A 72,089-nucleotide genomic window follows, 5' to 3' on the forward strand; every position below is an offset into this window, starting at 1 on the left:
TAACAATTGAAGTCAATACTCTCACTAAATTTCAGTGTTTCACAATTTTTCCTTGTACCACATGTTTTCTCAAATACAATACTGTTGTTGCTAATCATTTATATAAAAGGAGCCTTGGGTTAATTATTTTACAAATATAAGTATATACACCTCATTTAGTGAGTATTTGATTAGCAGATTTTCAGTTGGAAAAGAGATTGAACTAAAAGGGAAAACACAATATAGGAAGTTTTTTTTTAAAGGTGATTTTGTTACTGAACTATAGAGGATTGTTCTCCTATGCATCTCAGAGCCCAATTAAATGCCAACAGGAGTTTGCAGCAAAGAAAATAAAGGTTTATTTAAGGAACCAGTGCCAAACTCAGGGTCACAGGTGAGATTTGCTCCAAGACCTGGCTCCCTGGTGGCTTCTAGGGTTGGGCTATACAGAGGACTAAGGGAGTTAGGGTTGTGGTTAGGGTTGTAATCTCTACTGATTGGTTGGCGCTGGGGACGGGGGTGGTTGATCATTGCATCTGGTCCTGATGTCAGCCTTGGTGGTGTTCTGTCTGGTTTTGTAAAGATGTGTGGGCAGTGGGGTCACTTCTCTCTAGTTTGACTGAAACTCTGTCTCTGTGGTCAGTAGACCCGAACCCCATTGTCCTGAGGGCTTAATGATTAAGGGAGAGGACCAAGAAAAGGAGGGAGGAAAGTGATTCATGGTGCTGGGTGAGGCCAGTTTGAATCAAACGGAAAGAAAAGAGAAAAGGTCATATTAAAGGAATGAAGTTTCTATGCAGTTACAATTTCAGCTTCTGTTCAAATCATTAAATATTTCATAAGGACCTACCATGTGATTCAAAGAGGAATAATAATGATAACCTGTCTTTATTGGACACCTACAATATTCCACCACCCACTGTATTGGGTTTGACCCCATGTTTGAATGGAACCCCGTTTCTGATAGTATATTTCTAGAAGTCTGGATAATTTATTCTGAAAAATAGCCATATGTGGGATTCCATAATTCATATAGAATTCATGTAAGTTCCCTTTACTAGTGTAAATGAAAGATACATTTTCATATCCCTTCAGGCACCATCTAGTCACTTTTTTCAAACTCCTTTGGGTAACTGATTTAAAAAAATACAAACAAAACATACATATCTAAGAGCAAACAAGTAATTTTCCTGGAGTAGGACATTCCGTTCCCATATTTCCACTTAAAACCTTTTCATCATTATAAAGAAGCTCAAATCCTCATATCTCAAAACTTTTATTTAGAACCCAATCTTCTCTTTGTTTTTGTATAACAAAAAGGTCCATTGATGTATTTTTAAAAAACAAAAAACTCTTTGTTCTCAAAGGGTAATTCACACTTCTAAAGTTAGAAAGCTCCTAGCAGCTTTTTCTCTAACTCAAGTCATCAAGATTAAATAATAATAATAATAATAATAATAATATATAAGAAATGTGCTTCAGTGTAAGCCATATTATGACTGAATATTATGACTGAACTGTGTCATTTTAAGTATGTGTTGGGCTTTCACCCCTGAGCTACGTTGTGACTTAAAATTTTTCTGTTTTTTCATGGTTTTTCTGTCACCTCTTACTGCAAGCTATTTCTTCTCAGTGCTTTTGGTGGACTTGCCTCTAAGGCCCTTTTTCTTTTGTTGGGAGATAGACAACACCATGGTCCAAGCCCATGCATTTCCTCAGAGAACCTCTTACTCAGCATTCACAAACATGTCCTTTTTGAGACTTGTTTTTGGTTTTTAATTACAGGTGACCTGCGATATTATCTTAGTTTCAGCTGTACAGCATAGTGATTAGACATTTTCATGTAGCTCAGGAAGTGATCACCCTGGTAAGTCTACCCATCTGACACTGTACATAGGTATGACAACTTTATTGACTATTATCCTATGCTGGGCTTTATGTCCCTGTGACTGTTTTTATAACTGCCAATTTGTACATTTTCACCCCTTCCCCTTTCTCACCCATCTCCCTAATCTTCTTCCATCTGGCAACCATCTAAATGCCAATGGGCATGTCCTATGCTCGATTCTAACACACTTGACACTCCCTTCTTACAGATGGCAAGGTTGAGAAGTTCAGATAGAGGCAGTGGCCAAATCATTCTCTTTGTAGGTGAACTTAGCATGTGTGTGTGGTCTGTAAGCATACATATCTTAACACATATAGCAGGATTGGCAAACATTTTCTATAAAGGGACACATAGCAACTGTTTTAGGCTTTGCAGGTCATAGAGTCTCTCACATTCTGAGACAGCTACTCAACTTGTAGTCATTGTAGCACAAAAGCAGCCACAGACTGTACATAAATGAGTGGATTGAGCTGGGGTCTAATAAAAGTTTATTTACTAAAACATGTAGAAGCCCCAGAAGCTATGGTTTGCTGATCCCAGAATATTGTATAGTCTGGATAAGAGATCAGAATACCAGGGGCTCCCAGCTCTGAGCAGCTTACTCCCCTCATCTTTCACTTGAAAGAATAGTTTTATAAGCTCTAAAGTGCTATGCACACAGAGAACAGACTGATGGTTGACAGAGGGGATGGGGGATTAGGGACTGAGTGAAAAAGGTGGAGGGATTAAGAAGCACAAATTGGTAGTTACAAAAACACACACATAGGGAATATAGTCAATAATGTTGTAATAACTATATGTGGTGGGTGGCATGTGGGTACTGGAAATATGGGGAGCGTACTTTGTAAAGTATATGATTATCTAACCACTATGCTGTACATCTGAAACTAATCTAATAAAAGAGTAATATGCAAATTGACCATCACTCCAACACACAAGATGGCTGCCCCCATGTAGTCAAAGATGGCTGCCCCCATGTGGATACAAGATGGCCACCACAAGATGGCCATCAGGGGAGGGCAGTTGGGAGGGACCAGGCAAGCAGGGGAGGGAAGTTGGGGGTGATCAGGCCTTCAGGGGTGAGCACTTAGGGGCAAACAGGCTGGCAGGGGAGCAGTTAGGCATTAATCACGCTGGCAGGGGAGTGGTTAGGGGGTGATCAGGCTGGCAGGCAGAAGCAGTTAGGGGCAATCAGGAAGGCAGGCAGGTGAGCAGTTGGAAGCCAGCATTCCTATATTGTGAGAGGGATGTCTGACTGCATGTTTAAAACAGGCAGTTAGACATCCTTCGAGGGGTCCCAGATTGGAGAGGGTGCAGGCTGGGCTGAGGGACCACCCCCCCGCCCCGTGCATGAATTTCATGCACCGGGCCTCTAGTGCAAAATAATATTGAATATAAACTGTTTTTGAAAATTAAAATTTTAAAACGTACTATGTAAACATCCAAAATGGTATTCATTTTATCTATCATTTATTTAACAAATGCATGTCCAGTGAGCAATGTGTGTTAAGAACTGTCCTAAAACAACAAAGTGATAATAAATAAGGATGAGTCGCATCAACATTGGGAAGGGTACCAATATTGGACTGTTGGGCAATTGTCAAGTTGGGGTCATAGGGTTAGATGACAGCCCGGTAGGTGGAGGTGGGGTTTTCCCCTGAAAGGAATTCATGTTCACACGGTCACTCATTTTGGGAAGTGGTAAATTCTGGGCAGGAAATGAGTTGGCACTTTGGGTTGGGGGTGGTCACGCTTCTTTCTCTCTCAGGCCACGGAGAATTGGACCAGGATTTTAAGTCACGGAAAGGCCTCGGTCATTCTGGTTGTGGGGACTGAGAGGCTTCCTGGCTATGTGGAGTTTGGCCTAGAGTGATTAGGACCATTAAGTTGTGATTTTCCACTAAGTTGTGACAGTGACCAAGAGGGGAAGCAGCCAGCATTTCTGGAGTGGCCAGCATGAAGGCTCAGGGGTGTAGAGTTGTGGCCTCGGGTAGCAGTGTTCCTTCCAGAGTCCAAAAGAGTTGTGAATGATGGTGGACCATGCCCAAATCATTTGGAAGCAAGAATCACTTTATGTTTTAGACGGTGGTGGTGAAGTGTACTATTTGTAAACATCGTTCTTACCATGAAGTGCACACTCTAGCAAGGGAGATAAACACATAACCATACAATCCTAGTGCAGGGTGATGAGTGTTTAGAGGTGAGGACATCAGGCCTGGGTTGGATGCCTAACTTAGCCTGGCAATGGTTCTTGAAAAACAATAAAATCTCTGAGTTGAGATTTTATGAATGAGGTCAGTTAACCAAGCTTAGACGGGAGGGCAAGGTCCTTGTAGACAAAGAAAACAGCCATGTGCGAAGTCAGGTGGCTTCACAGCAGAGCAGTGCAGGGTCCTTAGGGAGGTGGCTGTGGAGTCAGACTTCAAGCATTTATATCCTGGCTCCAAGCTGCTTAAAGTTGGACATGTGTATGCATCTCTTAAGATAAGGCTGTGTTTCTTCATCTGTAACATGGGAATGGCAATCTTTCTCATAAGGGGCTGTGAGAACAGAGCACTATTTGAAGGCTTTATTATGATGCCTAAAACCGGCAAGCAAGCATTCAGTAAATGTTAGCAGTTACATAGACTTATATAAAGCTATTTAAATAAACACACCATGGTTGATGGAGGAACATGTGAAGGTCAGGTGCAATGGAGGGCTGTCTGAGTGTATGCATGTCGCTCTGACAGAAGGAATTCAGCCTCCTTATGCATTTTCTCACACTGTCCTCATCTCAATGTGTCAATCCCATGACAGGTTGTGGCCTTTCTTCCTTTGACTCCTCCTGCGCCTGATGCTGAGTGCATCAGGCCAGCTGTTAAAATGAAACTCCTCGTGAGAGCGGAAGGCAAGTCAGAGGTCACAACAGTTGTGTCATCTGTACCGCCAGCACAGGGAGTGAAATTATGACATTCCTCAACTAGTTTTCACTCGGAGTCTTCTGGTGAGGGAGGTACAGGGGACTTCAGTCCAGCATGTTCTTAACTAGTTGTGCTGATATCCTTACTTGTCTTGCTGTGAGTGAAATCTACAGATTTCCTGAGAGTTGACTTAGTGCCGGACATTGATCTGAGTGCTGGGGTTCAGATTCTCCCCTCCTAGGTGCTCCACTCTAAGTGGAAAAAAAGACACGAAAACACCAAGGAGACAATGAAGGGACCCCATCTCTCAATATCAATTGGCTTAACCAGGCCAGTTTTCCCAAAAGTATGAAAGCATCCCCTAGGCGTTGGCCTCGTGTACACCTTTGTTGGTCCAGTGGCTGTTTTTCCCGGATGCAGGTGGGAGTCGGATTCAGTGAATTTGAGGAAGCTTAATTCCTCTCAAACCTGCACCTTCCCCCAGAGCTAGACTCCTCTGAGGATACTGAGTATCATAAAACACGACACACATGCTCACTTTTCGAGCTTATTGAGTGTTTGTTTTCCCCACAGCTTTGGGATGGATTATGCTTCTCATTTTGCAGCTGTGGAAGTGTAAGTTTAGAGGATGTTTGTGGCTCAGCAAGATCCCAATGTGAGCAATTGCCTGAGCTAGGATTCAAACTCAAGTTTCCAGACAGTCTTCCCATCTGCCGCCCCCAGACTTGTCTCCTCTCTTTCCTTGGCCATAGGGAAAGTACATAGCCCACTCCTGACTGTAACCCAAGCTTTCAACATATTGGCCAGAACCTTGTTCCAGAACTTGCCTAAGACTCCAGAGGGAGAGAACTGGACCAAGAGCATATTACAAATGAATACCGTCATGGTGACTTGAGGATGCTCTCGGGGGTGTCTGGACTCTTACCTTTACATGAGCAGCAGAAGAGGAGGGGGAACCCATCTCCAAAGTCAGCTTGGGAAGCATAATGGATTCAGGGAAAGTCATTGAAACCGGCGTTCCTAAAAACCCATGGTGTAAGGAATTATCCAGAGGGCTGAGGAAACAGAATCAAGGTTGCGCTTTCACAGGATGTATGTGTCTGAGAGTCTCTTGCAGATCTTATGAAATAGAAGTTCTGTTTAATAGGTCTGGGTGGGGGTGAGATTCTGGGCTACTGGTCCAGGACACAATTTGGACAGCAAGGATTTAAACCACTGACTCTCAAACGTAGCCTAAAGTCTGAGAGTAAACCTGATGCCTGGCTTTTAACCCCAGAGATTCTAACTTAATTGGCCTGAGATAAAATTCGATTTTAACTCTCTATGGTGAGTATTCCCACCTACAAAATGAATAGAATGGCATCTAGCTAACTCATAGTGGTAGGAATGTAGATGAGTTATATGGAAGCTATACTGCACCTGGCTCATGAGAGGTTCAGTAAACTAAACAAACGTTTGTCTTTTTTCTTCCATATTCTCAGGTGGCAGCAGTGGGCTTTGTCTCCTGAAAATGCCCCCTTTCTTTAATCGGCATTCTTACTCTCCTGAGTGCTAAACAGCCTTTGAAGGAAAAAGACAGCTTTCCATTCACATTTCCATATTGTTGTAAAGAGTTTTTATTCCTTTTTCGGGGGTGGGGTGGCTTATTTGCTATTTTCCCCTAGAATGAAGCCCCTGTTGAAAGATATTTTCTTTGATTATTCACTTACAAAATAGTCACTGAGCGGCGATCTGTTTTGCCCCAGGAGCTTGCTGGGCTATGAGGACTCTGTGCTGAATAAGATAGGGTTCCTGCCTTTGAGGAGTTTGGGTGTTGGAGAGATACTACAGCAAGAACCAGGGCTGAACAGCCCCGTTACGCACCTAAGGATGGAACACGTATGGATGAAGACAGAAACGAATTTGGAAAGGCCAGAAGAGTCAGGAAGACCTCTCTGAGATCAGAGCAATGATCGGAGTTTACCAGGCCAAAAAGGAAAACAAGTACAAAGAATATCTGCCAACATCTGGTGGCAACACTGAGAACAAAGGCTTGAGGAATTTGGAGAAGTTCCATGTGATCTGAGCATAGAGCACCAGGAAGTGAGAGGGAGCATGAAGCTAGAGAGAAAGGCAGGGTCTAGATGGAGAGGGAGCTGGCTTAGAGACCTTAGATTTCAGGAAGGCTGCATTTGTAGTGATCAGAGCAAGGAATGTTGGAAGGTGGATGTTCTCACACCAGGACTTGAATCTCAGCTCTGCCACCCACTGATTGTGTGATGTTGGCCATGCTACTCAGTGTCTCTGAGTGTTAATGTCATTGCTGAGGAGGGATAATAATGACTACCTCATTGTGGGCTGTTTTGAGAATTAAATGAGTGAAAATTAAATTTAATTTAATTAAAATTACATGAAAAGCTGGGCAAACGATTATTACTGTCAAGGCCAAGGACAACTGTTATTGCTGTTAGGAGCTGGGAATTGTGAGGAAAAAGACAAGAGGCAAACATGTGAGTTAGGAGGTAATGAGAGTAAATGCAAGTGAGATGATTGTGGCTGGGACTAGACAATTGGGTGAATTGGACAGATGCGAATTGGATGGGAAATCGGAAAGAAGGATCCTGTGAAATTCATTTTGAGTGACTTTGAGATTGAGAATGCAGGGATGGTAAAAAGTTCGGGGTGTTGTGAGGTCAATGTTGTACATGCTGAGATTGTAACTATCAGGTACCCATTGTGGAGTATAGGAAGTTTAGCAGGAAGGCACTTATCATAGGGTATTACAAGGCTTACAGAATTGTCAGGAGGGTTGAGGAAGCAGAGTCCAGCTTGAGCTTGCAGGAGCAACCTCTACCCCCTGTCCTAGAAACTGCGCTGCTGGGGTAGCTGCTATCTCATCAATAATCTTGCAACCAGGAAACTGCCCCCTCAGGAGCCACCACACTGCTGTTTCGAACAGGAAACCATGACAATCAGGAAGCTGCTACTGCTGCCAGTTCTAGAACCACTGGGAATCTGCAACAGACCCCGTCAGCAGAATGGACGCTCCTCTCCCTCCACCCAGACGCGCCCCACCTGCTAAGCCAGTATCTGAACGCGGGGACCTCTGCAAAAGCAGCTGCGGAGAAGCCAAGTGCCTCCAGAGCTGGGCTTGCGGTGGAAGGGACAAGCATAGCACAATCGGGTCCACCGCAGACGAAGCTATTCTAGAGCAGTGGTTTCCAACCTTTAGGACCACCGCTGTTCTGCAGCCCACGCTGCAAGAGAATAAGGAGAGTATATCTTTAGTTTTCCAACTTCTGGAGCAGAGAAGGTCACACTAGAACAGTGTTTTGTAAATTGTGAGTTGTGACTCACGAAAGCATCGTCAGATCAATTCAGAGGGTCACAAGACTCTTTTTCTTAGTCACGAGTAGTAAAAGCAACTATTAATGTAATGAAACTTCTGTCTGAGGTGTGTGTGTGTGTGTGTGTGTGTACACACGTGTACACACACATCCCTATTTTCAAAGTAGAACATTCTTCCCTTTGGATCATGATAAAAAACCAAACCCTCAAAAGTCACTGCACTGGACGCTGAATGCCAGTCTTTCATTGCAGGGTCTTAGAACTAATGGGCAGACCCCAGAGTCTACTGAATATGTAGGGTGGGTTTTAAGAGAAAGTCAAAGCTGGGTATCTAGATTATATCGTCACTGGCAAGAAGTGGCATTTGAAGCCCTGGGAGTTAAGTGGCCCAGGGAGATGGTGTGGAGTGTCAAGGGAAGGAGGTCTGGAACAGACCCCAGGGAGCACAGGTATTTCATCTCGGGGCAGGAATTTTCTCCTGGGGTGTGCTGGTCCTGCTTGCACTCTGGCAGTTTTCACATGCTCTCCAGAAAGAGCTGGATCCAGGGAAGCCCCAGAGCGCAGGAAAGGTGTGTTCCAAACACACGTGAACTAGGGCTGATTTGGCAGCTGCCTGGCAGAGCCATGGCACACACCACACTGGATCATAAACCGGCACTGGCATGGGACCAGGCACCACACTGGCACCATGACATGTGTGGGATGAATGCGCAGAGCAGAGATGTTCTCAGGAAAGGTGGAAAGAGTTCCTCAGATTCCAACGTTCAGGAGCTGGGACCCAGAGGGGGCGAATCTCACCAGCCAAGGTTGACTCAGCAGCTCTGGGCTACTGTAGCAGCCTCCTTGTCTGTGGTTCCAGGTTTCCTGCTTTCACTTACCCACAGTCAACCGTGGTCTGAAATATTAAATGGGAAGTTCCAGAAATGAGCAATTCATAAGTGTTAAATAGCGGGCTGTTCTGAGGAGTATGATGAAATCTCATACTGTCCAGCTCCATCCCACCCGGGACATGACTCATCCCTTTGTCCACTGCAGCCACACTCTACACACTCCCTTCCTGTTAGTCACTCGGGTAGCTGTCTTGGTTATCAGATCGACTGTTGCAGTATACAGTGCTTGTGCTCAACTCTCCCTTATTTCACTTCACTTCACAGTGGCCCCTAAGCACAAGAACAGTGAGGCTGGCAATTAAGATATTCCAAAGAGAAGCCAGAAAGGGCTGTGGTTTTTTTTTTTTGTTGTTGTTGTTTTATTTGTGTTTTTTTTTTTTTTTAGAAAAAAACCCAGAAAAGTTAATATGCATATGAAAACCCCCCCACATAGTACATATAGAGTTTGGTACGCCATGGTTTCAGGCATTTACTGGGGGTCTTGGAACATATTTCTTGTGGATAAAGGAGGAACTGCTGTATTTATAATTTTTAAAGAGTATTTTGTTGCATAGAAAACTGGCAATAAGGAGTGGGAGATGTTTGGGAAGGTGGACTTTATTGCAGCTAACTCAGGAGATAAACTGAGTGTGCATCCATAGAAAAATGGGCAAACTGTGTATAGTTAAACAAGGAAATACCAGTAGATGGCAGTTAAATGAATGAGCTTGATCTACATGTATCAGTCTACATGAATCTCAAAAACCTAAGGTTATGTGAAAAAACTCAAGCACAAAATGTTATATAAAGTATGATATTGTTTATTGAAATGTTAAAATCCACACAAAATTCTCTTATATAGTTTAATGGGAGAACAAGTATAAATTTATGTAAGCGGAGGAGACACACACAAACTTCCAGGCAAGGGCTGTTCTCTGGGGAGAGTGTAGGGACATGGATGGAGGATTGAGATTTTAGCTCTATATGGATTATTTTCTTTTTAAACAGAAGCAGAGACATATAGCAAAATATTAATAGTTATTAAATTAGCTGACGAGGCATGGGAGAAATATTATTTTCTGTTCTTTTTATAATTAAAAAATAATTACAAATGAATATACAATTTGTAATGCCCAGAGCAAGAATTAGGCTTCTTCTTCTGACCTCTGATTAAGCAGATGATCTTTAAAACAATTATTAGGGAAAAGTACACACACATACTACATGTATATATAATACACACAAATGTATAATGCACACATGTGCACACATGTACATGCATGTATGTACACACATGTGTGTACATATATATGCATATACACATATGTATAACTTCAAATTTAAACAAACTTTTTATTGGAAAAATACTGGCTTACATATTTCTTCACTTTCTGAGAAAACTTTTATCTATATCATGGGACTCGAACCTTTTTCTGGATTTGGCCACATATTGAATCTAGAGACCATCTGTGTCTCACATTAGAATGATCATCCAGCAGTGACTGGAGTGGCAGAGGCAGAACAGGGGCAGCCCTGGACACTGGCTGCTCCAATGCAGGGCTCCAAAGCTGTGACCTGAGGACTTACAGAAAGGCTGCCCAGCTGGGTGTGGTTCAGTGGTTGAGCATCAACCCAGGAAGCAGGGTCACCGGTTCAATTCCCAGTCAGGGCATATGCCCCGGTTGTGGCTCCATCCCCAGTAGGGGGCAAGTATGCAGCCAATCAATGATTCTCTCTCATCATTGATTTTTTTTTCTCTCTCTCTCCCGCTCCCTTCCTCTCTGAAATCAATATATATATATATATATATATATATATATTTTTTTTTTTTTTAAAAGAAAGGCTGTGGAAGGGGACCAATAAAGCCCAATGGGAAATAGTGGAGACAGGAGGCTGGACTCCAATCCTGGCTCTGCTACTGATCATGTGTAAGGATTTGGCAAGCTCTTGCCTTTCACTGGGCTTCCTTTCAAACATTGGCTCTGCTGATCTCTCAGGATCTTTCCAGAGATGACACAAATGACTACTGTATCTTCTTGACTGAAGTCTCTGGCCTTATGTCAGAATAATCAATGGTATAAATTTTCCCAAGGGCAGCAATACAGTTAGTCTTCATTGACTTGTTACTTTTTCATCAACTCATCCTCTACAAGTTTTACAAGTATTGTGTGTGTGTGTGTGTGTGTGTGTGTGTGTGTGTGTGTGTGTGTATTGGGGAGTGGAGGAAAGAGCAGTTGAGTTTTTACCAAAGAGACATAATGTTTCAGGTAGCCTGAATTCCCAGTTACAAAAATCATTTATTTTATTTGCATACATTGTGTCATTTGCTCATAATATTACGAGGGGCTAGTTAACCCTCAGAGAGTAACAGAATTTAGGTTTGAACTTCTTAGGTTGTCCACCCCCTACATATCAGGTGAATTACTAAAGATTATTCTTTTATTGTTTTGTCTTGCTACAAGATTCCTTTTAAGCTGTGTTCCCTGTGTCTTCAGCTGTTGGCTCTCAGAGTATTGCTTGATAGAGACTGAAATTGGGAATCATTCACAATGTCCAAGTCAGGCACCTCTGCTCAGAGGATGGTTGGTGAAAAGTGCAAATGGAATCTTTCTCGAGTTGGAATATGAAACAGTAAAAAATTTGCTTAGTTGACACATGCTTAGGTTGCAGATACCTTTCCAGGAATGCATGAATGACTTGGTTTAAAGCAAGATTCATTTGTCTTACAGAGTTAGGGTAGAACTCAAATGCCAAGAGGCCTCCTTATTCTCTACTTTTGGGCCCTCAAATCCTGTCTGTGTTTGTTATCACATGCCTCTTGTCTTGCTGAGTGCAACACCTCTTTCAATGCACCCTGCTCCCCAAGAATCTACTCACAGAAGCGTTGAAGAGAAATGTAGACTTTTACTGAGTATTTCACTGACCTAGGAGGAGTCAACAGAGCATGCTGTTCAGCAAAGGACTTAAAATTTCCCTTTAGTCATTCTGTTCTCCCAAGGACTTCTCATCCATACCACCCCTGCTGATTTTTTCCCTTCTTTTAGATCTTTTCTAATCTTTGACAAACTTTCCTGAATTTCAACGCCTTTCTTTTCTCTCTTCCTTCTTGAGAAAATGCAAATTTTGTTTCATTATTTTGTATAGCAGTTAAGGGCCCCTTTTCTTTCTGAGGAATAACCTCAGTGGCTTACACTTTAAGTTCAATGGTACTTTCAAATAATAAGATGCTGCTTCAGAGATGATGGACAGTTGTAAGGGTTGATGGAGCTAGAGAATCTCCTGGTTATCCAAATCAGGAGACAAGGTTGCCATTGTGCAGAGAAGTCCTTTTCGCCATTTCCAAGGTTGTCATTGTCTATCAACAACTTTGTGGGGCTTTAAAAGCTCACACAGAAATGTTTTTCTGAGAGGTGTTTGAAGCAGGGAGCAGGATGAGCTCATGTGGAAGATGGCAGCAGCTATGCCCTAGCCAAATGATTGCATCTCCTGACCATTGCACGCTGATTTCAGAGTGTGCTGAAGGCATAGCACTTTCCTGACAGGAAACAAAAACTGTCTGTTGTTGAGATCTTGTCCATCTTAACTGGAATGGAGTCAAGCCTGGTCAGATGGTTTCCCAAATATCCACAAGGCCTCTTTGGTTCTGGGTGGTCAGTTTGGCAGTCCTTTCTTTTATGCATTTTAAGTCCTACAGTTCACACCATTTGGCAGGTGCCCTGAACCTTGTCTCCAAATTCTGACTCTGCTGAGGTGGCATGCAGCCAGATGCTGCCAGTACCATTGGTTTCACACTGGTGGGGGGCCTTCCCTTTGGTTGGGGGCTTCCAGAACGCTGTCTGAAATCTTAGTTCCCAGGTCTGTGATGAGAGAGGCTGGTCTTCTGAGATGGAGGACTTTGGAGAGATTCAAATCCAGCCCCTTCATTTTTCAGACATGGATCCTGAGTTCCAAGGAGGGGAAAGGAATAGGTCCAGGCCATACAGTGAGTTAGTGGTTGGGGCATACATCCATCCCTTCCAATTCCCTTTGGGGACTCTGCCCACCACACGACATTGCTTCTCTGCCTTCTCTCTGAAAGACACGTCACTCAAAACTCTCTTTTTATCCCTGGAGCTGTATCTTCCCAAGAGACAGAAGGAGATGCATACTATGTAATAACCTTTGTGGTTTCAGTCTTGGTCTAGTTTCGTTTTTGCCCCAAGTGTTGGATGGATGAGGTGCTATGTGGTAGAGGCCAGGAGAAAGGGTTCAGTCTGAACTACTGTATAAGAAGATGGACAGTACATTCTCAAGAGGAAAGGTATTTGTATCCACATACTGGAACTTATCCACCTTGACCGAGATGGTGGTATTGACCTGGAGGTGCTCCAGCAGGAACTGAGAGAGGTTCTGGTATATGTTTTTGGTTTGCACTCCAGACTCGCACACTGTCACCAAAGTCTGCCTTTTGACATCTTGGTTGATGAGAAGTTCCAATTTTAGGTCGACAGAATGTTCCGGGCATTCCACCAGAAACTGCAGTTGGCAAATAATGAAGTACCAACCTGGGAACTGGATCACCAGGTTCCCATCCTGATATCTGAGTCCATGGACAATGCCATCTTGGTTCCAGGACAACTTGGATTTGTTTATGTGCTTTGACACTGGAAAGAGAAGGAAAAACAAAATCAGAATTATTGGGCAGAATGCAGGTGCAGACGGGAAAATTTGAAGCCTTTATTCAAAGTTCCCCCTTTAAGACTCCTGTCTTCTATAATATTATCTGCTGTCCCAACCATCCAGAATATCTTCTGTGTTACTCTTTCTAGGTGCTGCTTAATATTCAAGGCACAGCTACAAAACTTCCCTCTTCCCTTTTCCCAATGCCAAAGCTAAGGGTCTGAACACACGTGGTGTTGGGCCTCTACCTCATACAGAATTATTTTCCACTTATTACATTATTCTGTTATTATAATTATTATCTTTGCCTTTTCAGACTATAAGCTCCTGGGCTATATTCCCCACAAGTTCTGGACTATCATGCTCATTTTTAAAAATATATATTTTTATTGATTTCAGAGAGGAAGGAAGAGGGAGAGGGAGTTAGAAACATCAATGATGAGAGAGAATCATTGATTGGCTGCCCCTACTGTGGACCAAGTCCGCAACCTAGGCATGCACCCTTGACCGGAATCCAAATCTGGAGCCTTCAGTCTGCAGGCTGATGCTCTATCCACTGAGCCAAACCAGCCAGGGCTCATGTTCATTTTTTCAATCAATAAATGATTAATCAATGCGGGACTACTGTTTGGGAGGCATTGCAGAAAATATCAGAAATAGGACATTTATTTGTGTTCATTTAGTAACCAATTTAGGCATCAAGATGGCCAGGATAATCTTAGTCTATTTGCTTCCACATTAAGATGCATCCTTTAGCCATTCATTGTCTAAATTTTTTAATGTTTTCCTCTCTTTGAAAGGGCAGCCAAACATGACTGTGTAGACCCTTTACATTTAGACACTTTAAGGGGCTCTTCCCAGCTGGGGCTTGTAGAAAAGCAGAGCATTAGCAGATCCTCTAAGCCAACATGTTCATGTCAGAAGCCAAGGCTTTCTGAGCCCTAACAAGTGAACATCAGCCCTGATCGGTCAGGGTGCCTTTCAGAGCTGGGAAGCTGGTGTGTTCGTTTTAATTGCCTCTATGACTTCTTCCCTTTAAACCTCATTGCAATTCAATTGAAAAGTGCAAACTAATTTAACTGCAAAATTGAATTTCTAAAATGAGCAGAAGGGCTATTCAGAGAATCCTGGATATCTTTTCCAGATCTCATTTTTCCTGGTGTAAGTAGCTCTCATTATTTCATTTAGAAGGGGCCTCACCTTGCTGCAATATGCAAATAGGCCCCGTGCTGACATGTTCATTAAGCTGTCAATTTGGGGACAGGGCAGTTTTGTGGTCCCCTTGGGAATAATTGATAGAGGCAGAGCTTAAGAGCCTGATTCCCTTGTATGAGGAAAAGCACTGTGCACGTGGCCTGCAACTTGTAGGTGGCGGAATAGAGAGGTGGTGGAGTTGGAGCCCAGATGCCTTCAGGGGCATGTAGGCAACAGGAAGGAGAGAATGGGGCTGAGGAAGGAGGAGCCTTGTAGTTGTAGAGTAACTCTCTTCTCTTTCCCCATAAGGAATTTTAATTCAAATGATTATAAAAAAGGTTATAGGCTAAGCAGAATACATCTGCAGGTCACATTCGGCCTTGGGCCTCTACTTGTGACCTCTGGCTTAGACGTTTCAGGAAGGCCACAGGCAGTGGCCCTTGGGTGGTTGGGGTCCCAGGGTTTGGTTACTGACCTTGGAGGTAGGCCCATGACTTCTTGAAAGGAGCCCTTTGCAGGATACATAAGATGTCCTCTGAGCAATTTCCTAAAAATGAGAGTACACGTGAACTGTCTTTCTCTGCTCTGGGAACTGGAGACACCAGACCATTTTTTTGTGATCCTTTGATGGAGACAGTTACCATTCTGTTTTCATTTGGGGTAAAGGAAATCTGTGTATTTCTCATTTTGCCATCAGGTACCTTAGATTTTAAAAAGTTGATTGCTTCCCCTTGGGCTTTTACAAAAGACCTTGGAAGTTGGGGAACGAAAACATATATGACCTGGGTTCCTATGTGTACCAGGTGCCATTCCTGTCTGATTACCTATCTCACCTCACTTCATCTTTGGGGCAACTCCATGAGAGAGGTATTAAGTCCCTTTGACAGAGCGAAAAAGCCTGGGGACCAGACAGATTAAGTACCTTGTCCCAGGTCACTCAGCCAGCGGAGGCAGTCAGGACAATATATGGATGGAAATTGTTGCTGTCCTTCCTGTAAGAGGGCACCAAACACTGGACGCGGTACCTGTACATATTTCAGCTCATGTAATTCTCAGAATAACTCTGCAAGGTTAATCCTGACGCCTAGACGTGGTCAGTGGTACAAGGTCAAGCAGGTTGGCGGAAATGCTGAGATTCACCTCCAAGTCTGCATGGTTCTAGAAGCTAGGCTTCCTCCTTGAGGCTGTTTTGCTAGACAGTGGGAATAAACACATCCTTATGCTCAATTTTAAGAGGATATAGGATCAAAGAGTTCTAAGCAGGGAGCCTGCTATCATAAGCTCCCTTGGTGGAAAAAGACAATGTTTATATCATTATGATATTTAAGATATAAAAATATTTTAAATATATACATTGGTGATGGTGGCTTAGCTTCTTATTATAGTAACTCTTTTGTATGCAGAGGACCAAGTTACACATTTCCTGCAGTCCCTCATGAATTCAACTTACTCTGGACAAATTCCCTTTCGTTTTTGGGCCTTGGTTTCCCCGGCTGTAAAACTGGTAGATCTATAACCAGACATTGACAGCTTTTGGATGATGTCATCACAAATGACTACTCATTCCATCCATCAGACACCAGGCAGCCAAGAGCCAATTCAATTGAAGCCACCTCAGCCATGAATTTGCTTACTGGTCTCTGAACAGTACTCAGGCTCACAGTCTTCCTCCCTCACAGGCCCGAGCAAAATCTCTCCTGGTTCTTCACAGCACTGGACCTGGAAAGGTTGAACATTAAGTGGAGAGTTCCCTCTGCTGTCTGAACAGGTTTGCTGCTAGAGGCCCCTTCAGCAGAAGCAGAGGGTGGGTTCATCCTTGTCTGTCCTCAACCTTTAAAAAGGCTCTGCAGGATCAGGGCCACGCTCCTCCACATGGCATCCATGCTCCCTGGGTTCTCATCCCTCATCTTCTGTCCTAATTAATAATAATAGTAGCAATAGTAGTGCTAGTAATGATAATAATAGCTCATATTTCTCTGACCCTTCCCTCTGCCTATCTTCCTCCATTGAACTGTAAAGAGACTACTGTTCATCCATTCCCCACTGCTCAGCCCAGAAGATGTTCCACAAATGTTTGTTGAATTGAATCATCCAGTTCTTCCTTCCCTCTGTGAAAGTTAGCTAAGTGCTCAAGGCTTGAGCAAGGTAAATGGAATGCTTGGCTTGCTTTTCCCTTCTGGGTTAAGATAACACGCGGGCTCATTCTCCCATTGGTCCTGCAGGTTTGGTTAGATTACATGAGAGGATAAACTCGTGCCCTGGACTGAGGCCATCATATCCCAGTGAGGACAGACTCTGCTCATAGGCCAGAGGCCCCCCACAGCACACCACCTCAGGTGAGCTTCTGTAGGCAGATGACTGCAGAAGTACAAGCCTGGGCTTGCCTCTCACACATGCAACTGCTTTTGTTCTTTCCCCTTTGCTCTTTGCATGTTTGCTGGGTTGACCTCAGTTGTAATTCTGAGAAACCCAAGGATGGAAAAACACACATCTTATTTTGAAACATTTACATTTCCTGAAGTCAAATGGCATGGTGTATTTTAATTGTTCTTAAAGAACCTTTTAGATGGTTTCAAGTGAAAGGAAAAACATGGGCAGCCCCCCATGACAGGGCTAAGGAAAAGGGGCTGGGACCCAGTATGCTGGAGGGGTTGCACATGGAATGAATGGGTGGCTGAACCTGGAGAGGAGCCCAGAGGTGCCTTTGCCACCTGACGAGGAGGCTGTCATCAGGAAGACGGCGCAGCCTGCTCTGTGGGGCCCACACGCTGAGGCTCCAAGTGCACATTTAAGGAGATGACACACTCAGCTAATGGCCAACGCTGCTCTTATCCCCATTTCTCAGGCGAGGCAGTGAGAAGACCTCAACTGAGGACACACAAACCACATTGGAAGTTACAGTACTGGCACCTCAAATATTTGACCAGTTGGTGCCATTCAAAGAGGCATTGGGTGGCTTTACAGGGTCATGGGGCTCTTACCAAGAGCTGGGTGAACTTTATATGTGGCTCTTGTCTCCTCATCACCCTTGGGCACCATGATCTGACTTTTTTTGGTTATGAAGACAGGAAGGAGTGACTTGTGAATAGCTAGTGTTACATACAGTTGGAATCCTGTCATGTCCCTGGAATCTGGAATGCTGGGAGCATAGGGAGCAGCACACTCCCTGTTTCATTCATTTCCCAGATGAATGTCATGTCTGGGGGTGGGCATTAGTTTGAAGAGCTAAAGGCTTACATGGGGAAAATGAGAACCTTCTGTAAGTCATGGTTGAGTTGGGGGCCTGGGAGTTTCCCCTCTCTGGGCTCTCGTGTCCCTAGCTAGATGAAGAGCAGTGTGGATTTGATGATCTAGAAAGGCCCTTCTGGCCTGTTCTAGTAGGCTGTGTAGACTCGCTGTACACTGCCAGGCCTGTTACAGGGGGGAAAGTTAGTCCCAGCATCTGCCTTTGTGGGTGTGTTGCTTTATCCCAACTAGGAGACTGTCTTTACATATTCAGTTTTCCAGACACCTGCCGTGGTAGAACAGAACATTTTAGCTCTGGGATAATCAAGGTTATAAAGAGTCTGGTTCCTTAGGATTTTCATGGTTCATAGAAATGGAAGTTCCTGAGAAGTCACCTGGTCCAGGCATAGTAGCTACATAATATATGTGCTCATCAATGTTATCCTCACAGCATACTTGTCCTAGGTCACCCCGTGAGTTAGTGATGGGGCAGGACCAAAGTCCAGGGCTCCTTACTCCTTCTGCGGGGCATTCCATCCTTCAGACAACTCAGGTGCTCTGAATTCTCCTGAGGACCAAGGCCTTCTGATGGGAAAGAGTTGTAAGCTGTTTTCCCAAGCTTTGGACTCCTCTGGAAGGATCATGAAACTTTCTTAGGCTTTTTTTTTTTTTGAAAGCCCGAAGAGAAATATGTGGCAATGAAACCCTCCTAGCCAGTTGCACAGAAGAGAGATGTTGCTTAAGGTAGTTGAAAGGATCATGTTCTAGACATCAGAATAGTGATAATCTGAAGACTGGACCCCACCTTGAGATCTTATAAGGTTAGGCCTGAAAGGGCCATTAGATGCCAAGGTAACCATGATTCTAGTCCTATAAGTGGGGAGACTGAACCCAAAACGGCTGAAAGTGTGGCCAAGATCCCGCAGTAGGTCAGGAACAGAGCTGGGCTCAGAACACTTCTAGTCTAAGGCTCTGTTCCTATTGTTCGGTCTTCCCATGGAGCACAGAAGTGGGTTTGCAGCCACCATAAACTCTGGATGGAAAACAGGACAACTGGAGGTGCTAAGAAAACAAATCTCTGGGCTCCCTCTTGTGGGAGAATACCAGAAGGTGACTCCGGGCCCATGTGCCGAACCCTGACAAGTCATCTGTCAGGGACAGTCAGGCTAACAGTAAGATGCAACAATGCCCAGGGTGGCAAAACAAGCCACACTAACCACTGCAGCCGGATGGTATGTGGTCTGCGTGCCAGGCACCGTCCAGGTTATCGGGATGAGACAGACACAGTGCATCTCAGAACAAGCAACCTGGGTTCTGGTCAAGGCTTTTAGCTTCAGACCTGTCACTTCCTCTAACTGACCCTCAGTTTCTGCATCTATAACAGTGGGGATAACAGTCAACCCAAATGAACAGATGTAGTGATGATGCAACAAGATCATGGATGTCCAGTGGCCAATGCAGAATGTGACATAGAGGAGACAGCCAGCAAGTAGTAGTCCCTTCCTCCCAGACTCCTTTTTTCCTAACAATACCACTTAGAGCGATCTGGCTGATGAAATGCTCATTAAAACACAGCTCATGGCATTACCTGATGGGTCAGAGTTTCTCAATTACGTATATAAGTGTTTGAGGCCATCTGACACTTCCGGAAAAGTGTGCAGAGTCCTCCTTTCATCTGTTGAAAATATTTAATCCTCCCAGGAAGGAGAGCAGTTATTCTGATGCCTCTGCATCTGCCTTGTCCTGGCTTCTTCTTCCATCCGCCTGGGAGCATAGCCAGGAGAGTCCCAACAGTGACATCTAGGGGACAGTCTCTCCAGTATCGGTAGGAGTTGGAATCCAAGTTCATCCTCAGCTGGCTTTAACTTAACCGCTTTCTTGATGCCACCAGGCCCACTAGTGATGGAGAAACTCCCTGATAGGTGACCTTGGATTTACAAACATCAGTTTTGGGGACTACCCACGCTGGCATGCTCAGTGTTAAACACATAAAAAGTGATCAGTAGTAAAAACTGAGATCAAGGTGCCACTCAGTTGAATTCCTTGAAGGTTCCTTAGGATGTGGGGGTTTTCAATCCTGACCTGTTGCAGTATGTAAGATAAACCTATCTGACCCTATGGGTATTTTCTTGAAATTTGCTTCTACTAAATGCAGGTTGAATGGATATCATTGGGGGCATTTCAGAAGCACCTTTAAAGTCTATAAGCTAAAAGGCAAATCTGGAGTCTGCGGTGCCATTGGCTAACCTTTTAAATACCGTTTTGAAAATACTTCCTAGCGTATTCTAGATGCAGAAATGTGACAGCACACTTAGAATGTTAGGCTTGGGATCAGACTGGCTCGGGTTCAAATTCTCCCTCTGCCACTTACTAGTCACTCAGCCTGTGAATTTTCCTACAAGTGAGGACAATCATAAACTCCCTTGAAGGGTTGCTGGGAGGATTGAATGAGATAATGCATAACAAGGAGCCTCTATCCATCACCCAAAGTATATTCAATAACAGTTGGCTCCCATCCTGTGGTTCGGGGCTTGCACTGCTGGGCTTTGTAGAAATATAAGCCAACACATGTGATGTCCGGATGTCTAGGCTGGAATTAAGTGTTGAAGCAAGTTTGAGGGATAGGCCTGTTTCCCCTCTCTCTTCCCTCTGTCCCTCCTCCCTTCCCCACCTCTATTTCTTTCCTTTTTCCTTAAAATAGTTAAAAGATGAGGATTTCCTCTGTATTTAGAGACTTATGATTTGTATGTGCTAAATTCAAGTATAATTTTTAATATTTCTCAGGGATCAGAATATTTCTCCCTTCTTTCCCTCTTCTTTCCTCCTATCTTCCTCCCCTCCTTCTCCTCCCCATCCCTCCCCTCCTAGTACCCCTTCTCTCCTCTTGAGGGCAAGGGGTGGGATTAGGTATAGATCCCCTTAGCACTCTAGATGGCCTCTCTAGCACCCTATCCCACTTTATTCTGACTGGCCCATTTTCTGTTTTCTTTCTTGTGGAGAGATTCCTGATTCCTGTTAGCTCTGCCTTAAGAACAAGACAGCAAGTGTAAGAGAGGGTTTGCAGTGAGTGTGTATAAGTAAAAAGAGAAGCAAATAGCTCTCCGAGGCCTGTGACTGTCTGAAAAGAAATTTCCCCCTAAGCAGAAGTGCCCCCTCTTACTATTAAAAAAGAAAAAAAAAAGCGACAGCATCTGGTGGGTTGGGCTATCTAGATCCACCTCAGTCCAGCCAGTAGAATTGAGGTCTCTGCTTGCTAGTTGCAGTCTTTCTAGGAAAGGGGGCTGCTGCTCCTCCACCTGCCTCTTCTCCTGCAGCGCAGGGTCCTGATGGGGCTGTGACCATGTGGATCGCAGTCATGTGACATCAGGGATAGCTGGGGATCGGTGAGGAGCCAGCCTGAGTGCTTTAGCTTCATTGCCTTTCAGTGGGCAGCTTTATTGTTTCTTTGGGCATGGGTTCACTAGGTGCAATTAGAGAGCCAACCTTACTTGATCGCTCTGATGCTTACATTTTCTGTTTAGCATGGGGACAAGTTGGTCTGCCAAGCCACGCAAAATTTACAAATCAGAACAGTCAAATGGCCAACAAATCTTAAGATATTTGCTTGATTCCTGGAAGTTATGCTCCAAGATATTTGCTTGATTTCTGGAAGTTATGCTCCAAGCAAAATATCAAAAGTGATGGGGGCCAGCCAGATGGGTCAGGCCATCTGGCTGGCCCCCATCACTTTTGATATTTTAGAAAGCAGGAAATTCCAGTTCCTGCAAGAGAAAGTGAGTTGCTTCAAGTCCCAGGACTGGACTGTAGGTACGTATTCCAAAGTAATGGAGAGCATGATTCATCAGCAAGAAAATAGACAGCCGCTGGAGCAGGGGCTGAGAGTTGAGGAGGAGTCGGGAAGTCCAGCCCCAGAGAACTGAGCGGAGGAGGGCCCTGGAAGGAAGTAGCCGCGTGTTACTAAGTGTCTGGTGGTACAGCCCTGGTTAAGCAAAAGGGCTCCAAGGCAGGCCAGCCTGGATTTTGAGGTCTTGTTGCCCTCCTTGTTAACTGTGCAATCTTAGGCGAGTCAGTAAACCTCTCGGTGCACCAGTTTCCATGCCTACACATAGAGATAATATTTATCCCTGGGGCTTGTGAGGAGTGCATGAGTGAATCACAAAGCCCTCAGCCCAGTGCTTGGCACATCGATGGTAATTATTTTTACTCTGCCGGATCATCATTCATATGAAGTGAGGGGATAAAAGAAAACTGATTTAAAACTTGTCTACAGAATTTCTCAAGTGCCGGGAAGCACTGTCATTCAGTTGCTGAGATGTTGGGAAGGCCTGGGAGTGAGACCAAGGGGACAAAAATTTTTCTACAAATAAAGTCAGTGGAATTGGAATTTCTGCAGAGTTTGAGGGGAAGCCGTGTGTATTGTGTGAGGGGTGGACATGGGAGGAGGAGGACATAGAAACAGGTGGGAAGGAGAGGGGGTCAGTGTGCATGGTGGAGGGCTGAACCTGAGAGGAACGCAGTCCCTGCAGAAATGCTCCCTGGATGGGGCCACAGAGGCCTCCCGGGACAGGGGCACAGTACGCCATGTGCATGGTCCTCTGCCTGGAATGCACCACCCGCCAGCTTCCCTCTGCACCCCAAAGCCTGCTGTAAACGTGGCTATACACAAAGGCAGGGCGCTGTGCGAACTCGGGAAAGAAGGCAGAGGTGTCTGCAGTCTGTGGTTTGGACATATAACATGAGCACACGCAAGGTTCAGAATGTGGTGGAAACAGAAGATTGGAACAAGAGGTGAGGAGAAGCAGCACAAGCCTCGCCCTCCCGGCAGCCCGCCTCGGTTCCTCGCCATATATGGGCTGGAGTGAAGCCATTTTATTGGTGATGAAAGAATAGAGTGGACCATGGGACCAAAGGACACAGGCTCAGCCAGGTGGCAGAGAGGGTTGTATGTGCTGTCCCATGTCATCCTCTCGGTGGCTCTGTGCGAGATTTATTAACTCCGTTTTCTAGATGAGAGGAGGAGGGTGTGGTGGAAGGTTCTCCCCAGGCTCTTGCTGGCCCACAGTCCCGGCTGAACCCCAGAGCAGTCTCCTGAGTCCTAGGCACAATGGAGCGAGTGTGAGGTGGATGCAGGTGACCAGTGTCCTGGCCAGGAATAGGAGGCTTTTGTCTTGGGACTGAGCACTCCTTTCCCTACACAAAGGGCTTGGTTTTCCGTGGTTTCCCTGCAGCTGGTTGTCAGGCTGTGCTGTTACTTAGTGCTCAGGCACGGCCCTGTTTCCCAGGCTCTGGGCTGCTGCCCATTTCCTGCTGATGGGGGACAGTTTCCATCAGCTGGTGGCACAGGCTCCCTGGAAAGCGTCTGGCTTCTGCCCTGGTCCACTCCAGTGACAAACCACATGCTGCCTCTGGAGCACCCTCCCAGGAGTTTCTGGGAGCTGGTTCCGCTCTGCCTGGAATATCTTGCAATGGCTTTTCAAAGGGGACAATGTGCTGCTTGTGCCTGTGTAAGGCGGGCTTGCTGGGGGCAGGAGCCCTGGCTGCAGATTGCCTCAAGGGCTTAGTTAGACTTTTTCTTATATATTTACATATTAAACAACAGAATTATCATAAAGTGTCAAAGCTGGAAGGACTTTCCAGTTCATTGAGTACATTCAGTTACAGAAGAGACGGGGGAGGGAGAAAGACATGCCCAGAGAAACAGCTGGTGGAGTGAAGGTCGGTTCTGGAGACCAGGTCTTCCTCCCCGGGACTATGCTTTCTGTCTCGCCTTCCCAGGAGTCTGCCCAGTGAAGGGAAGAGTAGGCTTGCATTAAAAGCAGGAGGAAGCTAGGGACCAGACACAGTGGGTGATGGGCGCTTATGGCTGAAGCATGTCATGCAGGGAAATGGAGAGGAACCTTGGGGGTCTGGTCTCTTGGACGACCGGCAGCTCCTTGGACGACCTTAGACAAGTCGCCTTGATTGCATGGGCCTCAGCTCCTCACCTGCAAAATGGGATCATTAAATCCCCATGTTGCTCACTCCCGGGAGGGAGGTAAGATCTACCCAAGGGAGGTACTGGAAGGCCCTTTCCAAAAGTTCCATAGCCCTAGTGGGGATTTTTATTAGCATTTTTATGCTAATGTTGCAGAAACATTAAATTGTAAACTGAGGCTGGTTGTGGATTAGTTTCTCTTCTGATAATTCACAGTGATGGCCAAGAGTAGAGACAAATGCAGTAGTTAGTGATTTCAATGATAGGAAGTGTGGAGGGGTGGGGTGGAGAAGAAGGTCTGTTTTCCCAAGTCCTCAACTGCATTATGCATTTTGGCTGCTACCAGTTATTTAATGCCATGCCAAGCAATTTATGAATGAGGTCTGATTGGATTCTTGAATACCTTCATAAGGTAGTATTATTATTCCCATTTCAAAGATAAGGAACTGAGGCTCCTAGGTGGAATGTAGAGCTAAGACTCACTTGCCCAACTCCAGATTTCAGGCCCTTAACACAACACTGCTTTGTGTTCCCGTCCATGTCTATGCAACAGCCTATGCCAGAGGTAGAATTTCCATCAGTGGGAGAGGTGAGGGGTGGTGGGAGACTTGTGGGGATGAGCTTCATCACAGCGTGCTCTGGTGAATCAATTTGCAGCAGCTCCACCCTAAGCAGCCCCACCTCCCCTCTATCCTCTTTTCTATTGGGCGCTGCCATGATGTCTCTGGCTGTTGATCAACTCTGATGTCATGTTGATGATTCACTACACATTTACTCCTAACCCCAAGGTCTTACCTCCTTTAAGGGGGAATTTTCCTGGGGGAGTTGGAATGGAGTCCTAGAAGAAGAGAAAGAAAGGAAAAAAAAAAAAAAACGGTGTGAGGAAGATATTCAGTTGAAACAACTCACCTTTTTATTTTCCGTTTTGGTTGTCCTCAAAGTACTGTGCAATTTAGAATTCACCTTCCATCTGACTCTTAAATTTTAAAAGATAAATTCACTGACTTAGTTATAATGAACTTGCTCATGCATTTACTTGACAACATGCCTATCAAAAAAGCAATTCAGTTACTATCCACATTTCACAGGAAAGGAACCAGAGTTGAGAGAGAGAAAATGAAGTTTATGGCAGCTCAGGGACCAGCATCTGCAACTCGACCCCCAGTCTAGTGCTTTTTTTGTCACCTCCACATGTGTTATTTTTCCCCCCTTCGGTAAACATAAGAACAATCAAATATAAATACATGTGGGTTTTTTCCATTTTTGTTTCATCAAACAGTGAAAATAGGTTGTAATTATACCTGGGAAGGTACATTTATATCCCTCCTGTGGTTGGGAATTCTGAATTAATTGAATGTTTATGTGCCAAACATCATGAGGATAATGAAATAATTAAATTGACCTGTCCTCTGGATTTATTACCAGCTTAAAATTGGATAGATTATCCAAATATTTATAAACATATAGCATAAATAAATGCAGATATCTTATATTTTTATATATTCACTGTATATTTCATATTCTTTATATATAATACACATGAATATATACATCAATATTGACACAGATAAATAAGAGTTTGATAGAAAGATTGTCTTCTGGAGGGGCCTCCTGGACTGGGGGTTTACAGGGGATGAAAAGGAGGTCTTGTTGAGGTGCACTGAGCAAGTAGGCAATAGAGCAGATGGGCACAGTTCTTCACCCCAATTAACTATACAGAGACTAACTTCCTCACACCTAGTCTCCCTCCCACTTCTTCCCACCTTGGCCATGGAGACATCTGTCAGATGTCCTGCCAAGAAGAAATGAGATGTCTTACTCATCTTTTGACGTGTGCAGGTTGGGAATCTCCTATGGTTCATTGGATTGCAATATTAATAAAGACCTAGAGACATTAATACATAGATGAAAACACCTTCCCAATCTATCAGAGCAAGAAGTTAGCAGTTGCCCAAATCTTCTTTTCTTAGTGTTTAGTACAAACACCTAGGACCATCTGGAGTTCCCTTTTTATTCTATCACTAGAGGCCCAGTGCACGAAATTCGTGCACTCAAGGGGGAGGTCCCTCAGCCAGGCCTGTGCTCTCTCGCAGTCTGGGACCCTCGGGGGATGTCCGCCTGTAGACTTAAGGTCTTCTAAGCTGGCAGGCGGACATCCCTCTTGCAGTTCTGAACCCCTTGCTCCTTACTGCCCGCCTGCTCACTGCTCCTTACTGCTCCGCTTGTTGCTCCTTAGCACTGCTGCGGAGGCAGGAGAAGCTCCTGCCACTACCACTGTGCTCACCAGCTGTGAGCCCGGCTTCTGGCTTAGCGGTGCTCCCCTGTGGGAGTGCACTCACCACCAGGGAGCAGCTCCTGCATTAAGCGTCTGTCCTCTGGTGATCAGTGTGTGTCTTAGCGACTGGTCATAGCGACTGGTTTTTCTGCCGTTTGGTCAATTTGCATATTAGGCTTTTATTATATAGGATTTCCCCAGGTGCTCTGTCTTTTGCCTTCCTGGTAAATGGATCTCTTCTCCAGCCCAAGTGGGTTGTAATGAGTTTAGAAGTCTCCTGAAGGCAAAGCCCTAGCATAGCACCAATCTGGAGAAGGTGGAAGTCAGTCTAAACTTTTGGGCTTCAGCTTTTCATGGGAAAGAAAGTGAACTGGACTTGGAAGGTTCTTCCCTGTTTGCTCTAATAGTCTATGATTTTATTGTTTTAGTTGAAAGTTCTTAACTTAAATAACAATGCTGTTCATTGTGGTCTCTCAGTTATGCTTGCAGTTCATAGGAAACCCTGACATCACAAAATTCCCCCCTGTGTTGCCTCTGTGAGACAATAAACAGCATTTCAAAATTTAATCAGCACCTCATTTACTGTCGAGCATGACCATTGATTAGTGTGATGTTCAAATGTACAAAGAAAATCATCTATGTTTGGGTGTGTTACTTAGATCATTGACATGGTTGGCTGGCAAGGAAAGTATGCAGGTACCATGAGAGAATGCCACAGCAGGAAAAAAAGAAAAGAAAAGTGGGCCATGGGCAGGTGGAAACTACCAGAGAATCATACATTCAGCACATACTGAATGAGCACCTGGTGTAGGCCAGGCACCAAGCTAGTGTTGGAAAACATCCTGTGGATTTTATGGCTTAGCTATTAAAGCAGTTATTTAAAATACACAAATAAATATATAATAAGAATTTTGCAGCAAGAGCTAAAAAGGAAAAGAGTCTATTTCAAGATTGTATAGTAGTCCCCTCTTATCGAAGGGGATACACCCTAAGACCCTCCATGGATGCCTGAAACAATGGAAAATACTGACATCTGTAGATACTGTGGTTTTTCTATATATACATAGCTTTTTCTTAAATGATATCCAAATCGCCTGCATCACTGCTGATGGCTTTGGAGCCATTGTGAAGTAAATGAGGGTGGTGTGAGCACAAACACCGCAATATGATAGGGCAACAGTGGGCCTGACCACCCAGATGGCTACGCAATGACTAGCGGGTGGGGAGTACACTCAACATTGGGATGCTGGACAATGGGATGATTCATATCCTCTGGACTGGACAGGGGGGTGGAGTGGGACTTGTTGAGATTTTTATCGCGCTGCTCAGAAGTGTTTATTTCTGGAATTTTCCATTTAATATTTTCAGATCAAAGTTGACCACGGACGACTGAAACCACAGTTAAGGGTGGGGTGGGGAGGGGACTGCTGTACCTCCCAGGCATTTGCTAAAATGCAAATTCTGACTTGACAGGTTTGGGCAGAGCCTGGGAGTCCATTTCCGACAAGCTCCCAAGTGATGCTGATGCTGCTGGCCCACAGAACACACTTTGGATAGTAAGGTTGTAAAAGGCAATATCTGGGAGGAGAACTTCATTTATAGGAGGTTAGAGGAGGCCTCTGTCTGTCACCTGAGGGCTTTCTGGTTTCCTAACATCAGACAGAAGAGGTCAGAAACAAAGCTTCTTTGTACAAGAAATAGTCCTGTGGCTTAAACCTTGGATGCCCAGGACGTCCAAGACAGGAGTGTGGCTATTCCTGTTTTGAAGAGCTCTTCAGACAAAGTCTTCTACTTCTCCTGGTTGCCCGTGGTAGGAAAGATCAGAGAATCAGAGCCAGAGGGGAGCCTAGACGTCTTTCAGTCCATCAAGCTATTTTTACAGAAGAAGAAACTGAGAGACTCTTGAGTCAGTTAGTGGCAGATCTGAACCAAAGTTCTCTGGTGCTCTTTCCACTTTCCCAGGAGTAGTGGCTATCCTCAGAAGCCAACGATAGGAAAGCTCATTCTACCCTCCTCTCTCTTCCCATTTGGAGATAGAAAAGCAAGGTACAAAGGGATGATGGCTTTTAAAATTTGCTGAGGACTGTATGTGCCTTGGGTACTACGCTGAAGGCTGTCCATCAGTTTCTCTTTGGCAGGTGCCTCTCAGTCCTAGAATTCTCTCCCATCTCTTGCCTGGTGATCCGGATCCTGGCTGGGGAAATGTGAACCATCTTGCTCAGTGATTTGACTTTGAGGGGAAAAGTACATAGGCTAGACACAGGTACAAGCCAATGGACCCTCTCAGGATGTCATTCTCAGCTTCACTGAGTAGCTCAGGAAACTTCATCTCCATGGTTACCAACCAGCTATACTTCCTTCAGTGTACCTCTTTTGGCTTAGACTCTGAGTATCTGATGGGTGTCTCCAACATTTCTGTGCATGGTGGGAGGAACTGTCACATTTAACCTGCTCATCCAGGTGAAATGACCCAATCCCTATCATCTTCCCTACCGAGGACTCTGTGTCCTCACTTCCTTTAATCACTGTGATTACAGGGCTAATTATCCTTCCCTCCACTGGGTTGTTGCAGGAATGATAAAATGTTATATATAAAGTGTTTGCGAATGCTTGAAAATGGTATCTATTTTGGCTACTCTCTTGATCCTAGAGATGTGCTTAATTTGCTTCAATACCTTGAAAGGCCGTTTCCTTTCACAGAGCAATGCTGTGCAGGGATAATCAGCTCCCAAATTTGCTTTTGACAGAAGATGCTTTCTCTGATTGAAAATGGCCAAAGGGGATTCCACATCCCCTTCTTTGCTGGCCTCATGCTGCCTTGTAAGGTGGGCCACAGAGATCTTTGCCAGAAATGCCTCTTATTTTCAAGTTAACATGACTAAGCACTTAATCCTCTGTGGTTAAATGCTTTATTTTATTTGGCTTTTACTCCAAGAGTTAATGACTAACCAATAATTAGAGAAGTGACTTAATGATTACAGAAGACCCCACAGATAGTAAATAGTGGGGAAAGGATTCAAACTCAGGTGTGTTGACTTGGATGGCATATCACAGTGCCTTTCTAGGGTAGGGCAGGATTAAGCTGAGGCAAAAAATTCTCCTGGGACTTTATGAGAAAGTGGATGGAGGTCATAGAAAATCCCCAGGAGAAAGAAGATTTTTATTAGCAGTCTTTGTCTTGATATAGTTAGTTAAAGTGGGAATTGAAATAGAGTGGCTCCAAGTAATGATTCTCCCAGTGAGGATCTTGTTCAAATGCTGGTTCTGGTTCAGTAGATCTGAGATGGGTCCTTAGGCTTTGCATTCCTAATGGGCTTCCAGTGATGCCAGTCTGCTGAGCCATGGACCATGCTTTGAGGAAGAAGGGCTTAAAGCCATCACTCAACAGGCAATTAGGACAACTGAGATCTTCCTTTTCCAAGGAATTGGGAATGGCTATAGGAGGCTGAGTGTGTGTTTAGGAAAACTTCTTCCTAGACTGCTGATAGGGATGGAATCCTATCCTCTCCCCTTCCTCCATCAATGCTTCTTGCCACCTAGGTCTACTTCCTGCTGCTCTCCTGTGCAGCCTGACTGACCACAGTTCTGGCTCTCCATTACTCTCCTCACACCTGGGCTTGCCTTCCTCTGGAATGCACCTCTGCTCACTCTTTCCCTCACCTGGAATGCCCTGTCCCAACTCCACCTGCCTCATCCTTCCAATGGAGACCTCTTCTCCATTGGAGAATGCTGGCTAATAAATGTGGAAGTACTAGAACTAGGCAATCATTAATCTTCTACCCTCAAGAGCATTACCCCATAGATTACTCATTAGTAAGAAAGAAAAGAAGTGTTTTACAAAAGAGATAGGCAGTGGTGACCAACTTAATCAAGTGACTAACCATCATTGCCATTCATGGGACAACCTGACATATGTCTCTAGCTGTGCTACAACTAAGAAGTATATAAAACAGTACCTGTGCACTATAACTGCCAAAAATGATTCCTTTCATATAATGACAAGTAAACACTATAAGACAAATCCAAAAGGTGAGTTATTCTACAACGAAACTAGCTTGGACCCTTCGAAAAAGTCAGTGTCATGGAAACAAAGAACAAAGGGCAGAGAAGATGGTTGGATCATTACTTCTCGGGGTTGAATGTGAATAGATCCCTGGGGACCTTGTTAAAACGGAAGTTTTCAATCCAGTAGGTTGAGAATGGGGCCTGGGATTTTGCATCCTATCTAATAAAAGAGTAATATGCAAATTGACCATCACTCCAACACACAAGATGGCTGCCCCTATGTGGTCAAAGATCCTGCGCCCATGTGGACACAAGATGGCCGCCGCAAGATGGCCAGCAGGGGAGGGCAGTTGGGAGGGACCAGGCCTGCAAGGGAGGGCAGTTGTGGGCAATCAGGTCAGCAGGGGAGGGCAGTTGGGAGGCACCAGGCCTGCAAGGGAGGGCAGCTAGGGGTGGTCAAGCCTGCAGGGGAGGGCAGTTAGGGGTGACCAGGCCAGCAGAGGAGGGAAGTTGGGGGCGACTGGGCCTGCAGGAAAGGGCAGCTGTGGGGGGGGACCCAGGCCTACAGGAGAGAGCAGGTGTGGGGGCGGGGACAGGCCTGCAGGCTAGGGCAGTTAGGGGCAAACAGGCTGGCAGGGGAGCAGTTAGGCATCAATCAGGCTGGCAGGGGAGTGGTTAGGGGTGATCAGGCTGGCAGGCAGAAGTGGTTAGGGGCAATCAGGAAGGCAGGCAGGTGAGCAGTTGGGAGCCAGCAGTCCTGGATTGTGAGAGGGATGTCCGACTGCCCGTTTAGGCCCGATCCTACCAGGATTGGGCTTGAAGTTATTTTAGTGTTGATTTACGAATCACTCTTCGTGAAATGAGCTGGATCCTCATATGTGCTCTCCTTTTAAATCTCCTTTTCCAAGAAGCCTTTCTAGCTCCGTGGCCGCAGCCATTTCTAAGAAGCCTCCTGCTCGCTCCGTGGCCGCAGCCATTTTTGTTGGGATTTATTTATCTTCTATAATTCCTACCGGGATCGGGCCTAAACGGGCAGTCGGACATCCCTCGAGGAGTCCCAGATTGGAGAGGGTGCAGGCTGGGCTGAGGGACATCCCCCTCCCATGCACGAATTTCGTGCACCGGGCCTCTAGTTTCTAATAAGCTTTGAGGACCACCCTTGAAATAGCAACATTTTAGATTAACAGGCATAACCAAATACAATGTGCATCCTGAGACTGGATTCTGGATCTCCAAACCAAACAGGGCACAGTGCCTGTAGAAGATGTCTTTGGACAAGTGGGGAATTGAAGTGTGGACTGCATATCATTATTAAATGATATTACCGAATTAACATTAACTCTCTTGGCTATGAGAATGTCTTTGCAGTAAGTAGGAGATGGGCTGAAATCCATGTAGGTGAAAGGTCACACTGTCTGCAACTTCGTATATAGGTTATATGAGTATTTACCATTCTAGTTTACTGAAGGTTAAACATTTTCAAAATAAAACTCTGGGCATAAGACATGATCCTTTTAACCTTGAAAGGAGGCTCAGCTTACATTCCAACTATTCTGTAAACCCCTCCCTCACTGCAAAGATGTTCCTAAGCAGAAACTGTCTTCCTCTCCTGTGGTCTATGGCATTCTGTGCCATTCTGCCCCAAACTAGAGAATTCCCAGAAAACAGAAGTCCTGCCCTATTCAGTCGGTCCTCCCATCACGGCCCATTGGATCAAGCATAGGGCTTGACCCTGAGATTGTCAGAAGATTTTTTTTGATTGATAAATTGAATGCATTGAAGAGAGTAACTTGGGTAGAGGGAAGCATCACAGGGCATTTCAAAACACCTCTTTATTTTATTGGAACTTAAAAGTAAACTAGAAAAACCAGACCACCACCCCACTCACTACCCTTAAACAGGCACTGCTCCACTCTTGGTAAGGCCACACTGTTTTAAAAAGGAATTTTCTTTGCTTATAAAGAGAAAGGAGGCAACTTCTTTCTACAAAGGGCCTCCTTTCAAACCTAGTGATTCTGAGCCTCTTGCTTTGCACTAATCTTGTTGAATGTAAATGGATTTCTCAAGGGGCTGGATTAGCCCAGTCTCGGGTTTGCAACAGAGATGGTCCTTTCTAGAGTCAACCTGGCATGCAGCCTACCTCCTTCTCTAACTAACCCTTTGTCTCTGGAGGAGACGAGAGAAATTGTATTGTTTTGCTTTGCTGTGTAAACTGTGTGGAATTTCATCCTGACATACCTATGTGTACTATGTTGTGCTCACTCAATAATAAATTACTTTTCTTTCTTTATATCTTGAGGTGAAGAGATGTCTCTTTGTTGGTAGTACTTTTACTTCCTCAAGAGTATTCTGGTACAATCTCTTTGGAAGCTGATTGGCAGTATTTACTGAAGTGAAAAATACACATTCTATTCCTACCACTAGGAATTTATTCCATAGATATACTTGTAGACATGCACAGCGAACACAATTCTAGGCACAGATAAATTATGATGCAGTCATTCAATAGGATACTATTGTACGACTGCCTCATACAATAGGTGGGTTTCCATGTATTGGCATGGATGAATCTCCAAGATATACTGTCAGTCAATAAAATAAGATGGAAAATTATGAGTTTACTATAATTATATGTGTGTACTATGTATTTGTAGATACATAGATTTTGGGAAGGACAAGGAAGTATCTGTTAATGGTGGTTATCTCAGGAAAGGGGGATTGGTGGTTGGGTGGGCAGGGTGTAAGAGACTGTTACTTTTTTTTCCTTTTTCCTTGTTTCCTCTTTATTTCTCTTAAATAATTTAAATATAATATTTTATAATAAAAATACTGGTTTAAATGTAAATAAAACAAAGTACAACCACACAGACACAGAGGCATTACTAGACTACTGTTTCATAAGCAACATGAAAGCAGGACTTCTGTTGGCTTTTTCAAGGCTATATATATCCCCATTGCTCAGAACAGTGTCCTGCACACAGTAGATGCTCAATAAACATTTGTGATTGAAACCCAAGTGACTTCTTTGTCTCACCCAAGGAGTTTGACCTTGGAGTTATTTGATCTTCAGGACAAACCTCAAGGCAATCTTTGTTGATTTTCCTACATGCCTTACATCTTCTCTTCTCCGTCCCTTTGCTCATGTTGTTCTGTTGACCAGGAGGGCCCTTCCCTTTGATCCCCCTTCCTCACCTGCTTGAAGTTATACACATTTCTCAAGCCAACCCAAATCTTCAATCTCCAGTGGAGTTTTTGTTAGACTTTCCTGTTCTGTCTCCTTAACTTGGGATCTTATGGTAGCCCTAGGTGGCTCCTTTCCATCACTTAAAATAGATTATGACTTATTTTAACTTTGTCTCTACATGTGCCTTTTTATCTACAACTGTGACTTCTTATGCCAGTAAAACCTTTCTCATGGTTCTCTACCCCTGCCCCCATCTATCCTCACAGACTGCTATGTGGCCATGAACCCATTTCATTTTTAATAATTGGGATGTGAGTTTAAATTCCTTGGGTATCTCCCACTGATTTTCTTAAAAGCAGAAGTCCTGTTAGAGTCTCTTTATTTGTCTAAGTTACACCTACCTAAAGTCCGCCTGCATTCTCTCTTCCTGAGAAAGCCTTCCCTGAATGCTTGAGCTCATGGAGATAACCCTTCTCATCTCTTAAAACAGTTAATATCTAAACAATTTAGTAGAAACAATATGTGTAAAACACTTAATACTTAGCACTGTTTTTAAGTGAGTAACTGATACTTCTCAGGCTAAGAAATCACAGCATACCAAACCACACAGTCAGATTGTGAAATGAATCTTTTCACATCCAAACATGAGGGCTAAGTCAAAAGAAATGGATGCACAAGACAATAAAGATCCCCAGAGAAGACTGAGAACAAAGTTTCTTAGTGCTTCTATTGCTGTCTGTATTGGAAAAGGGAATGTTTTCTCATTAAGCAATCAAGTAGCTGACTCTATCACTTTCTCAAGATGACTTAGCTCATGCTCTGTCCCCTTTCTGTTCCTCATTTTCCATGTTTACAAAAATGAAGCAGAAAGATGCATGCCAGTTCCTTTATGAAAAGAATCAATTAAACTAAAAGTGGGATTTGAATAAGAGCCATTCTGGAGTTCTCTAGCTTTATATGTCACCATCACCACTCCACCTCAATCATACCCCCCCCCCCCCGCCCCTCTCAGAAGTTCTAGATGCAACCTTTAACTAAATACCTTAAAGGCCACTCCAATTTCTTTTCTTTGGCCATTGCTATAAAATGATACACCTCTGGTTTACATCAAATTAGAATTACAGAAAAATTATAGAGCCTCTACCAAAAAAAGAGTGCCCTAGAATATTTTCAGAGTATTATTTTTAGTAGATATAGATAAGGCCATTAAATGACGAGTTTCATAAACTCTACCAACGAAATCAAACAGAGCAATTCTGTTTCCTTTCACTTTTATGGAGATGTGAGACTCAAAGTGTCATTTAAATTTCAAAGCTCAAGGACACTTGTGAAAAGATACCAAAGCCTTTTAAAGCCCGATTCTTTTTAGTAATCCACGAGTTATAGAGCCTTCAGCCTAAGGGAGTGGCAGGGAAACCAGGGCACATTCTGCAGGGCTGTAATGTCACGCAAGTGGGAACTATGAAGGAACAAACAGAAACGTTCTCACTCTGGCAGGGTGGGGAGAGGGTGCAGTTCTTAAGCTATCACAATTAACAAAACCTTTACTTAAGAATTCATCAACAACAGGTACTTCCAGACACTGCTCTTTATAACACCTACTGGTGGATTTTCTGTAAACACCAATTTCTTAAAATATGAGAGAGCTTCCTCCTTCATCACTTCTGTTTTTGCACCAAAGTTCACTTTTACTTCAAACAAAGTGGGTCTCCTGAGAGGTGTGACCTCTACCGAGCGCACCCATAATGGCTTGTAGCTCCAGCATTCTGAGCAGTCTCAGAGGGAACAGGTGTTAAAAACATTTCTATGATCTGCCTCTGGGCTCTTGTTTCTTGTGACACCCTCAGCTCTTCAAAGCACTGACTTGCGAGGGAGCTTTCAACTTGTCTTGGGGGTTTTAATGCTGAAATGCTCAAAGCTCTAAGCGGCCCTGGTCTTCCCTTTTGCCCCCTTCCCTTTCAGACCTTGGCCTCGGATACTTTGCTTCTTGTTTTTTTGTTTGTTTGTTTTGTTTTGTTTTTAAAAAAGCCCTTGGCAATGGATGAGGCCACAGGAATCTCGGGAATATTTGATCTGAGAATATAGAAACTGGGAATCTGGTCTGAAGACTCTGAAAACGTGAGAAGAAGTTGTACAAATAATGTTACCCGGTTTTCTTATTGCTTCCTTCCTTGCTCAGAGTCCTTGACTCTGTTTGATTTAAACCTTCATTTATCAGAGCTAAGAGCTCTCCTCCCTCTTTTGGCTCAGGGAGTCTGGAAAGTTTTGAGATGATAGCTCAGCAAACCTTTCTTTCCAAAAGCCAAAGTATTTTAGAGATTTAAGTTCCCATTTCTCTACTCCCTTTCTCTATATGATGTGTACTTTTAATTTTTAAACCTCCCCGCTAATTTATTAGCTGATTCCCAAGACTCTCTCTGGGGAAAACTGAACGTAAATCAGAAAGGAAAAGCGAGGAGGAGAAGTCCACTTACCGACTTCTGAACCACCAGCACCATGACGGTCGCCACAGCAAAGACGAGACACACAGCCAGCGTGGCCGTGGTGAAGCAGAAGTAACTGCGGCTCGTGGTCCCCCAGTGGCTGGTGATGGAGCCTGTCGGCTCGTGCATGGCTGTGTCTTGAGAAGGGGCCACTCGGTGGAGTGCTCGCTGCAGCCCGGGGCCCATTCTTATATAGTCTTCCCCGCATCACACCTTATCGCTCCTCATCTGCTTCGGTTCTGGGCCCATCTGGGTTCCAAGAAGGATTCTCCCCTGAATCCTGGATCATGTGACTTGGAAAAAAACCTTCACCGGCTGCCTTGCAAAGAAACTCTTCTCCGGGGGCGTGAGGCACAAGGCAGCAGCACGGGTGGGGGAGAGGCTCATTTTTCATGGCCAGGGATTAAGTTGAGCACAGAGACACTGCAGCGACTCAGGAGGTGGCTGATGTCAGAGGGCGAGTAGGAAAATGACGGTTTCCCTATTCTGGTGTGTGTGTGTGTGTGTGTGTGTGTGTGTGTGTGTGTGTGTACAGAGTCACTTCTGTTTCATTTAGACTCAGCCGCAAAGTGCCTTCCTGCTTGAGAAGCTGCACACTCTCTTCAGGGAGGCCTGCGGGTCAGAAGACCTGTCAGAAATGCCTCTCTGGGGATTTGAGGGGGGGGGGGTGGCTGGATTCCTTGGGTTCAGCTGGACAATATCCCTCCTGCTGAAAACTGGAGATGCTACTGGATATAGATGTCCATTGATGTAGAGATTGATGCAAAGAAAGACAAACTTGTGGCAGTATGAAATGTGGGGCAGGTGCAAAGGGACTGTGAATAGGAAATCTGAAAACACTGATCTTTGGAATAAAAATTTCTGCTGAGTGTATTGGGATCTGTTGAAGTTGCAGACAAACTTGGGCTTGTCATAAAACTCACAAAGAGGGGAAGGGATGGGCTGTGAGGGAGGGGGTGGGGAAGTGGTCTTGTGCTGAATGTGGGTGTGTGTGTGCCCGTGCTGCATGCGAGTGTGGTGCATGCTGTGTGCATTGTGATGTGTGGTGCATGCTGTGTGCATATGTATGTGTTGTGTACTGTGTGTGGTGTGTGTGTATGTGACTATTATACTTGAACTTCTGTTGTCTCAGGCACAGTGCTAGGAGCTTTATGCCTGGCCTCACTCCACCCTCACCTCCACAGTCTGAGGCAGGTGATATTTCTTTTTTCCAGAGGGGAAAATTGAGAGAGAGAATGAAAACTGTTTCAAGCAAAGTTGCTAATGTTGATCAATGAGCTAAGGGGTGCATAGCCATACCTGGCTAGCCCCCAAGCCCATGCTAAACCATTCAACCATCTCTGCACTTGAAGCTGGAAGCCTGAGGTTGGGTCTCAGCCTTGCCCATTGCTGGCCTTGGGTCCTTGTACTCCCTTTGACAGCCACTGTGAAGATGAAATGGGATGGTGGTGTAATAGCACTTTGTGAGTGGGAATAGACTTGGCCGTGGTGTTGGACCATTCCGGTTAAGCATCTGAAGTGGTCCCCTGGGCCCGGTCTGGAATTTAGATGGGTTCAATGAATAGATTCTCTGGGGGACAGAGCTGCTTACTAATGCTCCCCATGTCAAAACACCATTGAAAATGTGAGCCACTGCTGAGCCCGTGCCTCTGGAAACAGCTCTGAAAACTTCCCCTGGAAGCACCCAGTTCTTTGCAGCACCCTCCCCTTTCTGCTCCCTGTTTGGCTGCAGTGTATCTCCGAGCACCAGCAGAAACCCCAGATCCACCCAAGGAAATGTGGCCCGAGCCAAGCTTGGATTATTACCACTGCAGTCTCTGTGGGGATCCCAGGCTGCTGAGCATCACCCAGTTAGACAGACTAGGAACTGGCCTGGATGTTCCTTCCCAGTGAATCTATCAGAGCATAGATTCTGGATATGGAAGAGCTGTTAAGAAGTAACTTACTTTTTTTTGGCTGAATAGAATAGTAGGCTGTGTACCTATTTTATACTCAAGGAAGCTGAAGCCTCCCGATCCCAAGTTGGAATTTTATCCGCCCCCCTATTTTATTGAGAAGAAATTGACATACATCACTGTATACATTTAAGGTGTATAGCACGATTTTTTTAAAGCGGTGAAATGATTCCCACAATAGGCTCAGCTGACATCTGAGCTTGGTTTAGGAAGAAGTCGGCACACACACTCATTTGGTCTAGTAACTGGGGTGGGAATGAAGCAAGCTAGTGCTGTTGTCCTTTTTGCGTGTGTACCTGGCCGATGTGGGGAGAAGGCTGTGTCCTGTGATGGGCATGGGCAGTGAGTGGGTAGTGGGGGCTCAGTCATCTGCCCAGAGCTGCTGAGAAAAGCTGCACCCTTGGCCTCTCTCTTTAGTCTCTTTGATGAAAGTGGAAAACTTCTGATTGTTAAATGGCAGCTGTGGGTGTTGAAAATAAAAAAGCTTTGCTTGAAGTGCAGGTCTTCCTGAAGGCCCGCGATGGCTGAGAAGGGCAGTGGAAAAAAATGTTTGTCTTACAGTCACCTGTTTTGCATACAGTACAATGTCCTGGGAGGGAAGGCTGACAAGGGGGAAAATCAAGCTTTGTGTTTACGCAGAACCTTCTGCGCAGTTGAGATTTCCAGGTCAGTTTGCTTCTCTGGCAGCTGCTGGGCCTGATTTCACTTCTCTCCCTGGGCACTCCTCCACTCACAGACTTCAGCGGTTTCCTGACCACTGCTCCCGTGCTTGTTAAACTTCTCTCTGTGCCAAGCTGTTCCAGAAGCTAGCCCGGCCACATCCATGTGCGAACTGGCTGCTTTCTTTTTTCTGTTCGGCCACCCAACACGCCAATGGGAAGAGTCTTTGCAAACTGTCTTGTTGCGTGATTCTCAAATCCTTCCTGGAGGTGAAAGTGCGGGGAGTGAAACTGTAGGAAAGCAGGGGTTCTCTGGAGAGGTGGATGGGACACGGGGAAGGGCTGAGCCCAGCTGCTCATTTTACCTGCTAATGGCCTGGGGTCTGGCCAAGATGGAACAGCATTTGAAAACTTGTGATTTAGCTCAAAACACTCATTGCTCAAATTGGAAAACTGAGACAAATAAGTGGAAATGACTTGTGCGAGTTCACATGGGGAGGGTAGAGATAAGCTTAGAAGTCCCTGTGCTCATTCTCATCTCTCCTCTGCTAATGTTGCAGGAGCACCAGGTTTCTCCCCAAGTTCTTCCTACCCTTTCCCTGCATCAGGTCCTTCCCGTCCCTCCAGGCCCTGCCAGCCTGCCTCCCCTCCTCCAGGAAGGCCTGTCCAGATCTCTCAAGTCCACCAACATCCTCTCTCCAGAACCCTGTCTCCGTGCCATCTAACATTGCATCTAATAATCTACTATTTTGCTTGTGTGAACACGTGAATTTTGCCTTCCCCATAAGATTGAGATTCCTGGGGGCAGCCTGCACTTTCCCAGTCTTCTTCTGATTCCTTGTATCCCACCCTGCATGACTTGGTGCTGTGCCTAGGTATGAGTTAATGCTGTGTTGACTTTGTGTTTATGGAAAGAGAAAGTTCTGCAAGGTTGGCTTATGCAAATGAATTGCGTGATGGAATATTTGCTTCTTTTTAGCTGTCCCCCCATTTCCCTGTTCTTCTCTAGATGACTCACCTGGTCCCTCAAGAGTGACCACCAGCCTCTTTTTAGCCTATAATTAGTGGTGAGATGAGGCTGCAGCTTCTGAGACTCAGTGGACAAAAAGAACTAATTGCTTATCCCTTCAAGAAGGAGCCCCATTTTCAAAAAGAGGAATGAGCTCCAGAACACCCCCCACCACCACCACCACCACTACTAGTGCTTCCCCATAGAAGGGACTGTGAGAGCTCTAGCATGTAGACCAGTGGTTCCCAAAGTGTGGTCCCTGGACCAGCAGTAGTAGAACTTGGGGGCACTGAAAATTCTTAGGCTCCACCCAAGAATCAAAACTCAGGCTGGGGTCCAGCAATTTGTATTTTAACAAGCACCCCAGGGAGTTTTGATTCCTAAAACTGTTCAGAAATCACTAGTTTAAGGAAATGACCAGTCTATTCTAGGGTGAACTTCCAAGGGATTATCTGGTCCAGACTGTGGCCTTTGGGTAGGTGAATGCCTACACCAGTCGTATAGATGAGAAAACTGATGCATAGAGAGGTTGTTGTCTAGGGTCATGCATCTGGGGAATGTTGACATGAAGACTCATTTTTCTGTCCCTTGATTGAACCTTCTTTCCAACCTCAAATATGGCTGTAAAAATACTGTTGCTTATGCAGATGGAGATATATTTGTACTATGCACTGAAAGTTCTCTTATGGTGATCATTGTCTGTGGTAGAAAGACATATCTAAAACTATTGGTATATGTGAGAGAAGGACAAACTTCCCCAGGGTATTTTCAAGCAATAAAATATGCAATGACACTGATTACTGAGGAGGGAAGGTCCTGTCCCAGGAGCTGAGAGCCCTCTGGTTCGCTGGGGTTACCTTGAGTAGATTGGCATTGGAATTGGCCAGAGTGATACTCACTGAGAAGAAGCAGTAAGGACAGACAGACACAGTGGGAGAAGGTTTAGAGCAGGTCACAAAACAGGTCACTGGCCAGATCCAGCCTGGCACTCTTTTATAAATAAAAATGTGTGGTAATGCAGTCTTGTCCCTTCACTTACTCATCATCTATGGCTGAGTTTGCACTACAACAGCAGTTCTGAGTAGCTGCAACAGAGCCCTCATGGCCCACAAGGTCTAAAGTATTACTAGTTAGCACTCTACAGAAAAAGTTTGCTGACCCCTGGTTTAGGGTATTAAACTCAAGGCAGGATAACAAAGAAGGGATTTGGAGAATAGAAGAGAAATGTGTTTCCTGAGTCCTCTACAAAACCTTTACTTACATTTCCATTGCTAGCTCATGCCTCCCTGGGAGAAGATTCGTTTTTGGGATTCACCAGTTGTAGAGGAGTCAGTTGTCCTGATTGGTACATGACAAAAATAGAGGACACAGGGGTTGAGGGAGAGGTGTGGAAGAAGCCATCTGGAAAATAGACAATATATATTTTCAGTATTGGACATATGTGTGTGTTTATAAATAATACGTAATACACATATACATATAAATGAATATATGCATATATGTACATGAATTATATAATATATATACACATACACACACACTTATATATGTTATTTCTGCCGACTCAAAAAATGTTTACATAAATACACAAATTTATGAGAACTGAAGCCGTAAGACAAGACAAAGGTAGGAGCCAGGATATAAAGGTAGAGAGAAAGTGGAGAGAGTGAATGGATTAAGAAACCCGGCTGATGACGGTCTCAGCAGCTGAGCACAACATGTATACCTCTGAGCTTCCTGGTAACCAAGGCAAAGAAGAAAACACATTGGGTTGCATAACTCTCTTTGATCGTAAGAAGCAGATGAGTTCAAAAGGAGAAATGGACCCTTTGCTTGCTGTATAGGTGCTTTGAAATATACCTCTTCTGAAATGGCAGATGATTGTAATCGATGAATTTCAAGCATGTCCCTGAAATGACTTGGGATAAGAGCTAACCTTAAGGATTGGAAATACTGAAGTATGTCCAAAGAAATGTAGTTTTATAATTTTCAATGACCCGGAACTAATGATAAGCAAATACTAGGGAAGTGGGAGATTCAAGAACTAAAATAGACAATCACTTCCCTGACTTCTCTGGGCTTCCAGTAGAATTAAAGAACTAGAAAATTCATAAATTAGATGTTCTTGAAGAACTCCACTGTCTTTCAAAGAAGGGAAATGAGTCTTTACTTTCTGCAAAGCTACGGTGAGGTCCTTTTCTATCAGTAAAAATATAAGTAAGGGGGGAGACAGGGTGATGTGTTTTATGCTACAATGTCCATCGGGCATTTGAGAGCTTATTGTGCACTGGACACTGTCAGTATAACAATGGATGTAACAGATATCATTCCTGCCTTTGCAAAGCTTATAATTGAGTGAGATGGGCAATTAAATAGGTAATTATATCATGATTGATATCAGTAACAGAATTCAGGGCATCATATGTGCACAGTGGGAAAACTCAAGCTGACCTGTCATTCTCAAGGTGAACTCTTCTTGGACCTCTACACCAGGTTAATGAGTAAAAATCCCCCTGGACACCACTAGGTACTTTCACTTCTTTCCTCTTCCAGTTTAAAAGCTTCCAGGACCTCCCCTTTCCTGTGGAACCCCGTCACGTTTCCTTGCGAGTCCTCCCTGGTTTTCTCCTAAGCTTCTTTTTCAGCCTCTCATTCCTCTCAACACCCCCCTCCACTCCAGGCACGCTGTTTATTTGGGTGCGCTTCCCTGCGAATCCCCTCACTGACTCTGTTTTGTTTTGTGCAGACAGCACCCTCACCACATCAAATGCCCTTCCTTACAGCTCTTGCTCTGATAAATCAACACTTTTTTTTAAAGTTGCTGTTCAAATATTGTCTCTTCTCTGAGCTTCCACTCCGAATGTTCAGTAAGAAATGTGTCCTTTTTTTCTCTGTAGGGTTCCATAGCATACTTCTATCTTCAGTCAATCATGATGAGAGTAATAATAATTATTTTATGATCACAACTGTCACCTACATTTAGTGAGCTCATATTGTGTGCCGCCCACATTAGGTTCATATTTACACTTTTTACAATTATCCCATGAGTGCTATGATTCCCATTTGGCAGGTAAGGAAACTGAGGCTTGGAGTTGCCAAATAGCTTTTCTGAGGTCTTACTATTATGCACTGATGGAGCCTGGCTGCAGAGCAAGTTGCTGCAATCACTATGCAACTATATCACCTGCATTCTAGGTGGCTACCTGGGGCCCTGTCTCTCCAGCTACACTGCAGGCACCTTGAGCACACAGCGTGCCCCTTGAGTAAATGGCTAGCAGGTATCTACACCCAGCAGGCTCCCAATAAAGGATTAAACTGTACATCTACATAATAAAACTAATGAAATACAAATATTGGGGGAAACACAATTTGTTTAAATACTTAAAAAAATTATTTTTCATAAATATGGTCTAAACATGAGCCTGTCCCAGAAAAGAGATCCCAGGCCTGATCCTCTCCCCAACCCCCTTTCCTCTGGCTGCCTTCCAACCTCCAAATTCCCTTCTCTCCCTACTCCAGTCCTTGCCTCTAAGTATATTAGCACATATGTCTTGAAGTAGAAGCAGACAGTAACTGTGGCCCATAGATGACTAAGGCAATTGGTGTCTTCTTAGAATGGTGCCTGAAATATAATTGATGAGCAAAGAATTAGATGAGCAAATATTATATGAGAGAGAGAGAGAGAGAATGTCAAATGGCTCATTTCTCTGGTTATGTTAGATTTATTGACTGTACTGAGAGAAGATGTTGACACAAAAAGATGTCCTAAAATGTTGTTTACTGATTTTAGCAAAACCAGGAAGTGGCCTTTTCTTTTCTCTTTAAAGTGGGCTAACTCCGCCCCCCCCCCCCCCCCCCCAATTTCTGTGAAATTTGAAGTTCTGTGGGTCTTGGTTTTGTAGTAAAACTTGATTTATCCCTTGAATAAAGGATTTCAAGTTGAATAGGTGCTTTTGCTGTGCAGTACCACACATTTTCAGTTGTGAAGGGACAAGTAGAGGAGGAAATATGTGAACAACAAGAATGCACCCCTTCATTTTGCGTGGTTGTTATTTTTTACTGGGAAGGAGAATTAAAAAGTCCCAACCTAACTCTGCTTTCTTAGCATCAAACTTTCAGCTGTGCAAAGAAAGGGGAGATTAGCAGACCGAAAGTGCCTAAATGTGAGCACCTGTCTGCAGAGGGGATAATCGAGGGGGAAATACAGAAAGTGCTAAGAAATGAAAAAAAAAGTGTAGTATAGCATCTCTCTGGGAAATTTTTCCTCAGTGAAGCTACAGTAGTCTCTCCCCACCCCCTTATTCACAGGGATACGTTCCATGATCCCTAGCGGATGCCTGAAACTGGATAGTACCAGACCCTACAAATTCTGTTTTTCCCCCGACACATTAATATCTACCATAAAGTTTATCAGTTAGGCACAGTAAGAGATGAACAACCATAACTAATAATAAAAGAGAACAATTATAATAATATACTGTAATAAAAGTTCTGCAAATGTGGTCCTCTCTCAAAATATCAAGTGTACTGTACTCACTCTTCTTGTGATGATGTGAGGTAATACAGTGCCCATGTGACGAGGTGAGGTGAGATGAATGATGTAGGTATTGTGACGTAGCACTAGGCTACTACTGCCTTCTGACCATAATCCGATCAGGAGGAGGATCATCTGCTCTGGGTGAGCCTTGGATTATCAAGCCATGACGATGTCCATGGCTGGATGTCAGGAACAGATGATGTCCATGGTTGGGGAAATGTGATTTAATTTTTGAACCACATTTGATCACAGGGAATTGAAAGTGTGGAGAGCAAAATTTTGGCTCAGGGGAAACTGTTGTATAGAAGGGAATGGATGTTTGGAGAAGTGTTCAGAGGAGTGACCTGGAGACACAGACCTGATTTCACAGTCTCTCCCCTTCCTTCTACTCAGAATGGACATTTACTGAGCACTTACAGTAAGAGAGGTATTTCTAACCTTTGGGAGGGGGTCGACGTAGTTAATTACCCTATGTCTCAGTTGCTTTTAGTGGTAATATGACAAGATTGTTTTCACTTCTAGCATGGTTAAAAGATTGATGTTGTGTTTAAAACACCTTATCTCTTGATACATAGTGGCTACTTGTTTTACATGTGTTGCAAGTACTTGGGTCTTTTGTTGACTTGAAGTGTTAGATACTAATCTAGCTAACTAAACCATTGGGTACATATCTAGGCAATGAAATTCCCCCATCAATACTGGTCATATCACCAAAATGTCCATTCCTCTTTTTCTTTCTCCCTTTAAAGCTCTTTTCCCTCTTATTTGTCCTGTTCCCTTCTTGGTCCTTCTATTCCCTCCTGCTCACTCACCTGCAATTTTACTAAGTATACGTCTCTTAATTTTTTACATATTTTTACTAAGTATACGTCTCAAATTTTTACATATTTTTACTAAGTATACGTCTCTTAATTTTGTTACATATTTTTGTCCCAAATTGTTTATAATGACATATATTGCTTTTAATAAAGAAATACTAGAAATGACCCATAATCTTTACCACAACTAATATCTTGTGATTACAGTAGAATGAATATATATATTATGCTTTTATTTTCTTTTAAAAATATATGTAGTTTCCTACAGGCTATGGGAAAATCTATTACTCCTTTGTCTGAAAACCTTGTACTACCTTTCACTACCTCTTTCCAGGGAATGTGGAATGTATAAGAAATAAAATTCAATTTCTCCCTCCGAAACCAGCCCATGGAGTGGTTGACCCAGCCCTGTGTGTTCTTTTCTTCTTGCTGTGAATGTGGCTCTCTGGGGTAGTCCCTCTGTCTTTCACGTCAGAAAATGTTAACGGAACTGACAAAGAGCTGGCCAGGCTGAAAACCCTTTATGGGAACTGAGAGAGAATGAGGTCTGGCAGAGCTTTGGAGACGATTCCCCTGTCCTTCAAGGACGAACCCAGGCCCTGCTTGGCAAGGTGCTCCTGGCGGTGCGCTCCTCCTGAGAAGTCCTGGCTTTGGTTTCCTGGTGGATGCCCCTGGGAGGATCCAGGCTGGACTTCCTGGGTCAGGGGAACCCCAGCTTCAAGGCCACATGGCTTTGCCTTTCTTCCCTCTTTCTCTTCCTTTGATGTAATGGAGCTTCATAAGCATTTTGGGGGAGAAGAAATAAAGCCTAGCAGTCAATGCATTTAAAACACTGTGGAAGTTGTTGGCCTGCTGCATGGGATTCAGGGCTAATTGATTAATTGTAGTTATAATATCATGAATCAGTCCTCTGGAGAGCATTGGTAATGATGTGATTAAAGAAGTACAAGTAAAAGCTAGGAATAACAAGAAACAATACTCATGAATGTGGATCCGTCTTGGGAATGAGTACGATCATCCTAAGAGTAGCAGCAATGGGCTAGTGTCCACTGCTCTGCCCACACTATATGACTACCAGTCCTGGTCCTGGGTTCATCTATAACCACTGCCTCAGAAACTTTCATTATGCATTGTAGTTGCCTGGGGAACTTGCTAAAATGTTGATTCTAATTCAGTACGTCTGGGATGGGGCTGACCACATTTCTAGCAAGTTCCATTAATGCGGTCCCTCCAAAGGCCATACTTTGAATAGCAAGGATGGATAATCAAGCCGACATGACCGCCGTGGGCCACTTCACCTAGAAGAATGACAGAGGAAGCACTGCAGGCCAAGAGGGCAGCATCAGGTGTGTCTCTTCAGCGAGGGTCTTCATGGCAGTCCAAGGGCTATTGTCTTCCCCTGAGAAACACAGGTGTTGACTTTGCAATGAGACTCCACTCTTGTATATAGGGTCCACTCTTGTTTAAAAGCCTTAAGCTCCATTGGAACCAATACCTGTTTCACAGCTTCCAGGTCTCACCCTGGGAGAAGCCTAAATCTATGCCTTTCAACCAGGTTTTCATAGTTCATTCCAAGTCTGCTCAGTCTAGAGGCAGTTTATCAATCAGAGGTCATTTTCCCATGAGCAGTGTTAAATGTGGACCAATAGTTGTTTTCCCATAGAGAAGGTGAAGGCATGTTGTTAAACTTTTACTCATACTCAGCAATTTGATTTTCAGTTCTGAGTACACAAGATCGCCATGGATGATTAGTCCTTGATTCTGTCCCATATCTACCAGGAAACTGGGCTCAGTACTTCATATCCTTCTCTCCCACACATATCATCATGCAGGGTATTAGGGTTACAACATACACATTTTGGAAGGGTGCAAACATGTGGTCCATAACACAGACCTTCTTCTGCCTATACTCAGGGTACTATATGATTAGAAATATGGATACTTGGGTTCTGGCCCCACTTGTGACTCTGGGAACTGGAGTGTGGTAGTCATGGGACTTCTTGATGCATTAGCTTCCTAAAATATCTACCTTCAGAGCTCTTGACATAGTGAGCATGAAGGACAGTTATGGAAAGTGGTGGTGATTATTGTGCCATAGCCAGAGGGGGAGAGGTTGTATGCTCATCTTCTCGTTTGCATGTATTTTGAACACTAAGTGTGAAACATTTCCCCAGAAACTGGAGATACAATGGTGACCAATAACACACTTGCTAGCTGCACAAATCGTCTCATAATCTATATTACTTTTATGATGATTTGAATCACACGTAATTTTGGATTATAATTAGTGCCATGAAGGAAAGGCACTCCATTACATGAATGCCCCCATTCTGATTTGGGGGACATCAAATCTTCCTGGAGCAAGTTCTATAGGATAGGAGGTCTGATGGGTAATTTGGAAGTAAAGTAGCCATTAATGATGGTGATGACAGCACTTACTGAGGTCTCACTGTGTGCCAGGTGCTCTTTCATGCACCTTCCCTGTACTATTCCAGTTATCTTTCTATCTCCATTATTCCTCACAGTAACTCTGTGGTCTAGGTATTAATATTATCCCATATTTATACAACTAGTTGGGAGAAAAGGGGATGAATATCAGTAATATGGTCCTGATATTCATGACCACTGCTATGGGCAGAGCAGTGGACACTAGCCCATCGAGAACATGGCACTCGATGCATTTGAAGAACTAAGAGAATGATGAAATATTTGATATGATTTTTTGTAGTAATGCTAAGGAAAAAGACTTCCCCTTCCCATCCGAGTGTGAATGTGTTGAGGGACTCAGAGTTGCATATGTAGAATTTTGTGGTTGGTTGTTAAATTTAGCTGTCTATAAAACACACAGGCTTAGGACCTTCTGGAGAATTCGATTGAAAAGCTTTGTGTCTGGATTCTTCATTATGTTACCACAAGAGCTCAGAGAAATCGAATCTTTTGGAAGATGCATAAAATCTCAAGACCAGGAGGAGGGAATTGGGGATTTGCTAGCGCTTTCCTTCTTTTGAAGCTGGAAGTTGAGTTTGGGAGCTTCCAAGGTCGGTGGAGAGCAGAGTTCAAGGGGAATACTTCCACTCGACCTTATGTAAATCTGCATTGTGGACTGGGAAAGATAACAATTCTGTACAGCACAGTGATAGCTTCTCTAGTCTGGCTCACAGTGTTTTCATAGCAAGTAACAGGAAGGACTTCTTCCCTTCTCTTCTTTGAAAATGATCAGCTCTTTTTGAAGTTAGAGTGTGATTTTCTATATTAGGCAGCATTTTGTTTTCATTGAACTGACTTTGATGTGAAATGTCCTGGCATTCCTTAATTCTGTAGAGGGGGTTTCTCCCTTTGAAACTGAGATATGTATGTGTACAATTATACACGTGGCTGTGTCTCTGACTGATGCCTGTGTTCTCCCATTCGTTAGCAGGATTTCTTCAGCACCTCCTATATTCTAGATTCTGGGAATGCTGTAGTGAGCCAGCACATCAAGCCAGGCTCATGTCTTCATGGCCATGGGGTTTACCGTCTGAAGGTGCTTATAGACATTCAGAAAAAAAAAAGGGGGGGGGGACAGAAGTGAAATTTTGATTGAATAATTAGATGAAAAAGCATGGGTTGCTATGAGGCAGAAGAACAGGGAGGTTTTCTTGAGAATGGGTGATGAGCTGGGTAGCTGCTGACCACCCCATCAACCTTCTTCCCACCTCCACACTTTCCAGGAGGCTGGCCTGCACAGACTGCCTTAAAGAACCCCTCTGCTCCCAACTGGGAATAGGTCAATGATTGGGGCAGTGAGAGAATGAGGCTGGGGTATTTACTTCCCTAGTCCTTTCTCTACTAGGCTTCCCGTCTTAACTGACCTTCTACTGAAGGCCGCCAGTACTTTAAGGTAGCCTCCTTCTTACACCTACTCTCTCCAGGTTCTTGTACACATTCCTTCCCCTCCTGCTTCAGGCCTGAGCGAGGTAATGTCTGCTTGCTGTTGCTAGCCCTGTGGCACTGCATTTATGATTTCTTTGTTTTTTGTTTTTTTGTTAATCCTCACCCGAGGATATTTTGCCACTGATTTTTAGGGAGAGTGGAAGAGATAGGGAAAGACAGAGAGAAGCATCGATGTGAAAGAGACACATCAACTGGTTGCCTCTTGCACGTGCCCCGATCAGGGCCTGGGCCAGGGAGGAGCTTGCAACCAAGGTACGTGCCCTTGACTGGAATTGAACCCAGAACCCTTTGGTCCACAGGCTGACGCTCTATCCACTGAACCAAACCAGCTAGGGCTCATGATTTCTTGTTGGTGTTTCTAAACTCTGTCCATACCTTCATCCATAGACCTTTTTTAACGTTTACCCCACTTGGTATATGCTACCTGTTTCCTGCCAGGGCCCTTACTGATATATATCCAAGAGGGTATTGTTTTGAGGATGTGGCTTTTAAGGTGAAACCTTAAATGTCAGAAATTGTGGACCAGGAAATTAATGGGAGGAAGTGGGTTTCAGAAAGAGAAGAGTATGTGTGAAGGCCCCAAGGCCAGAAAGAATTCTATATGCTCAAAGGTCATATAGAGGAGAGGCATATATGTAGGACAAAGGAGAGATGGTGCCAGATGACACTGGAGAAGTGAAGTGGATTTAGAAAGTTTGGGTTTAATCTGAATGGAATGGAAGCTATTGAAAGAGCTTAGATAGGAGAGTGTCATGATCAAATTTGATTGATTGATTTATTTGCTTGTTATTAACTGACACTTCCTGTATGCCCAGACCTGAACAGAGTATGGGGGAGAGGGAGGCATATAAGGCATGCCCTTTTATCAAGTAGCCTACTGGAAGAGTTAGGATATGAGTATAGAGAATGCTAATACAAGACATGATATATGGTAAGTAGTATGAGAGGGAGTACGGACTACAGATTATTTTCAGTAAAGATGAATAGGGAAGACTTCCTGGAGGTGGTAGCATTTGAGGGGGCTTTAAAGGATAGATTGATTGATCTTTGATAGAAAGGCAGTCCAGGGGAAGAGAACTGTCTTAGGCAGTGCTGTTCAAAGTAGCTGGTCTGAGTACCAATGAGAAAAGAAACTTGTGTCTGAATGTAAGTGCATTGTTTTCTTCATCAAGAGAGTCTTTCAATGGGCCATTTGACATTTGAAGGAAGGAGGGGAACACACACACACACACACACACACACACACACAGAGAGAGAGAGAGAGAGAGAGAGAGAGAGAAAAGTTTGGTAGAGTGGGATGCAGCCAGATCACAGAAGGATGCAAATAGCTGGGTAAGGAGTTGGGATTTTAGGCTGTGGGCAGTGGTGGGACATGGAACATTTTTTAGAAGAATGGTAAGTTTAGAGGTGTATTTAGAAATATAATCTATCAAGATAGGGCTGGATCCAAGTGGGAAATTTTGAGGCAGTGATCAGAAATCACTGTGGAAGCCATTGTGGCCACTCTGTTCTCTTTCTTGTGGTTCCATTAATTTAACAGGAGCTGTTTTATCTTTGAAATAATGGCTGTGGTCTAAAATGTGCTGTTATTTACCTGCTCCCTTTCCATGCTAGTTTTTGATATGGAACAAAGCCACGGGTCCTCAAAAAATGAAAAGAGTGAACTGTAGCCTGCTAATTCTTAGCTTGTTGATTTAGGCGGGAGAGTGTGTAACGATCAATTTTGTAACCTATGTGAACTTGGGAAAGTTTCCGAAATTTTTTGGGGGGAGGGAGGCTGAGGCTATACATATCTATTCTTAATGGGTATAAACTTGGGTAAATTATAGATTATTAGTGGAGTGGACCCACCACTTTTAGAGTAATGTCAAAGAATTGTACAGAGAAATTTGGTGAATTATCAGCATAGTGTTTATTTGTAGGAAAAAAAAGAGATCAATCATTTTAATTAAGAAAAGTCCCAAATAGGATTTATAGATGAGAAAGGGGAGTGGAGGAGGGAAACAAAACTCAAACAGGTTCAGGCAGTCTAGGAAGAGCGGGTCTCCTGGGCATGTTTTCTGGGTACCCTGATTAGCTGGCATCAAGCTACCAGTTCTGTGTGGACAGCATCCTTGAGGAGACTGGCCAGGGGTATCGAAGAAACCCCTTTCATCTATGGAGTCTCTGGAAAGCCAGAGAGGTTAGCTATGGAACATACATGGCAGACTGGGTGTGGAGGGGTTCGGGGTTCAGAGTGCTTTTGGGCAGAAGGAACAGCAGCCAAGAAAGCCCTGGGGCTGGAGGAGCCCGGCACAATCCAGGACCTGAAAGATCAAAATGCCTGAGAACCACAGATTCCATTAGTGTTTAGGACATATTATTAACGCAGTGCTGCCTTGTCCCAGTGCAATAAAAATAATTTGTAATTATTCTTTAGTAATTTTTATCAGAAAAGGCCAGCAGCAGTAATACATAGACTGCCTGCTGTTTGAAAGGAAGCAAGAGTTAATATGCAGAGACATAAGTGCTATTTCACAAAAATAATTACATCTGGGTGTTACTTTAATCCAAGAGCATGCACTGTAAAATGAAACACATACTTTTAGATATGAATTGCTATTTCTCTAAAAGAGGAAAAATCCTCTGTTAATAGAGGGGAAAAGAGGAAATTCACAATCTCAGGCTCCCATTCACAGGTGTGTATAGATTTTTTGTCTGAAGAGTCTTAAAAGGAGGACCTCACAAACCAAGGGTGATGCAGTCTGCATTGTGACCCTGATCCTGCCGTCATCTTGCTCTCTGAAGTTGGGAAAATCTCTCCCTGGGGTCCATTCCTCCTGGAGATAGGGAGAGGGCATTTATTGGGTCCTCCCTTGAAAGATCCAAGTCTGGCCTGGCTGATGTGTCTCAGTGGCTAAAAACTGACCTATGCACCAGGAGGTCAAGGTTCCATTTCTGGTCAGGGCACATGCCTGGGTTGCAGGATAGATCCCCTGTAGGGAGCAAGCAAGAGGCAGCCAATCAGTGATTCTCTCTCATCATTGATGTTTCTTGCTCTCCCTTCCTCTCTGAAATCAATAAAAATATATGCTTAAAGAAAGAAAGAACAATAATAATAAAAGATACAAGTCTGTTTTAAGACATCTGGAACAGAATGATGAGAGAATGAAGAACAGGGCACTTAGAAACTCAGACAAGTGATGGAGAAGATCAAGACTTTGGATTTGGTTAAGGAGAGGCGAGAAGAGATTGGAGGGAATCCTGCATCCAAAATTCCAGGGTGTGGGGCTAAGGAGATAGCGTAGTCAGGGTTGGAGCCAGGGTTTACTTGAGAAAGGCAGGTTCCTTTTTCCCCCCAATTACAGTTGACATTCACTATTATATTTAGGCATACAGCATAGTAGTTAGATATTTATATAACTTAAGGAGTGATTCCCTGGATAAGTCTAGTACCCTCTTGACACCATACACAGTTATCTTCCTAATAAAAGAGTAACATGCTAATTGACCGTATATTTGTGATGCCCACCAGCCAATCAGGAGTGACTATGCAAATTAACCCAACAAAGATGGCGGGTTAATTTGCATACATGGGCACCAAGTGGCAGGGGGCGGGGCAGGACGCTTGCGTCATCACCATGGTGACGATGCAGGCGTTCCGCAACACCCCGGCTGCTCTGGGCCTCTGTGCAGCGTGGGAAGGCAGAAAGGCGGCTCCGGGCTGGAGCAGAAAGATGGTGCCAGCAGCCAGGGGAAGGAAGGCCCATTCTTGCACAAATCTTTGTGCATCAGGCCTCTAGTTACAACATAATAAGGCAGTCACCTTTAAAGCCGGCAAGGACATTGGGAGGTCCCCTTGCTGTTTAGAGATGAGTTTGACACGCATCTTGAAGGAGACAGATACAGTCTGGCTCAACTCTCTAACTGTATAATACCTTTTTTGGTAGATTGTGGATTTCAATGTTTTTATGCAAAAATCACGAAAGGAAGAAAGGTGCTCCAAATGTTGGTCACAATCTTATGACACATTCATGTCATTCTGTTGGTATCATCAGCCAGTGTTCAGCAATGTCTTTGGGATGCTTCAAGATGACATATGGTCTCTTTCTTGCTGTCTTGGCTAGTTTGGTCCTGAACTTCTATATCCACACTTTCTCATTCAGCCAATCCCATCCAATTCAAGTCCTTCAAAGTCATCATGCTTTATCTCACCCCTGGGCCTCTACACAGGCTAGTCCTGTCTGGGAGGTTCCTTCCTCCAAACTGGATGGCCGGCTTTCAGGTTATCAGTTCAAATGCCGTCTCCATAGAACCCACTTCTCTGGGGATGATGTGAATTTATAGTCTATCCACCTCCACTATTCTTTTTCATGGTGTCTTGTTTTGGGGCTTCATCACACCTACTGACTTTTGTAGGTTTCGAGATGGTGTATTTTTGAAAATTAATTGCCACTTTATCAAACATTATGTATACACATCCTATATAATAAAAGGGTAATATGCAAATTGACCCCAACGGCTGAACAACTGGTCGCTATGATGCGCACTGACCAACAGGGGGCAGGCGCTCAACGCAGGAACTGCCCCCTGGTGGTCAGTATGCTCCCACAGGGGGAGCTCTGCTCAGTCACAAGCCCGGCTGGCGGCTGCAAGCGCAGCACCGGTGGTGGGAGCCTCTCCCGCCTCCTTGGCAGTCAGACATCCCCTGAGGGCTCCTGGGCTGCCAGAGAGATGTCTGCCTGCCAGCTTAGGTCCAATCCCCTGGGGAGCAGGCCTAAGCCAGCAGGTGGACATCCCCTGAGGGGTACCGGACTACGAGAGGGTGCAGGCCAGGCTGAGGGACCCCCCTGAGTACACGAATTTTCGAGCACTATGCCTCTAATATATTTTTAAAAAAGCATTGTAAGGTTTATAATGAAAAGAGTGCCTTGTGTACTAATCCCTACCTCACTTGGTCCTGCTCACCAGACAAGTCACTTTTTTATCTCTTTTAATTTTTTCTTATGGCACATGCCTCTATATTTCTAGCAAATATGCTTATATTGTTATTGTTAACATAAAAAACATTGAAACCTGTAAAGAATTTTTGTGAGTTTATTTGAGCCAAACTGTCAACATATGCCGAGAAGCAGAACTTCAAGGAATTGAGATAATGCTCCGGAGAATGGCAGGTTACATCTGTATTTATACATTGCAATCAAAGGAAAGGACATAGGTGGGTTACATGAAATCCATTGGTGATAGATTAGAGAGGCGGGAGAAAGCAAAGCGTGGGTGGGGTGGGGGAACCCCTAGGATTGGATAAAAAGTAAAATGATGGACACATACTTAGGTGGGTACAGGAACAATGAACATGATAATGAGGGAATTTGTGGTATCTGTCCTGGTGCCCAGCACATTTGGTTGTGCCCCAGGGGGTCCAAAAAAAGGGAAGTTACAAGTTACCCAGACACGTCAAGGGTATGTTATCATAGATGCAGAAAGACAGATAGGCTCAGTTAAGGTAAAGGTTGACCTTGTCAGTGAAGATACTGGCCTAGGACGTAACTGCACACCGTAACTGCTTTTAGTTAAAGTTTAATTTCAGACCATCATCCTTTAGGTCTCTTGAGTTTGCAAGACTGCCATGCAGGCCTCCCTTGAGCTTGTCAGGTTAGCATGTGGACCCTTTCGTCCACATTATCTATTGATTTATCATCATCAGGTTTCCACTGACTTTCTGCTATAGTAGATTAAAATTTAGAGCTTTTATACATCTCATTTCTCTTCTCCTCTTCTCTTAATATTTATATCATACTTTTGGGGTAAATTGGAATCAGTGTTTCTATTTTTATGATCATGCAAATATTCTTCACTGCAGAGTCCAAATAGTGTCTTAAGATCATTTCTTTTCTGATACACCTTGTATTTCCTGAGTTAACAATTGCCTCTTTATCCCCAGTTGGTTATTTTCCCCATTTATTATGTTTTTTTGCCCATTCTATCAGATCAGTAATTTTTTTTTCCTTTTTAAATCAGGGGTTGTCAAACTGTGGGAAAAAAATAACATAGTAAAAATCTGACACTTCTCAGTCTAGACAGTCTCTGTCACAACTGCTTAGCTATTATAGAGGGAACACAGTCGAGGGCAATGTGTAACTGAGCTGCAGACAGTATGTAAATGAATGTGGCTGTTTCAATAAAACTTTATTTGCAAAACTAAGTAGCAGGTAGGATTGGAACATAGGCTGGAGTTTGCCAACCCCTCTTCTAAATGACAACATATATCAGATATTAATTTGTGTCATTTTTTTTTTTCTTGCAGCCCTTGCCTTAACCCCGCCCCCTCCCCTGCTGTCTATACTGCCTGCCCTGCCTGCATCCTGGAATTTCCCCACCCTGCTTTCCTATTTTTGACCCCTTGTTTCTTGGATCTCTGCATCTTCCTCTTTCTTTGCTTAGCTGGAGGACATTCTCAAGTTACTTCCTGAAAAAGAGGGTGTGTATGGAGGTGAACTTTCTGAATCTTCCTTTGTCTGAAAATGTCTCTGTTTTCCTTATTTTTGTTGATAAAGTAGCTATGTAACGAGTTTTATATCCAAGCTTTCCTTAGAAGTTTGAAGGCCTTCTCCAATATTTTCCAACTTCTAGCATGCCCAGTAGAAGTCCGATTGCAATCTGACCCCATTGGTTTGTATATGATCTTTTTCTCTTCCCCTACCCCATTTAAGAGCTTTTAGGATCATCTGAAATGCCATGGGGATGTGTCTCAGCATGATCCTTTTTAGCCCATGCTCTGTGCCTGATGTACGTGAGTCTGGGACTTCTTTAACAATTTCTCCAGACCAGCTCTCCTGTCTTTTGCTTGTAAAGTGGCTGTCAGGCTCCTTGGGGCCAAAGGGGGCATCTAAGGGTTTAACTCTTCCTGTGTACAGATGCGCAGCCTCCCGCCCTGCCCCTTGCTTCTGCGGAACTGCAGGTGTCCCCGCCTCACCATGCAGGTGTTCTGCAGGGTGTGTGATTATGTTCAGCATTCGCCTCCCACACACTTAAAGTTGACGTTTTCTCCACTCTGCTAAGTTGACCATTGCTCATCTATCTATACCCCGTCTACCAAAATTTGATTATGTCATTTGTTGCCCACTATACCTTAGACATTTCTTTGGTCATTTCACGGGGAAAAGGAGACAATATAAATGCTGTGCTCAGCTTGCCTTGTTTCCCCAGGAGTTCACAATTTGCATTATATATGCACTTACTTGTCTATAAAGCCTGCCTGCTCCACCTTGGAGAGGCTGTGTCTGTTTATTCACCTACTGGATCCCTAAGGCCTGGCTCAAGTGGGCCTTCTACAAATGTTTAGTGAATGGGATGAGTTGTGTCGAGTGGAATGGCTTAACTGGAGCAGAGGCCTCAGTGGGGAGCGAAGGGAGATGATGCTGGGAGAAGCTGAGCCCAGGTTATGAAGAGCCTTGAGCACCGGGCCAAGGAGCTGGAAGGCTGTGGAGGGTTTTCTGTGATGCTGGAAGGTGGTGGGTGAAGAGTATTTTTCTGGCTGTGATATAAAGGCTAGTTTGAAAGGAGTACACATGTAGGGGAATAAAATGTCATGAACTAACAGGAACCCGTGAGAAAGGAGCTGGACTGCAGAGAGCTGTGGAGGAAGAATCATAGCGTTTATGTTCTGATTCAGGAATTCAGTATGGGGAGTTAAAAGTGAACCTCAGCCCAGCTGGCGTGGCTCAGTGGTTGAGCATCAATCTATGAACAAGGAGGTCACGGTTCCATTCCCGGTCAGGGCACCTACCTGAGTTGTGAGCTCATTCCCTGGTAGGGGTGTGCAGGAGGCAGTCAATCAATGATCCTCTCTCGTCGTTGATGTGTCTATCTCTCTTTCCCTTCCTCTCTGAAATCAATAAAAATATATTTTAAAAAATGAATATTAATAACTGGTGGTTCCATTAGCAGAAAGAAAGGACCATAAAAAGGATTTGTGGGGGGAAGGAGAAGAGTAGATAATCATTTTTGTTTGTTGTATTTGAGGCAATAAAGGAGCATCCAAGTGGAAAGATGTAGCAGGCAGCTGAGTATACTAGAGGTAAGGAATGAAAACATAGGTTAGGAAGTTATTCCCCTAGAGCAGTCAAAAGAGAGAATGACACGAAGAAAGATTCTTATTGCATAAGTCACATAGATGACAATAGACCACCCCAGGATTGGAAGTCAGATCTCTCTAAATCTATTCTCAGGTTCCACCACAACAGTGGACTCACTCTCAGACTCCCTCCAGATGCAGCCCAGGAGAGCAGAGGTGTAGGACTGGCCTTAGGAAAGCTCCCATTTAGTGGGATGGGGACTTAAGAATGAAGGCAAGCAGTGCAGTAGGAAGCTGATGAGGTCTGAGAGAAGGATGCTGACGTCACAAGACTTGCAGAAGTCTGGACAGGTGGCAGGACCTGGAAACCTGGGTAGGCCTGGCAGCTTCAGCAGGCCAACTTGGCTTTGGCCAGAGCTGAGGTCTGCCACGGAGCCCGCCTGCTTTCACTCTGACGACTTCCCCCAGAGCATCAGCTGTACTTTCTTTACTTACACTTTCCATCCTGCCTGCTGCTACCGTTCAAGCCAGAGCAAACTCAGAACCAGGGCTGATATCCTGCCTGGTTACTCTCTCACACTTGCTTAGCCCAGAGCAGCCTGAGGGAATCATGGGGAGGTGGGAATTAGAGATTTTCAGAAGTGCCCCATGCAGGGAAGGACTCCTGGGCACCTCCCCCGAGGGGCCCTTCCCTGTGGCGCGCTGAGGGTTCATGGCATGCGCTGAGGAAGGAAGAGGAAGCAGAGGCCCTGAACGTAGGGGCATGGGCTGTGTAGGTTGTGAAACAATATGAGAAACCTCCAGAACCAGCAAAGAAAGCTTTTGTTTCTGGAATTTGGAATTAAGAGTTTTTCACACTCAAAATTTCTGTGACTAGAGGGTGAGATAAAAATCTATGTCATCCCATTTGTTTTCATCTTCATTTTAAATTATCAGATTTTAAGCAGAAATGATCAGTGTGATATTGTTTCCTTTTCTAAAATGTGGTTTAATTTCATAAAGAGCCGAGTAAGACGGCAGAGCTGAATCATAGGAAGTGTCAGCATGCAAGCTCTGTGCCTGTGATTGCAAAACCTTGGCCGGGTAACCTTGCTGTTCTTGAAAAAGGGTTCCTTAATCCGAGGTTTGTGTTTTTCATGAGGGGCATTTTCTCTTCCTTTTTCCTCCCAATACAGCCTCTTTTATTTCATGGACGAGAATGTTTAATCTAGCAAGAAAGCATGGGTCTTGGGTTTGAATCCCACCCACTCCTCTTTCTTACTGGGTGATAGTAGAACAGTCACCTAACTTCTCTGAGCCTCAGTTGTCTTCCTAAAGTGCAGATGGGAAGACAGAGTATATACATGTCTATTTATACATGATGACTAATATATTGTTAATGATTATGAGGTATTACATATATGATTAATTATTGTGCTTATATAATTAATGTATTGCTGGTATTTAGTGGATGCTGAAATCATGTTCATTCCCCCCATTGAACAGGATTAGATAATTTTTTTTTCCTATTGCTAGTCACTGACTCACCAAAAAAAAAAAAAATCAATTTACTGTATGGTGTTAATTCAAGGGAGAGAGTTGTGGGTGTTTGTGTTTTGGATGCTATTTTTAGACATTACAAACATGTTCCATCCACTGGATTCTGAAATTAAAAAACATTATTTATATCTGAATCATATATTACAACAGATGAAAGTATTATATGCAGGAGTTCAGGTCTATATTATAGGCATTTAAAGGAGAGAGAGAAGAGAAAGAGGAGCAGAGAGAGACAAAGGAGGGAGGGAGGGAGGGAGAGAGGGGAAGAGAGAGAGAGAAGCAGGGAAGTACTAAGGGGAATAGACACAAAATTGGCAGATTTTTTTTTTTTTTTTTTAGTTAACACTTTATTATTTATTTATTTATTTTTTAAATTTCTTTATCAAAATTGGCAGATAATTAAAGGACACAGCAAGGGCTAATGGATGTAAGCATTAGAGTTTGCACATTTGGGGGGCAGGAAAGGCTTCATAGAGGGGGTGATGCTGTCTATACTGGGTCTCAAAGGAAATGCAGTGACTTGTTAGCAGATAAGACTGTAGGTATGAAGGAGGTTAAGAGTGTGTTCTGGGCAGAAGAAAACCCTAAATAGCTTTTGGAATGACCCAGTCCTGCCTGAACTGGGAAATGGTTTACCTGAAGCCTAGCTCTGTGTGCTCTGGGAGCCAGGTAATCAAGATCCTGGATGCTGCAGGCAGACAGATGCGGATTGAATCTTGACTTACTAGCTGTGTGGCTTTGGTCACACTGTTCCTCTGAGTCCTAGCTTGTTCATATCTAAAAGGAGGATAAAACTCAGGAATGTTGCAAACCAAACTCAAAGGCTAACACAGTCCAAATAAATGAGGCATGCAGCCCGTGGGCCGTGAGTTTGACATGCTTGTTGTAAACTTTCAGTGAATTGTCAAAACACATGTGAAAGATTTGTGCATTCCTGGGCACACAGTAGGCCCTCACAATTGAAATCATTATTTTCATTTTGGATCTTAGTGGCACTCTGAGCAAGCTGGGTCAAAGGTGAGAAGTGATCCCCTGTTTAAAAAAAAAAAAGGTTATGACTTCTCAACTCTTCTCGGAAACTTCTTAGAAACGTTTCTGAATCACAGTAACTCAAGTATCAATGTCAAAATTTTCCTTTGGGGTGTATCCCTCTGTATTTTCTAAGGTTGGAATGAAATCAAACCATGGGTGAGAGGTGAGAGAGTCATTGTATTTGTTGTAAATTGCCTCGAGGTGATGAAAAAACCTTAAAACATTAGCTTTGGAGAGCAGAGCTCTTCAGAAGGCTACCAGCCATATGCTTGGTGCAAAGCTGTTTCAAGCCTGTAGTGATGAGTAGCACCAAGGATACCCAACGGAGAGGATGCTGTAAGTCTGGGTCAGCTCTCTTAGCATAGACGCTCATGGACAGAATGTAGAGAGCAAGTACAGCCACGAGACTAATGCATGAATAGAAAGAAGTCATTTTCAACACAGTTCCACTTGAAGTTAGCTTTCTTTCTCTAGTAGGACGATTAACCACATTAATCATCTGATGTGGTTGAGTGACACTGAGTGGGTCTCTACTTTATAATCTCTCATTCACAGGTAACACAGTAGGGCTACAACACAGTGTCCAGGTTTGCTGTTTATTGAAAACCAGGTTTTTATATAAAACCTTGTTAAAAATGCAGAACTAATGCAATTCACATACATTTGCAGAATTCAAGTATACATTTGATTTTGCTAAGAAATGCCATGAATAAACACAGGCAAATGAGATCTAAATAGGCACACAAGTAATGTCATTAATAAACTTAAGAGACACACATGTATTAATAGTTGAGAAAAATTTTCTCCAATTATTATGTAAATCCTGGACCCTGGCATATATAAATTATATGAGTAGAGGTATAGACATGTAATTAGCCTGAAAGAAGGTAGACAGATGATTATTACATATAGAGTGATTATAACATTGTGGAATGCTGTTTTTGTTTGTTCTATTTGAGAAAAATGTGCTGTTAATATTCTCTGCCAAAAAGTACAGTATGAGCAAAACACACAAGAAGAATAAAAACAAAGATGTAGGAAAAAAATAAAGATGTACAGGGAGAAAGCAGCTGATGACTGTCCTTTTATCCTTTGTCATTGAAGTTTTCAGCTAGGTATATTAAGAAGGAAAAGTCATTCTCATATTTCATTATTAAAAAAAGTCAATGACACTTGTGTTTTTATAGAAGACAAATTTCTAACTTTTAGCTAACCTTGACATAATAACCACCCCACCCCCATCAATACTTCTAAACACTATGTGCTGGGCAGTGTTTTAAATACCTTAAACACACTACTTACTTAATTATCATAATAGCCAAGTGTGATAGGTTTAATTATTCTCTAGGAAAAGACTGAACTACAGAAAGGTTAAAGCAATGGGCTACAGGTCACCTTGCTGGTGAGTTTGCCAGGATTGGGATCTGGACTCCAGAGTCTATGTTTCCCATCACTACACTGGACTACATCTTTCAAACAAAACAAAACAAAACAAAAACAAAACAAAACAAAACAAAATTTAAAAAATAGTGTGTGCATTTTAAATAATTTACATCAAGTACATTTTTAAAATTTGCATACTTTTATACTTCTGGAAACAGATTCAGTAAGTTGCCTTCTACTCAGTCTGTTCTTTTTCCTTTAGACATTAACAGGAATATACTATATCAGCCACTTATTGGTACATGAATATCTTCATATTCAATATTCAAAAAATAGTACCTTGCATCAGACATGTGACTTTGATTCTTAACTACTGTACAAAGCATGTTACAATACAACTGTCTGGTTCTCCTCTGTCCCCTACCAGCAGTCTACCACCACCAATCCATGGCCTCCCAGGGCCAGGCTGAGGGCGGAGCCTGCAGGCTAGGCTGGGTGAGGAGCTGGCAGCCAGTGGGGGCCAGGCTGGCGAGAAGGCCAGACTTGTTCTTTATTTTCCTGCGCCTTTGGCCATAGTTTGTCTTAGGCTCATAGTCTCAAAGTTGAGTATCAGAATCTCCTTGTTAAAACACAGATGGCTGGGTGCCAACCCCAGAGCTTGTGACCCAGTAAGTAGGTCTAGGGTGGGGCTTGAGAGTGCATTTCAGAAAGGTCCCAGGTGCTGCTGGTCCAGAAACACACATCAGGAACCGCTGATCTATCTCAGTATTAGTCCTTTTGAGTCACCCATCTCCCCCAACTGTTTTTGTGTTTACTGGGTGTAATGAATATTGAATCGGGGCTTGTTTCTATCCTAAAAAAGAAAGGAATAATAGTGTAGGGGGGGAAATGAAGGTATTCTCTAAAATCTGAAGATCCATTGTATCAAAACAAGAATGGGAGGTGGATCTTACCAAGTGGCCCATTATGCCCCAAACTAAACAAAACATTTTTAAACCATTTAAATTATTTGAAAATGGGCAGCTTTTGGTTGAAGATGATAGATTGAACACACATTTATCCATGTTCTCTCCTATAGTGCCAATAAAGTGACAGTGACTGAACTTGTGGCAGCATGTATGGCATAAATGCTCAAGGACAAAAAGAAGAGAAGGGATGACAATACTGAAAGCTGGAAAGCAGTTGGACAATTGGTGTTAGCGGACCCAAGAATCCTGATTCATTAGCTGGCAGAAACAGGGGAGCAAAGGGATTTGTACCCTAGAGCCCCAGAAAGGTTATGGATTCTAGAACTTCTGAACAGGGTGAAGTTGGATAAAAAAGAGGAGCACTGGTTGAAAATCTGTAAAAGCAAAAAGACCACTAGATCACCCCAACCAACCACATCAGGTGACATATCTTCCTACTCCCTGGCGTGTAGCTGGAGGTTTACCCTTGAGGGAGCGAATCAGAGGCGCTCTGGGCTAGTGGACACCAGGTGCATCTGGAAGAAGGGGGGTACCTTATAGAAAATGGGTGGGAGGGTTAAAGAAAAGCCAACACATGGAACTTTTATAATCTGTCCTCTTCCCGTACAAGCTCCCAGGATCTTGACCTTCAATGTGTGCCTTCCAGGTAGTAGTATAGCATTGGGATTTAGAAGGTACTCAACGACCAGTAGCTATTACACAAAAACGATTGGGAAAGGATGGAGGAGTTTGTGGTGCAGGGGAGGTCTGTTGAAGGTGTCCAAATTGAGTTTAAGGCAACAATATTACAAGGCAGCTACTTAGCACCAAAGAGCAAGCTCTAAGCTCTGATGATTCATTGGTGAGTAATATTCAGTGCTCATACCTCAGAACTAGACGAGAAGGGTGGGGGAAGGAACAGCATGTACCAAGACAGACAATAGTGAAGCAGCATGCTGAGTTTGTGGAACTACGCGTAGTTCAGTACTTTTGGCATGGAAAGTGTAGACACACAGGCAGCGTGGGAGGAGGGGAGGCTAAAGAGGCGCTCTTGTGTTTACTTGTATTGGTTTTCTCAAAGTTTATTATTATTTCAGACGTATTTTGAATCCTGATAAATGTTTTTGTGTGTTTTTTCTCATCAAAGACAATGCATTTCTCTAATTGTTGATGATTTCTACTATCTCTTCATAGGCTTGTTAGCTTTTGAGGCTTCCTCTTCTGTAAATGGACTGCTTATATCCTATTACAATATTCCCAATGGGGCAGCTGTCTGTTTCTTGTTGATTTGCATGACGTCATAAAATATTGTAGCTATTAATCTCTTTTTGTGTGCTTATCTTAGCAATGAGGAATACCCTTCAGTTGCAAGTCCTGCTTCAAGATGTAGCCATAGAGTATCAAACAGAAAAATGACCTTGAGACTTCAGACAGAATAAACTGGTAGTGAGGCTTGTGTGTGACATATTTATGACCTCAAGGACCACTGGGATTATGTTGTCATTAAGTCTTTCCCCTTCATCACTTCATTCACCTGTCTAATCTTCAGCTACAGTCATGACATATTACTGTCATTACCATTTTACTTTTTATTACACAAATGAAAACTATTTTGCTGTTGAAACAATGGTACATACTCAAACTGGTAACAAAATTATTAAGAACCACCCACAACTCTGCTACCTAGAGATGACTCCAGTGAATCTCTTGGGATGTATCCCAATCCCTGGAAGTGAATGGCTGAGAAGATATAAGCATCATTAAAGCATATGGGCCTCCCCTTCCATTCCCTTGCTCTAGATCAGTGGTCGGCAAACTCATTAGTCAAAAGAGCCAAATATCAACAGTACAGCGATTGAAATTTCTTTTGAGAGCCAAAAACCGACTTCTGCGCATGGGCCACGAAGTTTCAATTACACTGTATGTGCGTGCCCACACGTGGTATTTTGTGGAAGAGCCACACTCAAGGAGCCAAAGAGCCGCATGTGGCTCGCGAGCCGCAGTTTGCCGACCACTGCTCTAGATGAATTTGCTTGTAGAAGTTCTACATTTTACTATGGTTATCTGTTCAATAACTATTTGTAAATAACCATTTACTAATGGTTATTTGTTTAAGGATTATTAGAACACGGGTCAGTTGACTTTTTTAGTTTCATCTTTGATTTGCCAAAGCTTTCTGTTTTTCAAAAAGAGGAGACCTTGACAATCTTGCAAAGACATTTTGACTTTCTTCTGTCAGTGACTGGGAGCCACCGAAGGAATTGAAGTGGTTGAATCACCCAAAATAAGTTTGATAGAGGCAGTTCTCACTGGAAGCAATGGTCTGTGACTATAAGTGAATGAAAATAACATTCATTGTGCTGAAGGTGTTACCCATTTTACTGGATCTTTTCAGCACTATAATATAAGGATAATCACCCCCAAGATAGAGATAAGAAATTGAAAACTCATTGGGATTAAGCGATATGATCAAGGACACACACAGGAGTAGGGAGTTAAATCCAGCACGTTCAACTAGCTGGTTTCTTTCCAGGCACAGAGGCTGATTCAAAAGGTATGTCAGCACTCTAGGTGAGATCAGTTTCTATTTAATGGTGAGAGGTACAAGCACTAGCAAACTACATTCTTACAGCTGCAGCATTGGTTGCTGGCTGTCCCCAGGGGTTTTTCCCCATGCGTCATACACAGCAGGGGAATCCTGAGGGAAGCTCAGCTTCTATTTCCTGAATTTCAGAGTCCTAACACACTCTGTAGTGATTGCAGATAGAGATCTGTGTCCTTGTCAGCAAAGAGATTGAAGGAGGGACCATGGGTAAGTCCCTTTCTCTCTGGACCTCAGATTTCTTAACCACAAAGGATTAAGTGATCTCTGAAGTTTTCTTTCATTCTCACACTCAAGGATCTCTCATCTTGCCTAATGTGATGTTGAGTTCTAGGTGGGACTTAATAATAGTATTAGTGATTTGTAGGAATTGAACCAACAGAATATCATTACACACAGATGTGGTTGAAAATAGGCTGTAGGCAGGCAAAGGACCTGAATAGACTCTTCTCCAAAGAGGACATACAAATGGCCAATAGTCATATGACAAGATGCTCAATGTCACTAATCATCACAGGAATGCAAATTAAAACCACAATGAGATATCACCTCACACCTGTCAGAATGGCTATCATCAATAAGTCAACAAACAAGTGTTGGTGAGGATGTGGAGCAAAGGGAACCTTAGTACACTGTTGGTGGGAATGTATATTGGTGCAGCCACTATGGAAAACAGTATGGAGTTTCATAAAAAAAATTTAAACATGGATCTGCCTTATGACCTAGCATTTCCACTTCTGGGATATATCTGAATAAACCCAAAACACTGATTCAAAAGAATATATGCACCACTATATTCATTGCAGCATTATTTACAATAGCCAAGATTTGGAAGCAGCCCAAGTGCTCATCAGTAGATGAGTGGATACAAAAATTCATGTACATTTACACAATGGAATACTACTTGGCCATTAAAAAGAAAAAAACTTCCTGGCCAACATGGCTCAGTGGTTGAGCATCGATTTATGAACTAGGAGATCATGGTTCCATTCCTGGTCAGGGCACATGCCCAGGTTGTGGGCTTGATCCCCAGTGTGGGGCATGCAGGAGGCAGCCGATCAATGATTCTCTTTCATCATTGATGTTTCTGTCTCTCCCTCTCTCTTCCTCTCTGAAACCAATAAAAATATATTTTAAAAAGGAAGATACAATCCTAAATTGTACCCACTTAATAGAGATTTAAAATATATGACTCAAAAATGAACAGAACCAAAAGAAGAATTAGACAAATCCACAATTATATTTGGAGACTTCAACTTTCCTCTTCTTATAATTGACAGAAAAATAGACAGAAAGCAATTAAAGCTGTAGAAGAATGGAACAGCAGCATTCAAATTGACCTAGCTGACATTTATAGTACACTCTACCCATAACAGCAGGATTCAGATTCTTCTCAAGAGCTCATGGAGCATTCACCAAGGTAGACCACATGCTGAACCATGAAACAATGCTCAACACATTTAAAAGGGCTGAGGAATAATGCAGAACATATGATATGCAAATAGAAGAGCTAACTTAAAAGTCAAAACAAAATGATAATTCCTGAATATTTGAAAATTAAACAACACTTTTCTATATAATCTATGGATCCAAAAATATAATAGTACAAAGGCAACTAAAAAACATTTTGAACTGAAACCTAGAGGTGTGTACTGCGTCCAAGCCAAGCGCTGTATAAGAGAAGGCGTGCCCTCTCCATTTTTTCACTCCCTGCTAACTGGAATGCCCATGTGATTGTGGGAGCTGAAACAGCCATATTGGCCACAGTTGAAAACTATGTTAAGGACGAAAGAGCAACAAGGTAGGATTTGGATCTCTGGTTGTGGAGGTACCATGCCAGCTTTGGAAAGAGAAATAACATGTGACTTTGTTGGAACCATTGCTAATTTGGGTCTATGTCACATCAGCCAAGCCTTTAATCTATCTAGTGCAGTAATAAAGCAGGTAATAGCATTGTCATCTTGGGACAACAAGGATTGTTTCTAGAGATGAGGCTGTGAGGGTAGAGCTTTGCCAGTGAGCGAAGCGCTGTCTAGAGCAGTGGTTCTCAACCTTACTAATGATGCCGCGACCCTTTAATACAGTTCCTCATGTTGTGGTGACCCCCAACCATAAAATTATTTTCGTTGCTACTTCATAACTGTAATTTTGCTACTGTTAATGAATCATAATGTAAATATCTGTGTTTTCCGATGGTCTGAGGCTACCAGCAGTGTACTAAGGCGACCCTGCTAGCGGTTCTCAACCTGTGTGTCGCGGTCCCACAGGTTGAGAACCGCTGCTGTAGAGCCTCAGACCATCGGAAAACACATATATTTACATTATGATTCATTAACAGTAGCAAAATTACAGTTGTGAAGTAGCAACGAAAATAATTTTATGGTTGGGGGTCACCACAACATGAGGAACTGTATTAAAGGGTCGCGGCATTAGAAAGGTTGAGAACCACGGGTCTAGAGAGTCATAACTTCTCTGTCTCCCCAGTTTCAAGTCTCAGCAGATGCATTCCTGTGGCTTGGGGCTCACCCCCTGGCTTTTGCCTAGAGTTTTGGCAGACATAGCTCATAGTGGAGCAAAGGAAGACAAAGAGCATGCAGAGATTTTTCCCCTGAAGGTTTCAGTTTGAAAGCAATTGGTCTTTTTTTTCTTTTTTGAGTAAGTTTGAAATGCTCTCTCAACCAATCAGTCCAGAATTGAATAGCATTGTGGGTGTGTGTTACTCAAACTATTCCACATCATTAAATGCCTCTTTGGAAACTTGGAGCTTTTCATGATCCCTCTGGTGGAAAGTAGGAAAATGGCAAGATAATTCATAAGGAAATTGCAGGAGATGCCTCTCTCCTCAGCTTTCCTATTGGGGCCCTGGGTGAAAAGAAGGTCATTTTTTAAATTGTTACATTAAGTCAGAGTCAAATTCTTGAGTTGTAAAATGGCAGGGCACGAATTCTCTTCTCCAGTCATGCATCCTTCCCACCCCAACGAATGGCTGCAGCCCTCAGCTCTTTAGCAAGGTCTGTTTATGTAGCTCCCTCCATGAACAAAACTACCTGTAGGTTCTATCTATGTTTGCTTTCTAACTTAATGAACTTTTAAATTATCTTAATAGCTGGTACCAAAATGTGTCTCTAAAGGGAACCTTCTGATTTGGAAAGATTACATGCTGAGTCATCCTGAGTGGCAGGAGAGCCCTGAGGGGCTTTGCAGGAGCTCCAGCAAAAGAAAACATTGGAAGTTGGCAGCTGTGGTCCAGGCTGAGAATATAAGATGCACTAAGAGATGTCTCTCTCTCTCTATCAATGAGGAAGAGGAGAGATAGGCAAATATAATGGAGTGAGGGGAGGAGGGAGGGGCCAGGGAGATGGTCTATGACTGAGGAGTACTGGAGGTAACCAGAGCCCCGTAGGCAGGTTCTGCAGGTTGTCACTGCTCAGGTGGCTGGCTGAGGGGGCAGGCAGGGCTGCAGTAACACCAGGGTCTGCCCTCCAATGCCTGCTCCCAAGCAGGGGGTGGCCTGACGGTGACTGGGGTAACCATCCCATGGGGATTCCCTCACAGAAGGGCACAAAGGACAGTTTCACAAGGGAGAGACACCTAATGTTCAACTTGAAGTGGTTAGTGTGTAACCCTTTCCTCTCTCGTAGGGATATCTTCAAGTAAGTGTATTATCCTTACCAGTTCTTGTGCGAGATGCTGCACGTGTGTGTATGCATGTGTAGAAATTGAGGAAGGCCTGGGTTTCTTGTCTGGTTTGTAGCAATGTGGAAAAAAATGGAATTTGTAGAATCAGTCACCCACCCCCGAAATCTGCAGAAATCTTACAGGCTTTGCTTTTCCGTGGAGTTAATGATCTGAGCTCACTTTACTTGGATTTTATAGGGCAGGGAGGCAGCAAGTAACATCAGGATTATAGTTCATCGTTTTGGTGCCTCCAGCAATGTCATTGGTAAGTTTATTTTATTGGCTCTCTGTCTTTTGCTCAAGTGAACTGCTGTTGTATCATGGGTGGTTTACACTGCCCTTGGAGGTTTTAAGGAAGTATCTAAAACACAAATTATATGAGCAAATGGAGATCCTGATCTCTGGGATACGAAGGAGAATAAATAGTTCATGTGTGTGCCATGCCTCTGGAATGTATTTTTATACACTCTGTAGTTGGATGAGGTGGCCGAGTACAGTGAATGGTATGGGAGGGTAAACAGTTAGAAGCCCTGGGTTCAAGACCCAGCTCTCATGCTAAGTTGCTGTGTGAATTTGGGTTCTCTCTAGCCCTCTCTGATATATAATTGTCCTGTGACATAGGAGTGGTCTTCAGCATCTGTATTACGACTAAATTAGTCGGAGTGAGGAATGTGTCATTTGTATTAAGTACTAATCTGAAGTATGAATGAAAAGGATTGTATTACTTCTTTTTCTTCCCTCATGTTTCTTTAATAATCTCATGACTACTAGTAAATGCACTCAGCAGTGAGATGGGATGGGTAAACTCTGGGGCATGAGACAGGATGTAATGACTCGGCACTGAAGTTAATATGACCACCGATCCCCAGGGACTTGGGCAGATGTCAAAGCTGAGTTGCCCTTGAGCCAATAGGTCACCGTGGGCTTTGAGACCATGAGCAAAATGCTCCATTTTTTACTCCAGTTTCTTCACCTGCAAAGGTGAGATACTTGTGCTTGCCTAATGAACCCCACCAATTTGTTATAAAGACCAAAGGATGTAATAGAGATATACATATTTCAGAAGAATGCATGGTATTAGGAAAATACCTGTCAATTTTTTAAATGTCTCTCTTTGATATTAGCATGGATTAAGATAATCAGCCTACACCCAATTTAAATGCTGGGGTTATTTAACTCTGGGATTGTTTGAGGCAGAGGAATAGGCATTTGGGGATCTCCACCTTATCTTGGAGAACCTGGGCCTGGCATAGCACCAGGTCTCTGGCTGAGGCCCCCAGACTGGGAGCCTGGTTCCCCCAGGACTGTGTGGGTGTGGGTATGCCCACTGGGAGCATTCCTAGGAGGAATGTTTGGGAAAGCTTGCCACAGCTGCTCACTATCCCTCATTAACATTTTATGCCCAGCATGCCATCCACAAATGGATATCCCAGGGTGGAGTCAGAGGAATGAGAGGAATGAGGAGGAGCATACAGATAAGCACACATCTCCTGCACCCACTATTTATGCATGGTGTGCCCATCATGTCCTGGTAAGTGTTCTCTCACACAGTTCATCAACAGCAGAGCAAGAATTTACAGCCAGCTGCATATATTCCATTGTACCTTACTCTACCTGAGGAAAGACATTTGGGATTTGTAGGTTAGCCACAGCCGGGTAGGACAACATCAGTGCTAGACTTCCTGCTATTCACTGGGTACCTGGCTCTTCCGGGCCCAGCCCTGCACTGAGCACTTGGATGTGAACAAGGCCAGGCTCCCGGCCACGGGGGTTTCAGAGCCGGTTGCAATTGCTTTCCGAGTCCGTTCTGTGCAACTGTCCCCTACAAACAGGGTAAGGCTCAGTCACAGGGTGAGTCACCGTGGACTTCCCCACCGCGAGGCCTTTACTATGCAGGTCCCTCCGCTTGCAGTGACCTCCCTCCAGTGCACACATGCTCACACCGGTGCCAGGACACCTTTGCAGGTTCCCATTCTGACCCTCGGACCCTTCCTCTGGGCAACTCTGACCCTCCTCCGTCTGCCTGGGGTTGGATTGAGCTGCACTTGTTTCTGTCTGCCCAGCGGGACTGGGAGCCCTATGAGGGCAGAGTCTGAGGCTCTTTCGTTTCTGCGTCTCCTCAGATGCCCGCCATGGAGTGGATGCCACCCGAATGCGCCTTTGTGCCATGAGCAAGGTTGGCCCTCAGTGCATAGTGCACTGAGGGTCCCCCTCCTCCGGAGGCCTGGATTCTAGAGGGGTCTCAGTGAGCAGCTGTCCAGATGTGGCCAAGGAGCCCTGGGCAGAGCATCAGGACCTCAGGTTTCTATCCCTTCCTAGACCTGGGCCACTTCCTGAAGCACTTCCCCTTTTTGGGCCTCAGTCTCCACCTCTGTAATGGGGCTTGTCCCTATAATTCAGAACAGATAAGAACCTGTTGTTATTTGCTCTGCTGCTTTCAGATCAAACCTCCCCTGTGTCTGTCTCAGTCTCTTTCCTTCCCCACTGTCCTTCCTCTTAGATTCGTAATAAACCAAGAGTTTACAGTAAAAGCACAGGAAGAGCTGAATGATGTGTTCTCTTCAGGAAAGTACCTGATCCACCAGGGAGACGGTGGCGGCGCAGGAGCCTGTGCCTCCTGAGCTGTGACTCTGAGGACCTTCTGTGTGGGCCCAGCAACCCAGCCTTTGGTGTGGCTTTGATCCGCGTGCTACTCAGCGGTCCTGACTCAGAGCTGTGGGAAGGGCCAAACAGTGGTGCTGGGGACAGTCAGAAGGTCCACTGGGGAGATGGCATGGAACATGAGGCTCCAGGATCACACCCCAAGGATGCCCAGACATCAGGCAAGACCGACCTCTTTTCCACCAACGCTCTGCTAAAGAGGAGAACAGACAGGCCTGTGTGTGCCCCAAGAAGCCAGGAGATGCTCAGAAGAAATCTCCGGAGAGACAACACATAGCTCCCAAATCTTCAGAGGTGTCTGCCCTCTTCTAAAGTACTGGGAATCCCCAGGTGGTTTATTCATGTCTTGCTTTTCTTAGTAGAAATAAAGGTGATGGAGGAACCTGAAGGTACAGTCTCAAGGCTTTCATTCAAGTCACTCATCTGTGCATTCACTTACTTAGCAAAGATTTGAGGACCTATAATATATAAGGCACTATGAGGGACATGAAGGATACCATGATTCAGATAGATAGAGAGATAGGTGATAGATAGATAGGTGATAGATAGATAGATAGATAGATAGATAGATAGATAATGATAGGTAGGTAGATGATAGATACATGATAGATAAGTGAAAGATGACAGATAGATGATAGATATGTAGGTATGGATCTAAAGATATAGACATAGACACAGACACAGACACAACAGACATAGACACAGACACAGACACAACAGACACAGACACAGACACAACAGACATAGACACAGACACAGACATAGACGTAGGTATAGCTACTGGACCTTTGCAAAGCTCAGACTCTGGTAATGGATATAGTCATTGTACAAACAGTGGCACACATAATTGTGGTAACTGCCCAGAGGGAAAAGACTGGTGAACCACAAATCTGTAAAATGGGAAAATCCTGATTTATTCTGGGAGTCAGGAGAGGCTTCTTGCATAGAGTCATTTGATAGCTAAGTCCAATGAAAGGAGATCACCCTTCCCAACCCCCTATCGCAAACACTTGTGTAACTAATTGTAATGTGAGTCTGACTGCTTGAGTTTCAGTCTGCCTCTCTATGAAGTAAGAGTTGTACAAAGTCATTGAGGACCCAGGCTTCTTCCTTCTACCCTCTGGTCTCCAGCTTCGGGTCAAAGAACAGAAGGACCAACCACCGAAGGGGGCATTTTCTTTCAAAGGGATTACCCAGAGCTCCACCCATTGGATTCTGCCTGCATCTCCTTGGCCAGAGCTGGGTCTTACTCTAGAATCTACTCCTAGTTGCAGTGATGTCTGGGGGCAGGGAGGAGGACTTTAAACTGGGCGCT

At 43.9% G+C, this 72,089-nt stretch overlaps 1 protein-coding gene across 1 annotated transcript; it reads right to left on the minus strand.

The window, feature by feature from the left end:
- Positions 1-9,840: 9,840 nt before the first annotated feature.
- Positions 9,841-36,351, minus strand: TNFSF8 (TNF superfamily member 8). The gene is made up of 4 exons (XM_079790605.1): positions 35,957-36,351; positions 24,814-24,856; positions 15,295-15,366; positions 9,841-13,609 (listed from the first exon to the last, which is right to left on the minus strand). Exons 1-4 carry the CDS (start codon positions 36,149-36,151, stop codon positions 13,215-13,217), a joined length of 705 nt encoding a protein of 234 aa, XP_079646731.1. The 5' UTR covers positions 36,152-36,351; the 3' UTR covers positions 9,841-13,214.
- Positions 36,352-72,089: the final 35,738 nt, after the last annotated feature.

This window comes from Cnephaeus nilssonii (genome assembly GCF_951640355.1).
Source record: "Cnephaeus nilssonii genome assembly, chromosome: 14".
In the NCBI taxonomy this organism is placed as follows: domain Eukaryota; kingdom Metazoa; phylum Chordata; class Mammalia; order Chiroptera; family Vespertilionidae; genus Cnephaeus; species Cnephaeus nilssonii.

Excerpts from the sequence above, each read along its gene's own strand:
- TNFSF8 (XM_079790605.1), bottom strand. The coding sequence starts at position 36,151 with ATGGGCCCCGGGCTGCAGCGAGCACTCCACCGAGTGGCCCCTTCTCAA. Across the intron at positions 24,857-35,956 it reads TGCTGGTGGTTCAGAAGTCG|GACTCCATTCCAACTCCCCC; the intron begins GTAAGTGGACTT and ends CTCTTCTTCTAG. Across the intron at positions 13,610-15,294 it reads GTCATGGGCCTACCTCCAAG|TGTCAAAGCACATAAACAAA; the intron begins GTCAGTAACCAA and ends TTCTCTTTCCAG.